The 72089-nt window shown below is 43.2% G+C and overlaps 2 protein-coding genes across 12 annotated transcripts in view; both read right to left on the reverse strand.

Moving 5' to 3' along the window:
- Nucleotides 1–392: 392 nt before the first annotated feature.
- On the reverse strand, nucleotides 393–40170 carry AKAP8 (A-kinase anchoring protein 8). Of its 10 annotated transcripts, XR_016281971.1 has the most exons (16): nucleotides 40113–40170; nucleotides 32213–32251; nucleotides 31212–31244; nucleotides 29018–29306; nucleotides 27297–27819; nucleotides 19010–19154; nucleotides 18091–18140; nucleotides 15835–15871; nucleotides 11624–11705; nucleotides 9930–10071; nucleotides 9360–9453; nucleotides 7801–7931; nucleotides 5179–5274; nucleotides 3445–3539; nucleotides 2612–2827; nucleotides 1653–1730 (listed from the first exon to the last, which is right to left on the reverse strand). XR_016281971.1 is itself a non-coding variant. In XM_089533555.1 (15 exons), exons 1-14 carry the CDS (start codon nucleotides 40126–40128, stop codon nucleotides 3474–3476), a joined length of 1743 nt encoding a protein of 580 aa, XP_089389681.1. In that variant the 5' UTR covers nucleotides 40129–40170; the 3' UTR covers nucleotides 1649–1730; nucleotides 3445–3473. The 10 variants fall into 10 exon arrangements, 8 of the variants coding, with proteins under 8 accessions (XP_089389642.1, XP_089389634.1, XP_089389671.1 ...); XM_089533555.1 differs by lacking the exon at nucleotides 2612–2827 and having other exon boundaries at nucleotides 1649–1730; XM_089533582.1 differs by lacking the exon at nucleotides 2612–2827 and having other exon boundaries at nucleotides 1672–1730; nucleotides 3491–3539.
- Nucleotides 40171–57753: 17583 nt separating this feature from the next.
- AKAP8L (A-kinase anchoring protein 8 like) overlaps nucleotides 57754–72089 on the reverse strand; it is a 59514-nt gene continuing 45178 nt past the window's right edge. For both annotated transcript variants that reach the window (XM_089533596.1, XM_089533607.1), the window contains exons 11-13: nucleotides 67354–67484; nucleotides 66647–66742; nucleotides 57754–58960 (exon numbers count right to left, since the gene is read on the reverse strand). In XM_089533596.1, the coding sequence (XP_089389722.1) occupies nucleotides 58592–58960; nucleotides 66647–66742; nucleotides 67354–67484 (596 nt within the window). In that variant the 3' untranslated portion in view covers nucleotides 57754–58591. The remainder of the gene's footprint in view (nucleotides 58961–66646; nucleotides 66743–67353; nucleotides 67485–72089) is intronic.

A 72089-nucleotide genomic window follows, 5' to 3' on the forward strand; every position in this document is an offset into this window, starting at 1 on the left:
AAAATCTTGACAATAATTTTTAAAAGCATTAAAAATAACATTAAGCAGGATAAAATAAATTAAAAGAAAGGTAAAGGTTAATAAAATGAAACGAAACACACATTCCAATAAGAAGCTTCCCTGCTTACACGAAACAAGGTATTTGCCTGCTGGCAAAAGACAACCAGGAAGGATGCCAGCCTCTTTTTGAATGAAGTTCCAGAGGGTGGGAGAAACCACTGAGATGTTTCTCTCTTGTGTCCTTACTAAGAGAGCCTGTGATGGTGGCAGAATCTCGAGAAAGCCTTCCCCTTAAGAGCTTAAAACTCTGACAGGTTTCTATGGGGAGCTACAGTGTTTCAGATAGTATGGACTTAAGGAATGTTGCGAAACCAATTAAAACCAGATACCCATTTTTCAGTTTCAGAAGTTTATTTAAATGGTATGTAAAACAAAGGGCTTTGTAATTATTGAAAAGAAAAAAAAAACATCCATTCCACTGAACACATTATGCTACAAGTAATCACTCAGTCATAACATTAACAAATCCACTCTCATGTTCATGGCCATGGTACCACTTCAATTCTTCCAGGATAATATTTGGCAATCTACTCTGTACATTATATTCCTGTGACTCTGCTTATAAAGGAAGGGAGGTTTTAGTGTTGGCATAACCTTTCATATTCAGCCTATGCTTCTCTAGCAGCATAAGATGTACAAACTATATCTTACTTTACAGAAAAGTTGAAATGGTGCACAATATTAATGTAACTCAGTTGTGATGCACAATCAACTTAGTGTTTCAAATTATATAGTTACAATTGCTATTTTTCATGCAATACTTGAAACCAAATAAGTGAAATTAACAGTCCCCAATGGCAGAAAACCTGTACTCTTAAGAATTTAATTGAGCAAACATTTTCACAGGAATGAATAGAAAAATTTAACTAGACTACTTCCTTATTAACAAGAGAGTCAATATAGTTTTCAAATGAAGGTGTATTCCATCCATTCCAAAAACGTATGAGCTGATAGGGCGATTAATTATTAATATTTATTTTTTAAACAGTGCTATTCATTCTAAATGCAAGAAGGTATCAATTTACAGTTTTCTGGACTCTCCCTTTTCTACAAAAAGTTAAACCACAAGACTGCTTCCACAGAGAATAGTGGGATGTCTTCTTTCAAAATGAGAAGAAAACAGACAGTACAGACCTGTACTGAACTGACAAAGACTAGGTGCAGATGGGATAGGGAGATTATACAACTAAGAATAGCTTGCCTTCACAAAAGCATTCATATGTTCATTCCTGTGGCAGATCTGCAGTTACTACTACACCTCGCTCCTCCCTGGTATCTTTGCTTTCAGTGGTTTCCATTTCAGAGGAGTTCTCCGCTCCTGTTCCTACATGTTGTTGCTGCTCCACTTGGATTTCTGCTGATCTCTTTTCCAAATCTCCTTGACATGAGGATGACAGCTCTTCTACTGTTCCTATAGCCGCTGTTCTCTCTTCTGCCTGCTGCTGGTTCTCTACAGGTTCATTTTTAGAAAAATCTGCAGCAGGGAAGACTCTCTTAGCCCCTCCTGGTTTGGCAGTTTCACCAGCCTCATTGGTTTTGACCTCATCCCCGGTATTCTTTTTTTCCTCTACAGTAGTACTTTCTGTGGCTCTTTCACCATCTGCCCCCTCTACAGCTTCAGATTCATCAACATCTTGGTCAGTGTTCTCATCTGTAAATGGGTCATCACCCTGACAAAGGGAGGAAGCATATTATCAATATTGCAGAATCATCTAAAGTTCTCTTAGAGAAACTCAGGCCTAGAATGTAGAAATTTGCAATTGAGTAATTGAAATCTAATGCCCTCATTTCAAAAGTGAAGAGCATAAATCCCTGTTCTGTCTAAAACTACTTAAGTGATCAGACCACATTTTAACTAAAACCTTTACTTGATCCTACCACTACCTTCAGTCTATGAAGATGGCACTATATGAAATCTATGAAGTCTCCATTTCAAAAGAATAAGAATGGGATGTAATTTGCTGAAGTATTTTTACTGTCATGTCAGAAAAGGACAATACCGTAACAGGAAAATGAAGGAAATCAAAATATACTACCTATGGCCTGGGAAATCTGCTGATTTCTCAACTTAATTTTTGAACACCTGGCACAAAATGCCATGTTCAATAAATACCAAGTTATTTCAGCAGCTAAGATGTAACTCCTTCATCATTCTATTTCAGCATTACCAAAGTCCAGGTCTTGACATATGGTTATAAACAAATGATGGCTACTTCACATATTTTGGTCATTTTGTTAAGCAAAACACACTCTCTGTCTTATAAAAGACCATGAAGACTATACTGGAAATTCCCCATAAAGAAGTCATGCTAATCTTCCTCAGACTGAAGTCTGAGCTTATAACTGCCCAACTTGGCTCTGATCTGGTTTGGTTCAGTTTTCTATTCTTTACTAAAGAAAACAATTTATAGAAACAGTAGTTGTATACTAGTGCTGTTCTGTTGTTGTTGTGTGCCTTCTAAGTAATTTCTGACTTATGGTGACCCTAAGGCGAACCTACCATGGAGTTTTCCTGGCAAGATATGTTCATAAGGGGGTTACCATTGCCTACCTCTGAGGCTGAGAGAGTTTGACTTGCCCAAGGTCACCCAGTGGGCTTCCATGGCCGAGCGGGGATTCAAACCCTGGTCTCCAGAGTCGTAGTCCAACGCTCAAACCACTACACCACACTGGCTATTGGATCTCAAAACCACTGCATAGCCCATACCGTCATAACATGCTTAAGAACATTTCCTGCCTTCTTGCAGATCACTCATATGTGACTGACCTGAAACAGATGTAGAAGGGAAGAAGGCAGAATTCCAAAGCAGAAATCTATCCCATAATCTAATAAAATGCAAATGACAGTTTCTGAACTCATATGCACGTGAGGTACAGAAGTTCATGGGCCCTGCTTTTTCAGCTATATCCATTGAACCCCACCCACAAAAACTGGACCTGACAGCTGAGTTATTTTCTGCACCCAACAACAGAGGATTTCTGTTTTATTACCCAACTGGATCAAATGCAGACCAGACTCTCTTCATAAATGAAGAACCATGCAGGTGAAAGACAGTAGTGTCATCTTCTCTGGCTGAAAATGAACCAATCAGCCTGATTTACTGATATTTTGGAGTTTCACAGAGCTCTAGGCTCTACCCTGCGATATGGATTTGTCCATCAATCGCTAGAAAAATATGTTGGGAGGGATTCAGAGTCCCAAACTGGTTGAGACTATCAAAGGCTTCCTCAGGAAGGGCAAAAAGCCAAAATCCTTTAAAGAATGAAGCAACAGGTAAGTGTTCAAGAATTATCTCTTGATGCTAACAGTCTCACCCTGCCTTCAGCCTTCCTTTCATGGGGAAGGTGATGAGAAGATTTTTGATGGGGCAACTCTGGCATTACCTGGAATCCTCAGATTTCCTTCACCCCTTTCAGCTTGGTTTTGCACCTGGGTATGGTACGGAGACTGTGCTGGTTGGGTCGTAGATCTCCTCCTGCTGATGGACAAAGGTCAGATGTCCATGCTGATTCTGTTAGACCTGTCGGCAGCCTTTGATACTGTTGATCATGAGGTGTTGCTGAGGCACCTGCGAACCCTAGCAGGGGTAGACGGAGTTGCGCTTGAGTGGTTCCATTTTTTCCTCTGAGAGGTCCCAGAGGGTGGCACTGGGCAACTGCTCATCTGCCCCAAGGGCTCTCTCATGTAAGCAGGGTTTATTCTGTCACCCCTCTTGTTCAACGTGTATGAGAGGCCGCTAAAGAAGACAGCCTCAGTATATGGGCCATCAGTGCCAACAATAGGCTGATGTTCTCAGCTCAAAGTCTCTTTCACTGGGCCCAGAGAGCGGAGTCTCACTTTTTACTAGTGTCTGCTGGCAGAGACTAGTTAATTGACAGGTGGGCATTCTGTATAAAACCAAAGTATTGCCAAAAATTGGGTGGGGGACATGGCAAATGCAAGATCTACCCCCCTATGACATGTTTGCCATAAGAGGGTCCTACTGAATCTTGAGTTGCTCCTGGATTCCCAGGACACAGTAACAGCCATACTTGTGTCTTTTCATCTTCACCTGGTCAGCTGGTGGCAACCTTTCCTCTAAGAAATGGAACTCATCCATGATCACATATACTACATGAGCAAACCCTTGATGGTCAAATGGAAGTGTCCATGGGACCATAAATACCCATTTAGGCGGACACAGCTCCCATTACAGATTTATCACACTGCTACTTTTGTGACTATGCTGTACTCAGAAGTGTAAAATGCTAGTCTAACCTACAGAACCATAATTAAGTACTTTTGAGGCCTTTTGTCATTTCATGTACTACCTCTGATATAAATGGTCTCCCATAAATGATCTCTGGAGACAATATAGGAACTAAACATAAATGTTCTGACTTTGTAATGTTGTTTCCAGCCAGAACTACTAGCCTATTAGGGAAACCAAAAGCAGAACTTCCCTTTTCACTCGAGAAAAAGCCTCCCCTCCCCTCCCCCCATTCCTATGAGCAGAGAACACAATGCTTTATTTCCAAAACAGATAATATTTCAAACACTGTTTAAGCTGCACTGGTTCTACACTGAACTATTTTACACTTATATTTACCAGATTTTTAAATTAATTTGTCAAATTTTAATTTCACTGCCTTTACCAAAATGTAAAAGCAGCAGGAAATTTTTAAAAAATATATACAGTCGCCCCTCCGTTTTCGCAGAGGATCCATTCCAGGACACACACACCCCTCACAAAAACAGAAATTCGTCTAGATTCAAGCTCCACTGGCTTGAATGGTGGCGTGCACCCCATTTGATCCCCCTCCGTTTGCCGCCCATGAACGGGCAAGGGATGTGGACTTCAAGTCTGCAAAAACAGAAGGGTGACTGTATATACAATCTGCTTACTGCAAATGTGAGTATCCAACACATGTGGAATAAAAGATGAATTGCTCAAAGAAGCAGAAATTATTTTAGGCTTGAACTATGTATACAACAGCAAAGCAATGGCCTTGCTTTCCTCCATCTTCTGTGAAAGTCACATGCAACATACTCAGCAATACTAGTGAAAGGCTCAGTTAAGACCAAACTAGAGGTTTGAGAAGGCGCAGCACTGAGCAGCAAATATCCCGCTTACTTACCTTGAGGTACTTTTCTAGCATTTTCACTATGTGCTTGCTATTTAGGACACTCTTAGCTACATGGAAACTGGCCTTCTTGAAATGTTCTGCTGCCATCTGGAAGTAACAGGTAAAAGAGATTATACTGGTTAAGTATACAGTAAGCAAAACACAACATTCCTAGCTATCTCTCTTCTTATTTCACAGAATCAGCTTGGTGCTCACAGGCATTCATGAATCTTGTAACAGACAAATATCTAAAACTAAAGATGGTCCCAGTTAGAGGAGGCAAAGGTACTGGAATACACTACAAAATATACAAGAAAAATCCTCTTACCAAAGAATTCTTGGTGAGGTTTTTGTCTGGTCATTCACAAATTACATAGTATATGATCCATTCTACTCATAAGACAATCCTGCTGGATGAAGGAGATTTCTGATTATCCTTCCTCTCTGCAGTCCCCTCACCTCCCAAAATCTGATGGAGGGAATACTCCAAAGAGTATGAAAAGTTGCTGGGAGGCAGTTGGGAAAATGAATAAAAATAACACTTCCATGGAAGTAAGGTTTATTCTTGAACCAAGCCACAATAATAAAAAATGGAGAAAGTGTTTATAGACATTAAGCATAAGGAGTGGGAAGTGAGATATGTTTAAATGACTAGAAGATTTTTAGGCCTCCATACTGACAAGGTGAGCAAATCTCACTACCAGAGGAAGCATAATTGTTAGTGTTTTAACAACTGTTACTCGATATTAAAAAAAAACCTTGTTTATGTTTAACAAAACTTACTTTTTTATTACTCTTATATAGTTAATTCATAAAATAGCCAGTAATTTCTACTGCCTGAGTACAGGAATATATTGCATGTCCCTTTCATTCTATCTTGAATTGAAAAATCTGGATTTAATTTTAATCCCATAAAGGACAGAACCCATATGTCCACATTTTGACTATAATGCTAGAACAAATTATACAGACATCACTGAAACATGAAAGCAGCAAACAATAAAGCATCCATACACTCTAGAAGTCCTCTCTTCTACCAGTCACCAAAGAAAAACTTTTCCTAGCCCTATCAATGTCAGGATGTTGTACAGGATGGCAGGAACTCTCTCTCAAAGAGTACAGATGACCTCCACAGAAACCCCTTTCGTTTGTGTAGCAGTGCATGGTTTGTAGGCCTCACATTATGATCTCTGATAACTTTAAAACTCTATATGCATCATCACACTACAGTCATCACTCCACATTTGCAGGTTAAACAATCAAGGGTTTGATTATTTGCAAATAAATGTATTTGCCATTGCCTCTGCTGCTGGCCTACACCACTTTTAACAGAGACTTTAATAACACAAGTGTTGCTAGGAGGAAATCCAACTGGCAGGGTGGTTGGGCTGTTCCCTTGCTCATTTTCATTGGTGGGAGGGATGAGACTAGTGTCCCTTTCCTTCCTCCTCCTGCTCCTCTCATCCTTTCCCCTGTCTGTGCGATTGAGGGAATGAGCAAATGCAGCCACACCCAGCCCTTCTGCCAGTACAGGTACTTTTTAAAATGTTAAATATGGTTTGGGTGTTTCCACTTTTGCAGGAGTCATGTGCCCCTAACCCCCATGAATGTTGGTGGCCAACTATAATTAGTTGTTCAGTGCACACAAAAAATGTTGTCCTGTACTTGCCATAAAATGTTCTGGAAAGACCTTTTTGACTTGTTCATTTTTTGGAAGAAGATTTTTCTGCCACTTGAGATACCTGCTTTCTGGGTGAGAGGTGCCTAACAAATCTCAAAAACTTTTTTTTCCTATAGTGAAGTAACTCTCAAATTGAGTGACCTACTAGGCCTTGAGCAGAGAAATATTTTATTAGCAACCAAAAACTATAAATCCCAGATTGGGATTTAAGGATCAGGTACAGATAATCTCTTTAAGCATTAATTAATGAATAAGACTGAAAACCTGAACAACATCCTAAAAAGAAAGCCCTAATCAATTCAGTAGAAATTACTGTACATACTCAACTATAAGTTGATCTTGTGTACAAGTCAAGGGCAGAATTTGGGCCCAAAATCACAGAATTTACTATGACCTGAGGGAAAAATCAAGGGTAAAACTTTGGGGTATGCAACTAAAGATGCAAAGGAAATAATGCCAAAGAATTTACAAAATTCCAGCAGTCATAACTGTTCATGTTCACCCTCAAGGCTGAATGGATGAGGAGGGAACCAAATTGTGGCTATGCAATGTATGGGGTAGGTGAGCAGGCACAGGGCTAAGAACAAGCACATTGCTACTAGTGTGGGACTGACTTCGGTACTAGTATATTGTGACTTTCTCATGAATTCAGATGGTAAAAAAAGAAAAAACATTCAGCGACTGAAGGCACTGCATAACAATTAACATGCCTCTTCAGCCACCTCCGTAGCTGACCATGTTGGTTCAGGCATGTTAGTCACCAAGGTTGTTGCCTTGTCAAGACTTCCTTTAACTTGACTCATATGGAAACGAGCATTGATCCATGAATAAGCCGATCAGGGTTTTCAGGGCAAAGTTTTAGATTAATTTTTAAACTTATAATTGAGTATATACAGTACTTCAGTAAATGTGGACAGGATTGTAGTGTAAGATTTCTCTTCTGGAGCGCTTACCCTGCGATTCCTGTTGTGATCAACAGACCGCAAGTGTCTCTGAAGAAGTTGTTGTTGTGCTGGAATTAGCATGTCACAAGCCATGCAGTGAGCTGCTTCTATCTTTTTAAAAAAGTGCTCTTGGGAAATTCCTGAAAAAGTACAAACATGAAATAGATTCGCAACCATTGATTATAAGCAGCTCTAACACCATTCCCACCAGTGGCCTGCATCAATCATTTTAAGCAAAGAAACTAAACTTACTGGGCATGCCACTGCAAAAAACAAAAACAAAAAAACCTATCAGTCACTAGAACACTGAAAGTACCTCAAAAGTGCTAGTTCACTTCAAAATATACTGGGGCAGTCTCAGACCCATGTATATGAAAAGTGAACATAATGGCAATATGAATAATGTGAATGAAGAAACCATGCCCAATCAACTGCTGCAATTTCTTCTGTCCCTTTGCATCTCTTGCTCTACCTAACAGCAAACTTAGCCACTGAATGCTAAATGACAATAGCTAAATATTACCACTGAGGTAGGTATCCACTTGCCAGTGAAGAGTGAGATTTGCAGAAGTATAAAAGATAATGTAAAAAAAACCAAAGTGGTATTGAGTATCTTTTGGGGCAGGGGAAGAAAGGTGATAAAATGACTGACTGGCATAATCACTAAGAATATCCTACACAACATTTTGTTGCAGACTCTACTTGTAAAGACTGTTGACATCACATAATTCTGTGTCCCCTTCACTTATATCTCAAAAAATGTTGCTCTCACTATGCTACTCGGAGCTTCTTGGAAGTATCAAATCAGCCACTTCTAAAAATAAGATGCTGGCATAGGCAGAACCTTGGCCTGATCCATTAGAGCTCTTCTTTTGTCCAGAAGTGAAGGAAAGCTAACCTATCCCAATCAAGTTGTATAAATGGATCTTTGCAGTCTTTAAAGGAAGTTATTTAAGCAATTCTTCAATTTTGTCTTTCAAGGTCCTTTACATCTATCATCTTATAAAAACCAGTCCTACGTCCCTAGAATAGGAAACACCTGAAGTGGTACCCTACCATAATTGGCAAGCCAATTTTCAGAGCTCTAATTTCTCCTTAAATTTTAAAAAACCAGCATGGTTATAAAAATAGGATTAAAGTATCAAAAACATTGTCTTAAAAAAGCAAAAATAACCTTCTTTACAGGGTTGCTCTAAAGATGAAAATGTGATAACATTATATATGGACACTCTCAGTTCACTGAACGGAAATCAAAATGTAAATGTGAGATAAACAAAGCTATTTAGAAGTAAGACTTAAGGATTTATCTGTTTCTCCCTTTTTGTCCAGTTTCTGCCATCTCTACTGCAAAATAATTCTCTCATCCCACTTACTCTATGCTGCCTCAGTTCAGATCCTGCCAAACTTTTTAAGTGCAGTTGCTTTTCTTATCACAGGCTGCCCTAGCATTGTCCCAGGATTATCCTTAATGAAGGCCTGAAGAATAGTGCACCACTGCACACTCCTTCTAGAAGATGGTAATTAAAGAATTAATGATAATTGTCTCTGTTTAATAATGTTTTATTTACCTTTGAAAGGGTCTGGTTTTGGTTTGGTGCCCTCTTTCTCTGTCAGCTCTTGTCGGCGCTTACCAATTTTCTTATTTCTATTTACAATATATTTCTGCAGATAGAGAGATATATCTCAGTTCCGCAAACATGAAATAATAAAAAGTTGACTGTAAGTTTACACACCATACTAATAATTCATGTCAATAATCTCTACTCAATTTGTTCTTTTCTGGAGGATCTGAACACAACCACGAATTAGTGATTTTTTTTTTTTTTGCACTAATATCTTCAAATAAAAGCCTTTTTTCCACTAAAGAAAGGGTATCATAGAAACAGCTTTAGGAAAATTGTTCTGTGATTAGGGAAGTGCTACAGAGAATCATGGAACATGCAGCAAGTGACTTAATAGTAGACTAGCATACCTAGTTTTACATGAAAGTGCAATAACTCATTTTGGCAACTCTTTAGGCAACAATAATCTCAACTATTTCCACTCTAGAATTTGTAAAATACTATAATTATAAAGCAAAATTAACTTTTGTTATAGTTATAGTACTTTCCAAAAGTAAGAGTTTAAAGATGACATACTTGCAGGAATTCTACGGTCTTGTCAGGCAGTTTGGTCCCAATATATTGCAAAACATCTTTGTGAAATTTGCTCTGTAAATGCTTCTCCATTTCTTCCTCTTCAAGACTTCGAAATTTGCATACAGAACAAGCAAACTGGATTCTGAAGGAAGACATTTAAATTGATTTGTGTTACATTTATCAGAAGTAATAATTTATTTTCTTTTTTTACAAAAAATTGAATCTGTCTACAAAAATATATAGCACAAACTCTACCATCCTGACAGAAGCTATTACGTTTGGACTCTAAAATTCCTATATCATTTCAGTGTGGTACTCTGTGCTATGATAAAATGCACATAGCTTTTCTGCATTTCAAAACTAAAGCTACAATATATTTTCATTTTAGGCTTGGTAACACTTCAGGTTCTCTTGCTGTTATTCTAGAAAAAGGGCAGGGACACCACAAGACTTACTGAATGATGGGTTTTCACGGCACAGCACCAGAGTGTATCTGTTTTTAGGTTCTTTGAAAAGGCCTTTACTTGTACCAACAAAGACAATTTTAGATTATTTCTTCTTCATAAAACATTGTTCTATAAAGCAGACATAATTTAAAATACACTCGAACCTTCACCAAACTCCCTGTCTGACTACATAACACATCCACCATTTTTTTTAATCTTCCCTCTAAACACAGAGAAAAAATGGACAAAAGCAGAGAAATCTGAAGCACCTACTCTTGTAAAAAGGTTTTAGGCCTGAATCCTATTGTTAGTTCCAGCTAAAGCAGATGCACTGAATCAATGAAACTTACAAAGATGTTGACTTATCAAGTGATTTTTTGTTTGTTTGTTTAATTGGTTGGTAATTCTTGGGCAAGTTACATTCTCTGAGCCTCAGGTTAGAGCAAACCTCCTCTGAATGAATCTTGCCAAGAAAACTCCATCACAAATTTGCCTTTTCAGGGATTATAAAATGCTTTAAGGGTCCCTTTGGTACACAAGATACTTAAACAATATTTAAAATACCAGTAATTTCCTTGTTAGTGAATTGCCCTGTAAGTCTTGCTCTGTTCCAATTATTTCATTTGGTTCCTTCTCAGTGCCCGCTAAAGACTTTGTATATTAAGATACTTACAGGGCAATTCACTAACAAGGAAATTACTGGTATTTTAAATTTTGTTTAAACTATATAATTCTTTCAAAAATGCAGATCCAAACAGTTTATGATAAATTGTCAACACACTATTCCTTAATGTTCTTGATGGCATATTTCTCAGCAATACAGGAATGAAACCACCTTGCTATCTACAATCTCAATCTTGACGCTCCATTTCTCTGTATACTCTATTTCCATGATTTGTGTAATATTTTTCATTGGTACATTTTTGTGGCTATTCAGACAGCAACAGAGTATTCCTAAGGAAGACTGATTTGCTCCCCTTGAGCTGGCAAGCAAGTTCCTGTGATGCCAGCAAAATTGTTAAACTTGCTGTTTTAAACTGGACCCAGTCATAAAATAAGAATGAAGCAGCTAGGTAACTTAAATGAAACCTGAACATACATAGGATAACATCTATCACAGCTGCTGTGTACTCAAGACTACGTATGTGTTACCCAGTATTATTAAAAAAAAAGGAATTACACTTGGAAAAAATATTTTAAAAGCAACAGTTTTTCTAGATACAAAAGGGTTTTAATTAATTTAATTACCTGTCCATAGCGCGGTCACGCATTCGATCCCTTTGCCTCTGTTTTTCTTTTCTTTGCTTTGATTCTTCATCATCACCAGTTGCTATAAAAAGTTATTAAGACAGATTTATATTAATAGTTTTGTCCAACACTTTTACAAACAAGGCAAGAGACAGTGAGGTTAAGAAAGTAGTTCTTTGACAGGCAATATCCATTTGTTTTAGAATCTCTTGGGATCACAGTACTTTACTTTCTGGCCCATTGCTCCTTTCTCCTTGATCTGCATTATGCAGGACCAACTGTAGATCCCACTAAAAAGCACTTACCTTGTCAGTGCTTCATATGATAAAGGTAATTTTAAACAATAGTTACAGTGTTTGTCAACTCATATGTGTACACCATCTCTACACAAGCATAACCACAAAACCATAACAATGTTTGCACAAATACTTACTCGGGGGGGGGGGGGATATTACTTGCACTATGCAGAATGCAACACTGTGGACAGACTTTTCAATTGCTCCCATGAGGAAGTTGCCATCCTTCAATAAACCCTCAAAAGAGGATTAAATTACAGCAGTATAACAGTTTTGAATCTTGAGGTGAAGAATGCTAACACATATCCCCACTAAGCTATGAAGTTCTCTGGGTGGCCTTGCAGTAATCAGTTTCTTTCATGAGATGGCTAAAGGCAATAATTTATCTGCGCTCCATAGGAAAGACATGGTATATGTATAATAAATAAATACCTTCTAACAAGAAAAGAGAAGCTGAATAGTTTAATCTCAAAAATACCAAGAAAGTGGTTGTGGCAAACTGCACTCTTCCACCAGGAGAATGGACACTGTTCACGGATTACAACCGCTCTGCCCTATAGACCTCTGTGCCTGCTTCAACAAGTGTTAGAGAACTGGGAAGCCTGTAAAGAGGATCTGGAGCTCAGAAGGGAGAAGGGAATATCCTACTGCATGAGTGGACCTCTTATATAACACTGAATTTAGCTACAAATGCTAACATGTGCAAACAGAATAAATATGTCAGGATGGACCAAAATATCTCCTAGATCAGGCATAAGCAAAGTGCAAGCCTGTAAATCCTGTTGGAATGCAACTCCCATCAGTCTTAGCCTTCATAGCCAATGATGAAGAACACTGGGAACTGCAGTCCAACTTCATCTTGAAGGCTGTATGCTATCCCTCCCCAGTGCAGTGCATTTCACGCAACTCCGTCTCTTTTACTTTTCTATGATACACAGCCAAGGGAACGCTACTTGGTTATTGGGTAATGAATTGACAGCTGAACAGATGATATCTGGTTTGAAGGTAATATGATGCACAAATAATTTTTATTCATCCTGCTTGTAGACTTCCAGACCTTGCTTGGGGGCTCCAGAGACAATGGGGGAGTCACTTTTAGCATGCCAGATTAACAAAGACCATCATAATTATATGATGCAGGAAAGCAGTTCACTAAGCAGCTTTCTAGTGGTATACACCACACCAGCTGTTCAAATCATAGAATCATAGAATCGTAGAGTTGGAAGAGACCACTAGGGCCATCCAGTCCAATCAAAGCATCCCCAACAGATGGCCATCCAGCCTCTGTTTAAAGACCTCCAAGGAAGGAGACTCTATCACCCTCCGAGGGAGTGCATTCCACTGTCGAACAGCCCTTACTGTCAGGAAGTTCCTCCTAATGTTCAGGTGGAATCTCTTTTCCTGTAGCTTGCATCCATTGTTCCGGGTCCTGTTCTCTGGAGCAGCAGAAAACAAGCTTGCTCCCGCTTCAACATAACATCCTTTCAAATATTTAAACAGGGCTATCATATCACCTCTTAACCTTCTTTTCTCCAGGCTAAACATCCCCAGCTCCCTAAGGCGTTCCTCATAGGGCATGGTTTCCAGACCCTTCACCATTTTTATTGCCCTCCTTTGGACACGCTCCAGTTTCTCAATGTCCTTTCTGAATTGTGGCGCCCAGAACTGGACACAATATTCTAGGTGGGGCCTGACCAAAGCAGAATACAGTGGCACTATTACTTCTCTTGATCTAGACACTATACTTTTATTGATGCAGCCTAAAATTGCATTGGCCTTTTTAGCTGCCGCATCACACTGTTCACTCATGTTCAACTTGTGGTCTACTTGGACTCCTAGATCCCTTTCATACGTAGTTTCATTCAGCCAGGTGTCCCCCATCCTATATCTGTGCATTTTATTTTTCCACCCTAAGTGCAATACCTTACATTTCTCCGTGTTGAATTTCATTTTGTTAGCTTTGGCCCAGCTTTCTAGTCTATTCAGGTCATTTTGAATCTTGATCCTGTCCTCTGGGGTATTAGCTATTCCTCCTAATTTGGTGTCATCTGCAAATTTGATAAGTATTCCCCCAATTTTTTCCTCCAAGTCATTGATAAAGATGTTGAATAACACTGGGCCCAGGACAGAGCCCTGTGGGACCCCACTGGTCACTTCTCTCCAGGATGAAAAGGAGCCATTGTTGAGCACCCTTTGCGTTCGGCCGGTCAACCAGTTACAAATCCATGTAACAGTTACCTTGTCTAGTCCACATTTTACAAGCTTGTTTGCAAGAATGTCATGGGAAACCTTGTCAAAGGCCTTACTGAAATCAAGATATACTATATCCACAGCATTCCCTTCATCTACCAAGCTGGTAATTTTATCAAAGAAAGAGATTAGATTTGTCTGGCATGACTTGTTTCTCTGAAACCCATGTTGAGTTTTTGTGATTATGGAATTGCCATCTAGATGTTCACAGACTCTTTGTTTAATTACCTGCTCCAGAATCTTTCCTGGGATTGATGTCAGACTAACTGGACGATAATTGTTGGGATCCTCTTTCTTCCCCTTTTTGAAGATGGGGACAACGTTTGCCCTCCTCCAGTCTGCTGGGACTTCTCCTGTTTTCCAGGAGTTTTCAAAGATTATTGCCAATGGCTCCGATATTACATTTGCCAGTTCTTTTAATATCCTTGGATGGAGTTCATCTGGTCCCGGAGACTTAAATTCATTTAGATTAACAAGGTGTTCCTCTACTATCTCCTTACTTACTCTGTGCTGAAATTCCCCTATTCTGTCCTCTGCTCCATTATCCTCAGGTTGAGCACCCTTTGCCTTTTCTGAGAAGACTGAGGCAAAGAAGGTGTTGAGTAATTCTGCCTTTTCTCTGTCCCCTGTTAACATTTTGCCATCCTCTTGATGCAGTGGCCCTACCATTTCCTTCTTCTTACTTTTGCTGCGGACATATCCAAAAAAGCCCTTTTTGTTGTCTTTAACCTCTCTAGCAAGCCTGAGTTCATTCTGCGCTTTAGCTTTTTTGACTTTACCCCTGCACATGCCTGCTATTTCTTTGAATTCCTTTTTCGTGATTTCCCCCCTTTTCCATTTCTTATGCATGTTCCGTTTCAAACTTAGCTCAGTTGAAAGTTCCTTAGTCATCCATCCTGGTTTCTTGAGACACCTCCCATTTTTCTTTTTCACTGGAACTGTTTGAAATTGTGCCTTCAGTATCTCCCTTTTGAGAAAGTCCTATCCATCCTGAACTCCTTTATCTTTTAGTATTTCTGACCATAGAATCGCCCTCAGTACTTCTTAAGTTTACTGAAATCCGCTCTCCTAAAGTCTAGATTGCGTGTTTGACTATGCCTGGCTTCTCCTTTCCACTGTATTACAAACTCCAGGAGAACATGGTCACTTCCACCTAATGATCCCACCACTTGCAGCCCATTAACCAAGTCATCCTTGTTGGTTAGGATCAGATCTAAAATAGCTGACCCCCTTGTTGACTCTTCCACCTTTTGGACAATGAAATTGTCTTCCAGGCAAGTGAGGAATTTGCTAGACCTTGAGGATTTTGCTGAGTTTGACTTCCAGCAAATAACAGGATAGTTCAAGTCACCCATCACTACTACATCTCTCCTTTCTGACTGTGTGGTCATCTGTTCTAGAAAGATATCATCCAATTCCTCAGTCTGACTTGGGGGTCTGTAGTAGACTCCCACCATAACATCCTTGTTGTTTCCCTCCCCTTTAATTTTTATCCAGATGCTCTCCACCTGGCTTCCATGATATATACCTATTGTTTATATTATTTTAAGGGGGAAAGTACATGAATTCTACAGTGAATCGGTAGAGATATTATACAATTTTAGATTGAACTTCATTTTTGATTAAGGAAAGAAATACATGCCTGCTAAATAAATCTCATCCTACCTTTCCCCTTGAGTGCTTCATTGCCTCCCCTGTGCTCCTTTAAAAGAAAAAAAAAAAAAAAACAGGAGGGAAGAATTAAGGTCATTAATTCTACATCTCGATAAAGTTCCATGCAAATTGTGCTGCACTATAATTCCAATAAAAGTATCAATGTCAACTGATTGCTAGATCTAAAGATGAAAATAGTACTACTATTTTTAAGGAACAGTTGTCACAGAACCATAGAGTTAGAAGAGACGTCAGGGCTATTAAGTCCAACTCCCCTCCCATGCAGGAAGACAAAGCTCTAAGGACCTCTGACAGATGGCCATCCAGCCCCTGTTTAAAAATTTCCAAAGAAGACTGCACCACACTGAGGCAACATATCCACTGTCAAACAGCTCTTACTGTCAGCAAGTTCTTCTTAATGCTGAGATCTCCAAAATGTAACTTTACCTGTGTAGGCTTGTGACTCTTAACATGGACACTTTTCTTCTTCTTTATGATTTTTAACATCTTTTGCCAGATGAAGAAGACAGTGGAGCTTGCATTATGTATTTTGTGCATTTTGGTTGGCCAATAAAGGAATCACTCTGTTTTGGATTTTGTTTTGTTTTCCTGTCTGAGTGATGGTAGATTCCTTCCAACAGATATCTGAGTCTTGTAACAAGTCAAAAATGAGACACACAGCCCATATTTCAAAAGCACGGGCCAAAATCCTCTCTAATGCCAAAACAGTAGAAAGTCTTGCAGGCCAACTTACTCAGACTGGAAGAGTAACATGGAGAGGGAGTATAAAAATGACCAATACAACAGTGGCATGGCATGAAGCTTCAGTATTTTATTAATTAATTAATTTAATTTCTATGCTGCCTTTCTCCTAGAAAGGGACCCAAGGCTTTGTTTAAAATCTGGCTGGGAGCTTCCTGCTGCATCTTGTGGACCATTCACTGGTTGTCTTAATTCACGGAAGCTGTGTCAACTAGGAGAAATGCTCATGCAGTAAACGTTTCCTTGTGCAGGCTTTGAAAAAGTACAACTGCTCAAACAGGAACTGTGCCAGCATAGTCACTATTGGATTTTGCCCCTTGTCTGATATCAAACAAAAAAAAACTGCTTCATTTATATACTGCTTCATACTGAACTAACAGTGTCTAAGCAGTTTACAACTGTATACTAATTGCCCCCAACAACCTGGGTACTCATTTTAGCAACCTCGGAAAGATGCAAGCCTGAACCCTTTCGCTGGTATTGAACTCGCAACCTTATGGTTTTGAGTGAGTGGCTGCAGTACAGGCATTTAACCACTGCGCCACCAGTTTGACAGCAAGTAATTCAAGATATTAATAGCAGGTTGAATTTCAGGATTTGTGAATTTCCTTCTCAGTTCTAAAGTGTATACAATATTAAATTCCATCAGGCCAATAATGTATTTATTGAGTTCCCTGATATTAAAATCTTGTAACTGGGATTAAACAAGAGAAAGAGTGAGATATCAAGGAGAAATGTGTTTAGATAAATCAATGCAGCAATACAGTATGTCTTGTGTACAGGAGAGTTCATTAAAGCCTGAGACTTACTTTCTCTCCTTTAAGACATCAACTCTCTCACAAAACAAGTCATGTTGGACATGCTCAGATAATGGATTAGCCTCTAGGTATGACCATGGTGGTCTACTCTAGTGTAGGAACGTAGCAATATTTATTGTTCTTTGTTCTTTTAAGGTAAACATTTTTTTAGCATGCCAGATTAACAAAGACCATCATAATTATATGATGCAGGAAAGCAGTTCACTAAGCAGCTTTCTAGTGGTATACACCACACCAGCTGTTCAAATCATAGAATCATAGAATCGTAGAGTTGGAAGAGACCACTAGGGCCATCCAGTCCAATCAAAGCATCCCCAACAGATGACCATCCAGCCTCTGCTTAAAGGCCTCCAAAGAAGGAGACTCCACCACACTCCAAGGGAGTGTGTTCCACTGTCGAACAGCCCTTACTGTCAGGAGGTTTCTCCTAATGTTGAGGTGGAATCTCTTTTCCTGCAGTTTGCATCCATTTTTCCGGGTCCTGTTCTCTGGAGCAGCAGGAAACAAGCTTGCTCCCTCCTCAATATGACATTCCTTCAAATATTTAAACAGGGCTATCATATCACCTCTTAACCTTCTTTTCTCCAGGCTAAACATCCTCAGCTCCCTAAGTCATTCCTCATAGGACATGGTTTCTTTTAAGTCACATATTTTCTTATGTTAAAGAGTTTTGAAGAAAATTACTTACACCTTTGTCTCCTTCATCTCCTAATTTGTCTTCTCCTTCTCCATCATCTGCTAAATGCACAAGAGACATTTAACAACTGTCAGAAAAACATTCCAATTCTGTACAACATAAAGAAAGCACTGATCTAGAACAGAGCTACTGTTCAGGAGGAAGCTACATTTAAATTGGAAGACTGCTTCTTAGCCAATGTGAACATGACTTTTTAGAGCATATTCTCTCAATTCTTCTTCATCCCACTACAGGGATTCAGGGTATCAATATCTTTGGAGAACTGACAATACAGTATTTCACAGTAGTACTTAAAGGGTTTTACAATGACAACGATAAAGTGGTAAGAAGACACATTTGTTGGCCTTATCCCAGGAGGTGACATTGTGGTCTTCCAAATGTTGTGGGAGTACAACTCCCAGTAAGCATATCCATGATGAAAGATGATGATACACTTGTCCCTCCATATTCACTAGGGTTAGGGATACAAGACCCCTGTGAATATGGAAAAACCGCAAATAACAAAAACACCATGTTTTACCTGAGAGGACACCTCTCTAGGAATGTCTAAGTCCTCCAGTGCAACTCTGTGATCAACGTTCAACAGACACTGACCATAGAACTGCACTGGAGGAGCTACAAATGTCTAGTAAAGTATTCTCTCTAGGCATCTTTAGGTCTTTCAGTGCAACTTTGTTAAAGTTGACCATAGTGTTGCACTGGAGGACCGAGATATTCCTAGAGAGAACATATTAATTAAATCCGTGAATAATCAAATCTGCAAATATCAAAACTGCAAATATGGAAGGATGAGTATACCTGCAGTCCAGCAACATCTTCTCATTGGTTGCCCACTCATCTTATAGCAAAGAAAGAGAAGCTAGCATGTTAGTCCTTTCTGAAACTCTCAAGAGTATAATAAAAGCTTTACCATTGTCTGAGTCATCTCTTTCACTTTCAGTCTTTGCCTGTTTGCAGTCTGGTTCATATCCACTTTGAGACAGCTTTCGCTTACGTAATCCACCTTCATTATCTGAACGCCCACCCAGATGGCCACGGAAAACTCTTCTCTTAGGCTAGAAACATAAATTGAAAGAAAAATGTTTGATATGTTCCTACATCAGCACCATCTAGGAAATGTGAAATGTTTCAGAACTATAAGGCTGGTATACTGCTGTGAGCTGGTGGAGAAAAAGTCTTTGCAGCCATAACTTTACAGAATAGTAGAGAGGAGAGGAGTAAGCCCAGGAAGGGGTCCCATACAGAGCTGTGCCCAACCATCTGATCAGGTTCCCTGACTTTGATCTACTGTCAGGGAACTGATTGTGCAAGAAGATCCCTTTCTACAAAGGCCATCAAAAGTACATAAACCAGTCCAGACACTTCCAGTGCTGGCTATGGTGGTGTGAGGAGAAGTCTGCAGGGGTCTACAAACTTTCTCAATGCGAGCAGCATCAAAGGCAGTCATAAATTCTAGAGACTGCTGATTTACGAGATCCCTGGCACGGGATTCACAAAGAGCCTCATGAAGGTCAACCCCAGCCGAAAAACCCAGAAGAAAGGGTAAGGAAAAGAAGGCGAAAAGGCACGGCAAAGGGGATAGGAGATCTGAGGCTTGGGAGTGCGGGGACCGGGGGCAGACTAGCTGCGCCTTAAATTGCAGTGAACCATAAGAGCGGAGGAAGCACTGCTGCCAGCACTAATAAATCTCCATCAAAATTACTTGGGCAAAAGTCCAGTCTTAAAAATTTGCATCTCACAGTGTGTAGTACTGAAATAGTATATCAGAATAGATATTTGCTAAAAAGAGAAGCATTGAACTTGAACTGTTCCCACAAAGGAAAAGAAAGAAGAGTGAAAGTTAAAGCGGAGGAAAGGGCTGGGAAAAAGCAATTTTGGTTTGAAGCAGATATAACTTTGTGGCAAGGAGATTAGAAGCAAGGAAAGGAGAGGGGGAAATTTTCTTTTTACAAGATTGGACAGATCTGTGACTGGAATTGAATTATAAATATTTCACAAAACCTCTCTCCCTCTCTTATGTATGGACTAGAACTAATGTTAACTCATGGACATAAATAAGTACAAAAAAGGGAAATTAATTATAGTTAATATATCGGATCGTGAAACTAAAGTTATTATAATTATATATCTGGAAATCATTGCTGAGATACAAGGACTGTTGTAAGAGTCTCCAGCTGGGCGACTACAAACTCAAGGTCAAATTTGTGGATTCAGATTGATAAGAAAGACAAAACAATTACTACCAAGACAAGACATTTAACATCTTAAGATGAATACCAGAAATCAGTCCAAATTATATATGAGACCATCTATGGACTTTAATAATAGAGGAAATGACCAGTCATATGTTCTAGAGGAATTTAAAAATATGACAGCCAAGTGGCAAATGGAAATGAGGAAGGAAATGAAAGATTTACAGACTGATGTAAAATCTGAATTGAGAGAGATGAATAAAACTATGGACCAGATTGTAAATGATCTAAAAAAGCTGGACGCAACAATAGAATAAATGGAAGGGAATGTAAAAGATCTGGAAGACAAGACAGATAGACTGACATATGAACAATTAAAAGCACAAGATGAAAGAGATTTAATGGATTAGAAAAAGAGGGAAAGCTCATTGAAATTAAGATGTTCGAAGGAGGAAAAGGATGAGGACTTGTATAAAAAATTATCGTTCTTTTGGAAGAAATTACAGATTTAGACAAAAATCTTATAGAATGGGAGATCGACAGAATTTTCCAAATCTCCTCATCCTGGGCTGCGGGGAAAAAATTGCCACGGGACATCGTAATTCAATTTGGGCATAGAAAACTCCGAGATATGATTCTGCAAAGAGACTTTGAAAAGGAATTAAAAATTGGAGATTGCCAAGTCAAAATTTATAGGGATATTCCCTTGAGACTACGGAGGAAAAGACAAGACTACAGCCTCTAGGTCAGCCAATTAAAAAGATATGGAATTTCTTACAGATGGGAAAAAACAGAGGGAGTATCATTCCGATACAAGGATAGATGGTATAAGATAAACTCCCTAGACAAAGCCAAAGACTTCTGGGTGAGACATAGAAAAGAACTGGAAAAGAATGACCGAGATGACAGAGAACGAGAAAGAAGAAATGAAAGTCCAACACCAGTAGATACAGGAGGAGAGGAAAGTTTTGAAGAAGACCCACAAGGAGCAACTGGGGGAGAGAATTGAAGAAGTGACGATTTAAAGGACATTGAGCTCTGAATTAAAGTTGATACAAATTTGAAAATAAGATATATATAATTATTATAATTTAATTTGAATTGGTGGGAAACTAAAATTAAAATTAAAAATAAAAAACAAAAAAAATTGAAATAATAACTTTAGTTAAAAATTTAAAACAAAAAAATGAATATCATTTCATGGAACGTAAAAGGAATTAATTCGGCACCAAAACAAAGTAAGATTTTTCATTATTTGGAAAAAATTAAATAATGATATAATCTGTTTACAAGAAACAAAAATTAAGAAGGGGGAGGAAAAATATTTGAAAAATGAAAAAATTTGGAGAAGAGTTTGTATATGTTAAATCAACAATTATGGCCAAACAATTATTTTCTGATGATGAAGGACATTTCATAGGAATTGAAATGTTATTACAGGAACATAAAATAATGATTGCTGGAATATATGATCCTACTGAAAATAAGAATAAATTCTATAGGAAGCTGAAAAATGGAATGATGGAATATGAGTATGATAAAATACTGATGATTGGAGACTGGAATGGAGTGGTAGATCCGAAGATGGACAGAAAATCGAGTAAAAGAAAGAGAATGTTGCAGGGAAAACTACCTAAGAGTTTTTTTTATTTAATAGATTTTTTTTTAATTACAAGGTATTTGGAGACTTAAATATGGAGACACCAAAGAATTTACTTTTTATTCACCTAGACACGATTCCTATTCCCACATTGATATGTGTTTTGTCTCTAAATTACTATGTAAAAATGTATTGCATATGAAATCACGAGCAAGACATAAGTCAGATCACAATTCAATAATTGTTAAGGAAAGGGAAATGAAACTAGAAATGACGAAACAAAAAAAAAGGTAGCAATCCAAAATAAAATTAAAATGCTTAAAAAACAATTAGATTTAATATTAACAACAGAAATTAGAAAGAAATTAATTATGGCAAGACAAAAGTATTTTGAACAGGCAAACAAAGCAGACAAATGGTTATCATACAGATTAAGGGAAAAAACAGAAAAATCTAGGATTACACAAATCAAAGGACAAGGAAACAAAATAGTAACTAAACAAAAGGAGATTAAAAAGGTATTTTGTGATTTTTTCAAAAATCTATATAAAGAAAAAAAGTTAATTTAGAGGTCATACAAAATTTTCTAAACAAATGGAATCCTAAAGAAATTCAAGAGGATCATAGGAAAAAATTAAATAAACCGATAAGTAAAGTGGAAATAGAAGAGGCCATAAAAAAGCTCAAAATTAATAAAGTTCCTGGGCCTGATGGTTTTACAACCATTTATTACAAAAAAAAATTGGAACAGATTAGTTCCCCATTGCTAGGGTTGCCATAACCCGGCAGCCCCCGTGCCAATCATGGTTTCGGGGGGCCCCTCCTGGTCCCGGTCCGGTTTGGGCCCCCACCCGTGCCTTGTTCCCGGTTTGGGGGCCCGCTCCAGCCATTGCCGCTGCCGCCAACCCACCTCCTCCTCGTCATCTTTGCGGTGGGCAGCACCAACCCACCTCCTCCTCCGGCTCCGCCTTCCTCCTCCTCCTCGGCAGCAGAAGCGCCGCCGCCACCGCGCCTCCAGTGTGAGGGCTTGCGCATGCGCGGGGCTCCAAAACAGGAGCTCGTCCCTTGCTTTGGCCAGCCAGCCATTGGCCAGCTGGCCAAAGAGGACGGGCTCCTCGGCGCGCGCCGCCCAGGCCTCAGCAGGGGCCAGTGGCAGCGTGCCTGCCTGCCCCGCTTCCATCTGCGCGCCGCGCACCTGCCCTGCTTCCCTCCACGCGCGCCAGCCATCGTGAGGAGGAGAATATTTCAGGCCTAAGGATAAATAAATAGCTAACTAAAACTAACTAACTAAAAATAACTAAAAATATGACAAAAATAGAAGAAAGGAAAATGGCGGAGAGGACAGGCTTCTCTGTTAGTAAAAAAAATAAAATGTCTGGTGATTACATTTACAGGGAAAAATTCAGACTTATTCAAAAATAATTATGAGAAAATTTGGGGGGAAATCAAAAGGACTGGATGAGGGAAAACCGACTCAAGCTGAATCCAGGTAAGACGGAGGTACTTGCTATAGAGGAACCCCGAATCCAGGAATGGAGTTGTGTCAGCCAGTTCTGGATGGGGTCACACTTCCCCTGAAGGAATCTGTTCGCAGCTTGGGGGTGCTCCTTGACTCGTCGCTCCAACTGACAGCTCAGGTGGATGCGACAGTCAAGAGCGCTTGCTATCAGCTTCGTCTGATACGCCAACTGCGCCCCTTCCTGGAGCTGAGGGACCTGGAAACAGTAGTACATGCACTGGTAACCTCTCGACTGGACTTCTGCAATGCGCTCTACTTGGGGCTACCCTTGTGCCAAGTTCAGAAACTTCAGTTGGTACAAAATATGGCAGCCAGATTGATCATGGGAACTTCTAGGAATGACCATATAACACCGGTCTTGAAGTCCCTGCACTGGCTACCTATTAGTTTCCGGGCAAAGTACAAGGTGTTGGTGATTACCTTTAAAGCCCTACATGGCTTGGGCCCAGAGTACTTGAGGGAACGCCTTCTTCCCTATTGTCCGCCCCGCACACTAAGGTCCTCTAGAAGAAATCTACTGCAGCCAAAAAAATCTAGGCTAAAATCAGTCTCTCAGAGGGCCTTTTCTACTACTGCTCCTAAACTATGGAACGACCTGCCAGAGGAGATCCGTCACATTTCCACTCTGACAGCTTTTAAGAAAGCATTCAAGACGGATCTCTTCCAGCAGGCCTTTCCAACTTAGTTACTCTCCCCAGATATAGAGATATTTGTCCCCTCATCTGCCTATCCTTCACCGCCTATCTTTCTGCCAATTTTTAAAAATGTTTTAATGTTTTTATACTGTTACTGTTTAATTCTGTTTTAGTACTGGGAATGGGGGGGATAGGTCTAGGGTTTGATTTTTTTTTACTCTATTGTAATTTGATGTATTTTATTGTTGTAACCCACCTGGATTCTTCGTGACTGGGCGGGCTAGAAATAAATCTTTATTTTATTATTATTATTATTATTATTATTATTATTATTATTATTATTATTAAAAGGTACCTAATGAAATGGAAGGATTTAAAATTATCATTAAACGGGAAAATTGCATCCATAAAAATGAATGTACTCCTGAAATTTCTATATTTATTTCAAACGATCCCCATATATTGAGAAAGTCTTCAATGACTGGCAAAAAGAAATCTCGAGATATATCTGGGCAGGAAGGAAACCAACAATTAAAATAAAAACATTACAGGATATCAAAGAAAGGGGAGGATTTGGATTATCAAATTTAAAATTATATTACAGAGCAGCATGTTTAGTTTGGATTCAAGACTGGATGAATTTGGAAAATACAAATTTATTAAATTTGGAAGGAGAAGGGTTAAGATTCGGATGGCACACTTATTTATGGTTTGAAAAAGAAAAATTAAATGGAGATTTTAACAATCATTTTATTAGGAAACCCTTATTAAAAGTATGGAAGATGTATAAGGAAAGATGTTCACCAAAAACACTGATCTGGATCTCTCCACATGAGGCTATGTATAGCAAAGAAAATTTTATGGAGAATAGATGGAAATTTGGCGATTTAATTAAATATCAGAATGATCAAATTCAAATTCTAACGCAAGAAGAATCGGAAGGAAAAGGATTTAAGGGCCATGGGTTATTATTTTAGACAATTAAGGGAAAAATTAAAAATAGAAATTAAAAAAAATGGAATAGAAAGAAATCTAACAGAATTAGAAAAAATCTTAGTTAATGAAAAATATACAAAATATTATTAAAATGGGAAACAGAGGAAGAATTTATTAAGGAGACCATGATTCAATGGGCAAAAAATATCGGCCATAATATAGATATAGACAAAATGGGAAAAGGTCTGGAAAAGCGCAAGTAAAATTTCATTGGCGCAAAATATAAGAGAAAATATTTTAAAATTGCATCATAGATGGCATTTATTGCCGGCAAAATTATCAAAAATGTATTTAAAAAATGAGCCCAAATTGTTGGAAATGCCAGAATGAAATTGGATCCTTTTATCATCAATGGTGGACCTGTAAAAAAGCTAAAAATTTCTGGAAAATACATGCAGAGATTGAAAAAATGTTGAATGTGAAAATAAAAATGACCCCAGAATTATATTTACTAACTATGATAAGAGAATGATATAAATATGAACAAATCAAAAGATTGTTATTTTACATGATAACAGCTGCAAGGTTAGAATATGCTAGAATGTACAAAAATCCTTCTATTCCAACACTGCAAGACTGGCTCATTAATTATTGGAATTGGCTAATTTAGAAAAACTGACATGTCTTATGAGGATGAATAATAAAGATATCTTTGTACAAAGCTGGGAACAGATGATAAAATGTGTTGGGGATTTAAAGATTGAATATGTTTTAAATAATTTAAAGTAGTTACTGAATCTATAAGAAGATTTTACTATAAGTACAGGTAGTTAAGTGTTAGGATTATGAGACTTAAGTGAAGATGTTTGAATTTATGTAACTAACTGTTAACGGTGACGTTATTTATGAAGCATGAAGATATACCAGAATTGTGGTGGAGAAAGGAAGTTCCTTTTAATTTTTTTTTCTTTTCTTTCCCTCTTTTTCCCTCCTTTCTCTTTTTGTTTTCTTTTTTCTACTTATTTTGTACTTCTGTATTTCTATTAATAAAATGTAATTAAAAAATAAAAAAGTACATAAACCAGTCCTAAACTGGTGTTCATCATCAGTAATGGACTGGATGAGGGCAAATAAATTGAAACTTAATCCAGAGAAGACAGAGGTGTTCCCAGTCAGTCAGAAGGCAGATCAGGGAATAGGGATACAGCCTGTGTTAAATGGGGTTACACGCCTCCTGAAGACACAGGTTTGCAGTTTGGAGGTACTTCTGGATTCAGTGCTGAGCCTGGAAGCCCAAGTATCAGTGGTGACCAGGAGTGCTTTTGCATGTTTAAAACTTGTGCGCCAACTGCATCCATTCCTTGAAATGCCGGATCTTGCCTTGGTGGTCCATGTCTTAGTTACATCCTGTTTGGATTACTGTAATGTGCTCTATTTGGGGTTGTCTTTGAAGAGTGTTCAGAAACTGCATCTGGTGTAAAGAGCTGCATCCAGGCTGTTAACTGGTGCAGGTTACAGAGCCTACACAATGCCCTGGTTGAAACAGCTTCACTGGCTTAAAGTATGTTTCACGGCACAATTCAAAGTGCTGGTTATGACCTATAAAGCCCTATATGGCTCAGGTTGACGGTATTTGGCAGACAGTATCTCCATGTATGAACTGGTCTGGGCTCTGAGATCTTCAGGAGAGGCCCTTTTCTCAGTCTTACCACCATCAGAAGTACAGTTGGTGGGGACACAAGAGAAGGCCTTCTCAGTAGCAGCCCCTGGACTGTGGAACTCCCTGTCCAGGGAGGCAAGAATGGCCCTAAAGTAGTGCTACTCAAAGTGTTGTTCCCAGGACCAGTGCCACTGCCTGAGCCACTTGCTGTTAGTATCTGGCATTTCCAGAAAAAAGAAGAAATAATTGTACCCAATGCACACAAATTTAGTGCTATTCCTTGATAAATTTGGGGGGGGGGGGGTGGGTTGCTGGTCCCACACATCAGAGAACCTGAGAAGTACTGTCATAAGGATCCTGACCATAATGTTATCTTCCACAAAAGCCTGTAACACCATCTCTTCAGGGGAAGGTAATGAACCAAACAATATCCATGCTTCCTCCTCTTCCAAGTAAGCACTTTTCTCACACATTTATTCTCAACCCCAAATGACAGAAAAAAATTTCTCCTATTGTTTCCTGCCTATCATAAGATAAATATAAGCACCTTTCTGTTAACAGCTAAAGCAATCTGTTTCACACACACACACACACACACACACACACGAAATAGGTATAAATGTAACAGATCTTAATGTTATCATGTTAAACTTACTCTGCCATATGATCTGCTGAAGCCATAGGATATGTTCCTGGGAAACCTTCCTACTCCCATTCCTGGTGTTCCCATCATGCCATAATCATAATCCCCATAGTTGCCAAATTCCCCATAGTCACCACAGTCTCCATAATCGCCATAATCTCTATACTCAGGAATGAAGTCTTGAGAAAAGAGCGATGTAGGTCTGTTAGATCCAGATCCTCCCATATTCCTTCCACCCATGTAATTCATCTCATTCCATCGTGTAGAGAGTTGTTCTGTACTTGATGGCATGAAGCGGTCATGACTGAAAGTGTTGGGACGTCCTCGGTTCTGTGCCCTGCCTCTAGCAAAGCTATAGTTGTTTGCTCTATTCTGTGCCTGTTCTTGTGGGTTACCAGCAGCATCGTAGTGACATCCAAAAGAATCATTCCGATCTGATCCAACTTCATTATAGTGATAGTTGATTCTGTACAAATCACGGTCAGGCACCGAGGCTCTAGAGTCATAGGACTCAAAAGACTCAAATCTGAAAGAGCTGTATTATAAGTGAAAAATCCAGTCAGAAATTATAGACAGTTTAGTTGGTAGAACTGACAGAGCTATGAATTCCAATGTTTGAAGTTTATTTATTTACTTTCTATAAAAGAGCTATAATTTATCATTATAATTTAATTTTAATGTACTTTTTAAATATGTTATTAATTGTACTGTTTTTAAAGCTGTGAAGCCGCTTTGAGTCCCAGTCCTGGGAAAAGAGCGGGATATATATATATATATATATATATATATATATAAATATTTTAGTGATGTAGTACATATGTTTTGCATGCAAAAGTTCCCAGTCTTTGGCATTTTCAAATACAGGATCTCAGGAAGCAAGGATGGGAACAACCTGTGCTTGTCAGCCTAGAGAGCTACTGCCATTCAGAACAGACAATATTGGTTTAAAGGACAACATTGGCCACACCCTGTATCAAACATATTTCTATGTATCAAACACCTTTCCATGTTTAATAGATTGGAAATTAGTAAATTAGAAGGAAAATCTTTTAGAAATGTTAGGAAAGCTTCCTTCTTAACTTGTCAGTTGAAAAGGGTACTCTTAAAAGATTTGAAAGTCATATAACATGTCTTCCTAGGAGGGTTCATACTGTGCAAAACAAAGATAGGAAATGATTGGTTCAGCTAAAAGGCTGTATTGGTCATTAGATAAGGAAAAATGCAATATGTAATCTGTTTGAAATCTCATTGATAACTGTTGTCTCAAACAAGATTAAACCACAGATTCTCCCTATGATAACTCATCTTCTTTTGCATGAAAAACATGTCATCAGAAACTAACATACAGTGCACCCTTTCCTTACACGGGGATTCGTTCCGGACTCCCCCCCCCTGCCAATGTAAGGGAAAATACATGTATGGTTAAGCCCCATCAGAGGTAATGGGGTTCGTGCCCGCAGCGCACCCCATTACTCTTCCTGGAGCACCAAGGCTTCTTCCGGCGCAGGCTTCCAACATATGCTGGAAGCTGCGTAAGCCACACCCGTGTATAATGCGGATGCACTATATAGATATGTGAACCATATGGACTGTATTTTGAGCCACTACATACTTAAAGTATGTAAATAAATAAAGAATTAATACAATCCTAAAAGTTCTTGTACTTTAAGAATTTAAGTTATCAGAAAAACAAACATGGATATTTTCTTTTTTAGAGATAAAGAAAAACTTACCTTCCCTGATCTTCCAAGCCTTCTCCAGCACTGCCACTGCCTTCCTTTGACAGCATATCCAGACGCTGGTTTATTTTTGCTATAATGGAGTCATTGTTTTCTGTGCCCACTATCCCAGTATTGTAATTTACAACTGGCATACCAGTGCTCATGTCGGTACTCATTGTCATATTATTAGCTTTAGAAGCATCCCATGTAGTTGTGGCAATAGCACCAGCATCATAGTTGTACGTGGCAGCAGTAGCAGAACTGTTGGCTTGGGCACTGTAATAATCATAGCCTTCATATCCTGGCAAAAAAGGAAAGGCAAGATGGATACAGTGAACAAACCTGAAAGATGAAGTGGATTTCTCAAACCTTCATCTAATTCTATGTAAACTACAACCAAATTAAATTTATACATAATTTATGCAAAAACAGTTGCCAGACACAAATATTTATTAGATTACCAGCATCCACTGACATAACACAGTAAATAGGTATTGCTTTAATGATGTGCCCAACAATACAAGTGGTGGAGAGTTTAAGTTGTTTCATTATTATTGTTTCAGTTTTCCTATATAAAAGTACATTTAACCCATCCTGAGCTCCCTGAAAAGAGGGAAGACTAAAATTATAAATAACATCTACACCACACATTATACTGTATATTACAAATGAAGCCATTATCCAGAGGAAGAGAAGGGCAGGCCAGCTCCATCAGGCCTTGCCTGAAAAGAAGGCCCTCCCTCCATCATTCCATCCATCATTCAAAGGGAGAGAAGGGCAGGCCAGCTCCATCTGGCCTAATCCGAGTAAGAAGGGCCCTCCCTCCTGTCCATATGTCCAAGGGAGAGAAGATCTGCTGGACTTTCCCCCTTCCCCACTGCCATTCCCTTCTCCTTTTGTGTCTTGTCTCTTTAGATTGTAAGCCTGAAAGCAGGTAAATGTCTAATTAACAATTTGTAAGCCGCTCTGATAGCCTTTTGGCTGAAGAGTGGGGTATAAATAGTAATTATTATTATTATTATTAAAATGTTTCTACCTATCTCTGATTAACACATCTTACCCACGGCTATGGGTGAGTGCACTGTTTGTGATTGGTGGAGGCATTTCTCCTTCTGTGAGGGAAGTTATTCAACAGTCAGGGTAGTGTTACCGTATGTGCAGGAGAACCCGATGAACTACGTCTCTCTACATCTCATCTGCCCTCTCAGTTCAGCCTTTTTCATCCCTGTGACCTTTGCTCCTGCTACCATATTTTCCTCCACCAGCCATGTAATTTTCCACCAACTGTTCAAGTGTTGTTTTATCTGTCCCCTTCTCCAGCTGAGTTACGGCTACATTAAGATCTTGGGTTTCTCCACTGATTTCTATGGAGACATCTCACTTCTATTCTTGAGAACATGTAAAAGCAGATGTTCAGTTTCACCCAAGAAATTATTTATCCATATCATGGTGGCATTCTCTATCATTTTTATATCTCTGTGCTTTTCTCTCTTTTACTGCGTTCTCTCTCCTCTTTTCTCTACCTCCTGGATGAAGAGGAAATAGAAAGGCAGGAATTTAGCAAAAGAGAACAAAGGAAGAGACATATAAACCATCCACTCTCCCATTTACCAGTTATGAACTTCTTGCCTTCTTTCGCTTACCCACTCCTGCCCACCTGCCAACAGACCAGCAGTACTTCAAAGCATTCCAGGCTTCCACAACAACATCTACTCTTACTCAACTACTTCAATTTCACTCTCCTATGGTTTTCTTCAACTGACTATGTTCTGTGGCTACTGAGCATGCAAAGTCCTTATTAGGCCTCTGGTGGGAGTGCTCCCCTTACCTTTGAATTTTAAAAAAAGTGTTTCCACAACCTCTGAATTCCACCAATGAAGCTGATACTTCCTCTATTGCTCAGTGACTTAACTTGTCCACAGACCTGTAAACATACTGGGATAATAATGAAGCTGCCTTATACTGAGCCAGACCTTGCATCCATCGCATCCCTGATATTCCCATGCGGTTGCCCCCTTAAGTATTAAACTGGCTAACCGTACTTTGCTTCTGAATTCAGATACGATTGGTTCTGTTCAAGATGGCAGAGGGACCAATGCCTCTGTCAATTAATCTTTCATTTACAAAAATACTGGGGAAATATTCAACAGAGTATTGCAGAATAAAAGCAAGACTTTTTAGGAACAAACACAGTGAAAAGACATACCTTGCCAACTTGTTGGGTTTGCAGCATATGCACCTTAGCAAGACATAAAGAGATAAATGTTTAGCACTTCATTACACACATCTGTCAAGGTAATATAACTATATAATATAAAGCTGAAGTTAATCATCTTGATGTTCATAAGGGAAAGACACATACATGTTATATAATTTGTATCAGACCAATTATACTGTCTCCAAATTAATTAGAGTTTATATAATTATCATACACATTAATACACAGTTAACACAACAGAGCACAGGCAACATGTTAAGAAGACTGAACTGCAGTTACCAAGAAATAATTAAAACTTCTTTTAAAAAACCACTATGATTTCTTCAGATTTTTATCTTCTATCTTTAATTATATATAATATATTTAATATATATATAACCTTACAAGAGGCAAAAGCTACAGATGCTATAGGCAGATATTAAATATGTGTGTGTGTGTGTGCCTTCAAGCCTCCTGTCAACTTATGGCAACCTCCACAAATTTCACAGGGTTTATTTAGGCAATGAAGGCTCAGAGGTGGTTTTGTCAATTCCTTTCTCTGAAATATAACATATAGCACCTTGGATACATTGGAAGTCTCCAATCCAAGTAATAGTCATAGCCAACTCTGCTTAGCTTCCAAGATCTGATGAAATCTGGTGCCTTTGGGGTATTTAGGCCCAGATATTAAATACTATTAAATACTAAATTCTAAATCCAACTTTCATCCTTACTGGGTAAGCCCACTGAATCAACTACTCGAAAGTAAGTCAACACTTAAAAGTCCTGTTTTTTGTGGGTTTAGCTGGGACTGGTGACTGCATTTAAGCCAAGAGTCAAAAAGAAAAAATGATCTCAACTATTGTTCAAAAAGTAAAGTTGAACTGCAGTTCAGCACAATTCTGGGGGCAAAATGTTATTTGTGATTTAGGCTTAATGTTGGCATTTTATTTTTAAAACTATTAAATGTTTATTTTTCTTATTTTTGCTTAAGAGAGATCATGACATACCTTGAGTACTGGAGGTATCAGTACCCCAAGAACCATAACCTGTAAGACAAATATTTAATGGGTCATTAGCTCAAGTAAACATTCCACTGCTCACTTAGCTTTGACCTTTATATCCCCTTTCCCCAATATCTCCTTTTTATCCCCTTTCTCAATACGAAATAGATGGGATTTTTTCCTCAAGTTACAGCTCCTGTAACTACATCTGAAGTATACAATATCTTAACCCACTTAGAACAACGGTAGGGAACAAATCCTGCCCAATATGGTCAAAAGGAATGCATTGTGAAGTTCCAGTCAAAGTTTTGAAGGGTCAGAGAATAAGACTTACAAATCTCAGCAGCAAAGAAACCTCTGTAACCCCCTCTCCCAAAACCCTAGTTGTCCAGTTATCTATGTAATTTTTGGGAGGAAGAAGTCCCTTCTGCAGAGATGCTAGCTCTTACAGATGCATTCACTCATTTATTGAATCTTATAAGGGCATCTAGTCAAGCATGTCTTATATCTGAATGTCAAGACTACATTCTTTTACATAATTCTCTTCAAAAAATATCCCATGAGTGACTGACCAGCACAATCCTATGTATCATTGGAGGGATACAGAGTGACAGAAAGAAGCAGTGAGACACTGCCCCTTTCTGCCCTGGATGGAGACCACACCAACCAAATTTATTTATTTAGGTATTTATATCCCGCCCTTCAGCCCTAATGGCTCTCAGGGCGGCTTACAATATTATTTTTAATCAGACAGTCCCTGCCCTCAGGCTTACAATCTAAAAGACACGAAACAAAAGGAGAAGGGAATGATGGAGGGAAAGGGGATGAGGTCCAGTGGTTCTTCTCTCCCTCTGAGGCCTGGACCAAGGCAGATGGATTGGAGGGAGGGCTCTTCCTTCTTCCAGGCTAGCACTGATGGAACTGCACTTGCCTGGCGAACTCCCTCTCAGGCCGGCAGATGGCAGTTGTGGAGAGTGGAGTCTCCTTCCTCTCAGGCTTAGTCCTGATGGAACTGGACTTGCCTGGCGAACTCCCTCTCAGGCCAGCAGATGGCAGTTGTGGAGGGCGGAGTCTCCTTCCTCTCAGGCTTAGTCCTGATGGAGCTGGACTTGCCTGGGGAACTCCCTCTCAGGCCGGCAGATGGCAGTTGTGGAGGGTGGAGTCTCCTTCCTCTCAGGCTTAGTCCTGATGGAGCTGGACTTGCCTGGCCAACTCCCTCTCGGGCCGGCAGATGGCAGTTGTGTAGAGTGGAGTCTCCTTCCTTCAGGCTTAGTCCTGATGTCGCTGGACTTGCCTGGCCAACTCCCTTCAGGCCGGCAGATGGCAGTTGTGGAGGGCGGAGTCTCCTACCTTCAGGCTTAGTCCTGATGGAGCTGGACTTGCCTGGCCAACTCCCTTCAGGCCGGCAGATGGCAGTTGTGGAGGGCGGAGTCTCCTTCCTTCAGGCTTAGTCCTGATGGAGCTGGACTTGCCTGGCGAACTCCCTCTCAGGCCGGCAGATGGCAGTTGTGGAGGGCGGAGTCTCCTTCCTTCAGGCTTAGTCCTGATGGAACTGGACTTGCCTGGCCAACTCCCTCTCGGGCCGGCAGATGGCAGTTGTGGAGGGCGGAGTCTCCTTCCTTCAGGCTTAGTCGTGATGGAGCTGGACTTGCCTGGCGAACTCCCTCTCAGGCCGGCAGATGGCAGTTGTGGAGGGCGGAGTCTCCTTCCTTCAGGCTTAGTCTGAATGGCATGGCCTCCAGGAGGCCTAAAAAGAACCTGCTTCTGGCAGGTTCTTTTTACACTCTGTGCAGGGTGCCATTGGTGCACTTGTGCATGATCATGATGTTTGCATGGTGTGATGCTGTTTGGGTGCTGCGCAGCACGCACGTCATCATTACGCACCCCAATGTGGCAAGATAGTGCCCATGCGCCGACAGTAGGGCTGGGCGCACCAGTCTGTACCAGGCAAGCCCACTCTATTTGGTGGGCTTTACTTTTATGTAAGGGTAAACATTTCCAATATTAATTTTACAACTGAATTCTCCAGTCACCAGTGCCTTTTGAATTTTTCTTTGCAGCTTCTCTAGGGCACAGGCAGGGAATATGTGGCCCTACAGATGATGTTGGACTTCAGTTCTCAGCTGTTCTAGCCAGCATAGCCAATGGGGATGAATGCTAGACTGTCCAGCATCTGTAGGGTTGCAATATTACAACCTCCAGTGTGGGGCATCAATTTTTGTCAGAGGAAAGATGACTGTAATGAGATGTTACTACGTATATATGTATGTACAGTGATAGATCAAAAAGCAGTAACTGAGGCCAATGTAAGTAAGCAAGTAAGCAGTCAGTCAGTCAGTTGGTGCGTAGTGGCTCGCAAAGTAATTTAGGGCCATTTAAAAGAAAACATTTTAAGGGAAAGCAATTTTTAAAATTTAAAAAAAATTGTATCAAGAGATGTAGAATTACAAACTGAATTCTAATGAATGAAAAGCAAATTATTCACCCTCAATTAACTCCAGTCTATATCAGTCTATAAAACTACTGGGCATCTGTGTTCCTTCCAAGAAAAGTCTCTTCATTCATTTTAATTACCGAAAATAATAATGTCTCTTGTCAATAGTGAACATTAACATGTTCAGTAACCATATATTTCTAATGCTACACAAAAACACATCAGCTGAGATGTATGGAAACATGGGCTAGATTCCTCCAGGTTCAGAGGCCACATCACACATGATGAAATGGCATAGCTTGAAGAACCTAGTCTCCCTTGTTGTTATTGCTGCTGTGTGCCTTCAAGTCATTTCCAACTTTTGGCATCTCTAAGGCAAATCTATGATGGGATTTTCTTGGCAAGATTTCACAGAATCATAGAGCTGGAAGAGACCACAAGGGCCAGTCAGTCCAACCCCCCTGCCATGCAGGAAATTTGTTCTGAGGAGGTTTACCATTTGCCTTCCCATGAGGCTGAGAGAGTGTGACTTGCACAAGGTCACCCAGTGGGTTTCATGGCTGAGCTGGGAATCAAACCCAGGATCTCACAATAAAGACAGGGATACAAGTATTTTAACAATAATACCACCACCACCAACAACAACAACAACAGAGATTATGAATTCCCAGCATGACACAGAAGCAATAATTTTAGCTGCTATATTTCTCACAAAAACATACTCCATTTCTAAACATAATTACTAAGCAACACAACAGATATACACAATATCAATAAACTGTGCTGTTTCGAAGATGTAATTAACTTTTTACAGAAACATAGCCATGTTAGTCTGGAATATCAATGTGAAAAGGAATCTTGCAGTACCTTTGAGACAAACTGTGTGAAAGAAGTTGTAGCATGAGCTCCCATAGATTTGGTCTTCTTTCTCAAATGCATGCAAATCTACGAAAGCGCATGCTACAACGTCTTTTGCAGTTAGTCTCAAAGGTGTTGAAAGATTCTTTTGCATACTTTTAAAATACTATTACACTAGCTTTCCCATGTTCTATCAAGGCAAATTGCAACTCTTGCTTCCATTTCAACTGTGAATTTGCTGTCTTTGAGATTTTATATAGTATGTAATGTTAAAACACTTTTGATGTTGCACAGTGTGTGAGGCAACACGTCAACGTTTGGCACCAGATTTTCCATCTTTGTGACTGTAGTCATTCAGCTTGTGAGCTGGAGAAACACATCTCCCTTTCTCAGTGAGCAAAGAGACACTGTAAATGTCTCTCAGAGGAGGCTTTTATTCTTAGAAGACGTTCCACTGTGTACAACAATATATACATCGACACCATCCACAGTAGTTAACAACCTACTCTGGGGCACAATGCTCCACTACTCTACACTACTCCGTGAGGCCCACTAGGCCTTGCCTCTCCCTCTGGTCTCACAAAGGATCCAGCCTCCCTCCTGAGGGACTTCTCAGACTGGCAGCATCCTACAGTCCTTTACAGCACTTGTTGACTATCTTTTTGATGTCATTTTCTGTTTAAATGCCTAATCATTATGGCTCACAGTAACTCTTTTATGCCTGGTTACTATTAAAACCCACATTGTACATTTTCCTTGTGACTCTATATCCCAACATATAAGTTAACAGACTGGAACTTTTGGCTTTGTTTACTAACACAGGTCAAATAAATATGACAAAAAGAAATCCCAGTAACGCTGGAGCACTGGTAAGTTTTCAGAAAACAATATAAATCAAGATTTCCTCTTGGGCCCTTATTCTTCTACCAAATGAAAATGTATCACTCAGGTACTTGCAATTATTGTTATTCATGCTTTGTATTTATATGCAATAAATATAAAATGTGATGTGAAATCCGATTATCGGAAATGGCACTTGATATCATAAACATCATAGGCACCATACAGCACTCTCATTTAGCTGCCCCAGATAGTATTATTATCAGAGTACATAGACTGTTTTTTTTAAATTGAAACTTAAGTTTCACTTATTAGAGTAAGATTCAAAATGGCAACTCTGAAGGGTTTCAATAGAATTACAATTAAAGAACAGGAGCATGGTCTAGGAATTAATGTTCAGTACCAGATTTGAAAGCTAGCATGATGTAGTGGTTTGAGTATTGGATTTTGACTCTGGAGATCAGGGGTCCAAAACACACTGCACAAATAAACCAGTTTGAAGCCACTTTAACTGCCTGGCTCAATGCCAGAGAATTCTAGGAACTGTAGTTTTGTGAGACATTTAGCCTTCTGTCAGAGCTTTGCGGCCAAAAATAAACTACAATTCCCAGGATTCCCTAGCACTGAGCCAGGGCAGTTAAAGTGGCTTCCAAGTGGATTATTTCTGATGTTTTGGACTGGGTTTCGCTCCTTGCTCAGTCATGGAAATCTGCTGGGTGACCTTGGGTGAGTCACACACTCTCAGCATTGATAACTCTGTGACAGGATTGCCTTAGGCCAGCCCTAGGTCAGAAATGACTTGGAGGCACATAACAAAAAACAGATTTGAGCTCACAAGGATTCATACACAGATTCCCCCAAAGCTTTCTCCATCAGGAGAGTCTAAATAGCTTTAGCTAAATAGTGAAATAGAATCCACTGTAAATCAACCCAGATTTACTAGTAACTCCCAAACTACCTTTTATGTATCCCTGCATTATATCCTATGGAGAAAAACAGTTACTTTTATCTCATACAGGGCTATTATGTCACAAAGGTATCAGAACAGAAAGAGCATGTGTCCAACTAGCAACTTTTTAAAACACAAATCTGGGCTAGACAACTGTGGCTATTCAAATGTTTTTGCCGACAGTCTGTGCCAGCGTTGCCAATAATGAGGGACTATGGGACTGAATAAACATGTGAATAGTCAGTCTCTTGCCCCTGATTTAAATCCTTTTCAGTTGGGAGACACACACACACACACAAAACCATTAAAAATCTTCTAGTATTCTATGCACACCAGCCTTCAAATCCAATGTCCACCACATGGATTTCATAGGATTTTCTTAGGCAAGGAACACCCAGAGGGGATTTTTGCCAATTGCTTCCTCTGAAATATAGCCTACAGCACCTGGTATTCCTTGGTGGTCTCCCATCCAAATACTAACCAGGGATGACCCTGCGTAGCTTCCACAATCAGGTAGGCTCTGGTGGGGAGGAGGGAGGATATGTTGTAATAGAAATGTCCTTAAAATATAATGGCAAACTGATAGGCACAAGTCTCTAACCTCAAGTCCTGAGTCGAGTCTCAAGTCCTTGCAAGATTTCCAGATCTAATCATATGTATATAAATGTGGAATTATGTGTATATGTATGCGTGTTTGTACACATCATACACATCTCCTGTACTACAAATGTGTGTGTGTGCATGCCTTCAGGTTGGCTGTCAACTTATGACAACTCGTGAATTTTATAGGGCAGGCCTGCACAGGCCTGGGGGCTGCATGTGGCCCTCCAAAGGATTTTGGGTGGCCCACAAGGATGTGGAATGATTTCAAGGCATGTGTGCTGCTCGGTCGGCCTCCTACTGAGGAAAAGGCCATGTGGAGGAGGACAGGCAAACACTTGCCCTGCAAGGCTCCTCTGCTGCTCAGCTTTCTCCTGAGAAGGCCAGGTAGCAGAGGAAGGGGCAAATACTTACCCCTCATGGCTTCTATGAGGAGAGGGCCGGGCAGAGGAGGATGGAATTAATATTAATTAATTAATTTTTAATTAAAACCGATTTGTGGCCCAAAGAAGTTCAACCTATTTTAATTTTGGCCCCCACCTACTGTCCGTCAGGCAAGAGATAGTCAGAGGTGGTTTTACCAGTTCTTTCCTATGAAATATAACCCATAGCACCTGGGACACATTGGCGGTCTCCCATCCAAGCACTAACCAGGGCTGGTCCTGCTTATCTTCCAACATCAGTTGAGATCTGATGCCTTAAGGGTATATTCTCACCCTCCTTCACAATTCTCTTCAGTGAAGGCAGTTAACAGTCTGAGGAGATCTTCTTGCTATCTGAGACTCTGGGCACGTTGTGTGTATGTGCTTTTAAAGGCCCAAACACACTGCAGAAATAACCCATCTTGAGACCACTTTAACCGCCCTGGCTCAGTCCTAGGGAATCCTGGGAATTGTAGTTTATTGTGGCACCAGAGAAGGCTAAATGTCTCACAAAACTACAGTTCCCAGAATTGCTTAGCATTGAGCCAGGACAGTTAAAGTGGTCTCCAACTGGATTATTTCTGCAGTATGTCTTGGACCTCAGTCACTTGCCAGCTTATGGTGACCCCATGAATTGCATTTCCTTAGGCAAGAAATACTGAGAGGTGGTTTTACCAGTTCTTCCCTCTTAAATAACGAGCCTACAGATTTCACTGGTGGTCTCTCATCGAAGTCCTAACCAGGGCCGACCCTGCTTAGTTTCCAAGAGGAGACAGGATCTGGTGCCTTTAGAGCAGTGGCTCACAACCTTTGGCCCTCCAGATGTTTTGGACTTCAATTCCCAGAAGCCCCGGCCAGTATGCGCATTGTTCAGGAATTCTGGGAGTTGTAGTCTCCAAACAATCTAGAGGCCCGCTGCTTTAGGGTATTTGGGCCGGATAAGAAGCAGGGGCAGAAACGGCGTCGGCAGCCGCAAAGACACCGCTTCCCTCTTCACCCGGGGCTAAGCGAGGAGGAGGCGGAGGACTGAGGCAGAAGAGGGCCCAGAGAGGCCGAGGCCCCCGAAGAGGAGGTTTGGGGCTGGGGAACGGGGACCAGGGGTCTCCCCCACAAAACGGAGGGCGTCACCAAGTAAAAGGCAACCCTTCTTAGACGATTGCCACACTACACTCTTAGAATGCTGCTATTCCCCTTTTCCTGCTCCGGCTGCCTCCTGGGGCATTCTGGGGTTTGTAGTTCAATGAGGCCTAAGTTGCATTGTGGGACATGCAGTTTAAGGAGGGGGCCTTTAAAATTCTCAGCCAGAGAGCTCCTAGGCCTCAATGAACTCCAAGACCCAGAATGCATCAGGAGGCAGCCGGAGCTGGAGAAGGGGAATAGCCGCACTCTAAGAGTGTAGGAGTGCGGGAACGTGGTTAATCATGCCCCAAATGAAAAGCATTTTGAGACTCCTCCTGGAGCGGAGCTTGGAAGCGGCGGGGATCGTCCTGGGCAAGAAAGGCCCCTGCTCGACCCGCCTGAGGGTCCCCCTGGGCGCCATTTTGTGTCGTAGGAGGAGATAGGCCCTCCCCGCAAATCCCGCCCTCCTCGCCTCACACAGAGATGGTGGTGGAGGACTCGGTCTCGCGCGGCAACCAGCCCTCCAATCACAAAGCGGAACTCGCTGACGGACAACCGCACTGTCCAATCAGCGTCCTCGATGCCTCACGGCCAGCCAGCAAAATACAGTCGGGCCCAGCGCCGTTCTTTCTGCTCAGGGGCCCCGTCCCTCGCCTCCCCGCTCCCTCCTTAACGGACGCTCACCGTAGCCCTGATCCATAGCTTCCCCGCGTCGCCTCGACCGAGACCCTGACGGCGCCAGCGTCTCAGGCCGGCGCTGATTGGCTCATGCGGAGACAGCCCCTGAGCTTCTATTGGCCGTCGCGCCAAAGTCCCACCCCTCTACGTCTCCACACATGATCCCGCCTCAAGCTAGCAAGGCGCTTTAATTAACCTAGGCTGCCATCTACGCCGCAGAAATAATGTGATATGACTCCGCTTTAAACAGCCACGGCTCAAAACTAGGGGATTCTGGGAATTGTAGTCCTGTGAGGCACGTATTTAAGTGGATGGTTTTAATGTTAAATGTGTTTAATTGATGTTTTAGGGGAGGGAGGGAGGGAGGGAATAATTGGGATTATTGTTCTATTGGATGGATGTTTATTGTAAGACGCCTTGATCCTGATGGACAGGCGGGGTAAAAATAACGTTTTTATTATTACTCTTGACAGGGAGCTCTGGTGCCTCAATAAATTACAGTTCCCAGGATTCCACAGCATGGAGCCATGGCAGTTAAAAGCGATGCCAGCCTGGATTATCTCAGCAGTGTGGATACAGCCAGGGTGACCAAAAGTCCCAATGCCAAGGAAAACAAGGCACCACAAAATGTAGTAGGGCAATCAAGAGAAGTGTAGGGCATCCCTTTCCCCACTGCCATGTCTTGTTCAGATTGTAAGGCTTGAGGGCAAGGAACTATGTCATTAATCATGTGAAGTCAAAGGCCTTCAGGGCTGGCGTCCACAGTTTTTTGTGGGCGATGAGGCCATGCTCTAGAAGAGTTTATACCTTTTTAAATTGTTTTATTGAGTATATACAAACATATAACATAAATTGTATCACAAACAAAAACAGCCAACCATTTACAGCAGTTACATATAGAAAACAAAATTTCATTGCAAAACTGTATTCTGATTGACCATCTTCAGTTTCTTAATCTTTTATTTTCCGATAAGACTTCCTTTTCGTCTTATAACTGGTGTTACACTGATTACTTTAGAAGGAAGAGAGGAAGGAATATATGCCAAACATAGGCATGTATACAGTATATGCATAAAAATAAATATGTATGTACGTACGTGTCTTCCTTCTTTACCTGTGTCTGTTTGATATATATATTACTTAAATGTCTTGTCTTGCATTTCTAAGATAACATAATTAGCATAATTAAATTTAAATCACACATCTCATATGGTTTTCTACCTTTATTACAACTCTATTAATCCTAAATTTAATTTGTGCTTTGCTTCATTTAATTTCTGCTAAATCTTAAAGTCGCTGTTTCTCCCAGTTTTTGAGATAACTTATTACCATTTCCCATTCTTCTGAATATTTGTTTGCTTCCATATCTTGTATTTTTATTTTTATTTTGGGAAGAGTTTATTCCTGACGTTTTGCAGCAGCTGTGGCTGGCATCTTCAGAGAATGCCGGCATGGAAGAGAGTGGGGTATATGTACTGTTGGTTGAGAGGAAGTGATTTGCATGTTAATCGTTCTCTTCTTGAATGGCAAGGCCTTAGAGTGTCCGTTTACTTAATGTTCCATTGTCTGCTGGGAATCCCCCTCACCCTGGCTGGTTTTCATTTGCATTTGCTGGGTCTTGATTTTAGTGTTTTTCTGGACTGGTAGCCAATCTTTGTTTACTTTAAAGGTTTTTTCTTTCCTGTTGAGGTTGTCCAGGTGTTTATGGATTTCAATGGCTTCCCTGTGCATTCTAAACTGATAGTTGTTGCCATGGTCCAGATTTTCAGTGCTTTCAAACAGCATTTTATGCCCAGGATGGTTTATAACATGTTCTGCTCCTGCTGATTTTTCTGGCTGACTCAGGCTGCAGTGTCTCTCGTGTTCCTTGATTTGTGTTTGCACACTGCGTTTGGTGGTCCCTATGTAGACTTGTCTGCAGCTGCATGGTGTGCAGTAAACTCCTGTGACCGTGAGACGGTCTCTCCTGTCCTTTGCTGAGTGCATTTGCTGGATTTTCTTGGTTGGTTTGTACACCATTTGGAGGTTGTGTTTCTCACTAGTTTCCCTATTCTGTGTCTCCTTTGATGTATGGTAAAAAATACCTTCCCTTTGGGTGATTGTCTTCCCTCTGGGCTTTTCTAGGTCTGGCAGCCCTTCTAATATCAGAGCTGGAGTAACCATTAGCTTCTTCTGCCCTGCTGCATTACCACCAGCCAGCTCCAAGCCAAGCTGAGGCTCCTGTGTTTGTGCCTGTGTCCCCTCCACCTCCTCGCCGGACTCCGCAGCCAGAGCCGCGCTTCTGCCGGGCGGCCTCCTCCCGGGGTGTCGGAGGTGCGCACCGCCCCGGGAGTGCCGCCCACGGACTGGAAGGGCAGCGTTGCGGGACTCTTTTTTTAGGCTGCTTTGGCGCTTTGCGGCAGCCGGGAGTGGGCCCTTTAAAGACTTCTGGGGGGAAGACAGGGAGAGTGCTCGCCAGGTGAGAGCGGCGAGCTTAAAAGCCGGCGTTCAGGACCTTCCTGCCACGCCCCCTCCGCCTCCTCGCCGGACTCCGCAGCCAGAGCCGCGCTTCTGCCGGGCGGCTTCCTCCCAGGGTGTCGGAGGTGCGCACCGCCCCGGGAGTGCCGCCCACGGACTGGAAGGGCACCGTTGCGGGACTCTTTTTTTAGGCTGCTTTGGCGCTTTGCGGCAGCCGGGAGTGGGCCCTTTAAAGACTTCTGGGGGGAAGACAGGGAGAGTGCTCGCCAGGTGAGAGCGGCGAGCTTAAAAGCCGGCGTTCTGGACCTTCCTGCCACGCCCCCTCCGCCTCCTCGCCGGACTCCGCAGCCAGAGCCGCGCTTCTGCCGGGCGGCCTCCTCCCGGGGTGTCGGAGGTGCGCCCACGGACTGGAAGGGCACCGTTGCGGGACTCCGCAGCGCTACCACCGCGCAGCTGCGCAGTTTTTACTGGGCTAGGGAGGTTATGGGTTAGCCTAGAGCAGAGGATGCCTGACGTGGCTAACCTCTGCTCTTTAAGTTGCTGGAGAAGGGTGGGGGGAGGTCATGGATGCGGGGGATGCATGGGCTGGGGAGGAAGGGGATAACATCACTTTGAGCGGAGCTCCCATTGAGGTAGTGTGGGGCAGGGGGAGGTATGGCGGTGGGAGGAGGGACTTGCGTTCCAGGGGAAGGCGAGATCGATGCGTTATATCTATCTCTCCTTCCTGTCCCCCTCCCAACCTAAGGGACCTGAGGGTCACTCCAACCGTGCCACAAACCCTGTTGCTGCTCCTGTGCAACGCCAGATCGATCAACAACAAGTCCCACATCCTCCACGATCTGTTGGAGGACCAAAGTTGCGATCTGGCTTGCATTACCGAGACCTGGCTTGGGCCTGAAGGGGATGCTGTGTGGGCTCAGGCCATGCCTGCCGGGTTCTCGGTGAAGGACCAGCCCAGGTTAGGTGGGCGGGGGGGGTGTGTGGCCTTGATACATAGGAACACCGTGTCCCTCACTAGGAACCACATCCGACAGACGTCCTATATCGAGTGTATTTACCTGACCCTAAAAGCGAGGGACAGTCTTGGGATTCTGTTGGTGTATCGGCCACCCCGTGCGCTAACGGACTCCCTTAACGAGCTGACACAGCTGGTCGCTGAACTGATGCTGGAGACGCCCAGGCTACTTGTCCTGGGCGACTTCAACATCTCCCTCACGGCCAGCTATGTTCCACCCGGTGCAGCTCGCGAATTCATGGATACCATGGCGGCCATGGGCCTGTCCCAGCTGATTGTGGGTCCTACGCATTGTGCGGGTAATACTCTCGATTTGGTCTTTTGTTCGGATGCGGAAAATCCGTGGGCGGAAATAACTAATATTTCCCCCCTGCCATGGACGGATCATTTCCTGGTTGAGGCGAACATCAAGGTCTCTACCCAGATCCCTCCCGGGGGTGGTGGACCTATTAGGATGGTCCACCCTCGAAGGCTAATGGAACCTGAACGGTTCCAGGAAGCCCTAGAGGGATACATGGTTGGAAGTGACGGCGACTCTGTTGATGCCCTGACTGGTATCTGGAATACCGGTCTCTCGAGGGCTATACACAGTATCGCTCCCAAGCGCCCTCTCAGACCCGCTTCCAAACGTAAGCCCTGGTATACGGAAGATCTCCGGGCAAGGAAGCGGGAGCTGCGACGGCTAGAGTACCGTTGGCGGAAACACCTTCGCTTAGACGACAAGACTCTCCTAGCCCAACTGTTAGAGGACTACGGAGAGGCGATACGAGCAGCAAAGAACTTGTTCTATGGTGCTCGTATCGCGTCCGCGGAGTCGCGTCCAGCAGAGTTGTTCAGGGTAGTCAGGGAGCTAACTCAGCTCCCTCCTGCCCTGAACCAGATCCTTGAACCTTCTAAGGCCTGCTGTGATCAATTTAATAACTTCTTCGTGGATAAAACTTCTCGGATAAGCGAAGGTCTTAATGCCGACATTCAAGCAGAACCTAGGGTAGAGGCATCCAGAGCCTCCGTGGACTTTGTTAAACTGGATCGGTTTGAGTTGGTAAGTACCGATGATGTGGACAAGATCCTCGGAAGTGTTCGGAAGACAACCTGTTCTCTCGATCCCTGTCCCTCGTGGCTAGCAGCCCAGGGGGGACCGGCTGTGACTTCTCTGTTACGCCGGATTATTAATACATCTTTGAGGGATGGGCAATTTCCATCAGATCTTAAATTGGCCATTGTAAAACCTTTATTAAAAAAGCCCTCCCTCGACCCCCTGGTACATAATAATTATCGGCCAGTTTCACTGCTGCCATTTTTGGGGAAGGTGATCGAGAGGGCGGTTGCACTCCAGCTTCAGGCGGTCTTGGATGATACGGATTATCTGGACCCATTTCAAACTGGCTTTCGGGCGGGTTACGGGGTTGAGACGGCCATGGTCGCCTTGGTCGATGATCTCCGTCTGGGCATCGACAGGGGAAGCGTGTCCCTGTTGGTGCTCTTGGACATCTCAGCGGCTTTCGATACCATAGACCATGGTATCCTTCTGGAACGCCTGGCTGAGGTGGGAATCGGGGGCACTGCGCTCCAGTGGTTCCGGTCCTACCTCTCTGGGAGGTTCCAGATGGTGCAGCTGGGAGACGTGTGCTCCGATGAGAGGGCCCTTAAAACTGGGGTCCCTCAAGGAGCCATTCTGTTTCCCATGCTATTTAACATTTACATGAAACCGCTGGGAGAGATCATCTGGAGACATGGGGTGCGGGGTTATCAGTACGCTGATGACACCCAAATAGTTTTCTCTATGTCTCCGACTGATGCAGTGACTGGGGATGGCGTCTCTCCTCTCGTGGCCTGTCTGGAGTCAGTAATGGGCTGGATGAGGGAAAACCGACTCAAGCTGAATCCAGAGAAAACGGAGGTACTCGTGATAGGTTCCCCTGGTCCAGGAATGGCGGTGGTTCCACCTGTCCTGAACGGGGTCACGCTCCCTGTGAAGGACTCCGTGCGCAGTCTGGGGGTGCTTCTTGACTCGTCCCTTCGCCTGACTGCTCAGGTGAATGCGACGGTCAAGAGCACCTGTCATCAGCTTCGGCTTATTCGCCAGCTGCGCCCATACCTGGCCCAGAGGGACCTTGAAACTGTGGTACATGCTCTGGTAACCTCGAGACTGGACTTCTGCAATGTACTCTACATGGGGCAACCCTTATACCAAACCCGGAAGCTACAAATGGTGCAGAACATGGCAGCCAGGCTGGTCACTGGCACTTCCAGGGCCAGCCATATAACACCGGTATTAAAAGATCTCCATTGGCTGCCCATTCGCTTCCGGGCGCAATATAAGGTGTTGGTGATGACCTATAAAGCCCTAAATGGCTTGGGCCCAGGATACCTGAAGGACCGCCTCTCCCCATACATTCCGCCCCGCACCCTCAGAACATCTGGGCAGCAATTACTTAGGGTTCCCGGGGCGAGATTTGTCTCCACTACTAGGAGGACATTCTCCATCGCCGCCCCGGCCCTTTGGAACACGCTGCCCATAGAGCTCCGCTCAGCCACCTCCCTGGCCCAATTTAGACGGGACTTAAAGACCTTCCTGTTTGGGATTGCATTCCCTGATTAAAGTCCTTTAGGCCTCCTCCCTCCACACTGGCAAGGGATTGGCTAATCCGGGGCTTTTCTGTCTTTGTTTTTATTGATTTATTGTATGGATTTTACTGCGTATGTATTGTTTTAATTTGTTGTAAACCGCCCTGATCTGATGGAAGGGCGGTATATAAATAAAAATTTTATTTTATTATTTATTATTATTTGTAGAGCCTGGTCTAGGTCCTTCAGTTCATCTTCTAGGAAATGGGGTTCACAGATCCTTTTTGCGTAAGTACCAATTTATAAGCCACTCTGGCAGAAGGGAGGGCTATAAAAACTGAATGAATGAATGGCCAAATAAAAGCTAAAAGCCCTCAATTCATGCTTCTTAGTAATGCTCATTTTGAAATTCCTCCTGGACAGAGGGTTGAAATGTAAGACGTCTGGTCACCCTGGATACAGCTCTCAATGTACAGTGCATCTGCACTGCAGGAATAATGCAGTTTGACACTCCTTTAACTGCCATGACTCCATCATTCAGAAACCTTGGGTTTGTAGTTTTTGTGAGGCCCCAGCAATCTTGGGCAGAGAAGGCTAAAGTCATTGTAAAACCACAAATCCTAAGATTCCCTAGGATGGAGCCACAGCACTTAAAAGTGGTGTCAAACTGCATGATTCCTACAGTGTAGATGCACCCTTTCATTCTCCTACACTTGTAATCAAAATGGCTCACCAGAGTAATGCTCAGCCTCATTTGAATTGGTACAATCCTTTGTATGCAAGGTGAACATGGCAGAAATATACCTTGGGCATTAGTATTGATACCAACTAGCAACTGGATAAGAGGATACTAATAATACTCATAAGAAAAATTTGTGACACTCCCAGCTGTGCTTATTTGAGATCCAAAAATTCAACGAAGGGAATGTACTGAAAGCCTGCTCCTGGTAGTACTGAAATCTGAAGTGTATCATTTACACAAGCAGGGATGGTTAGGCTCCATTCTTCCAAGAACTCCAAACCCTGCAACCAGAGTCTGGGAAAAAACATGCACAGAGAAGTATATTATTAGATCAGGAACAGGTTCTGAAAACCAAAGTAAATGGCTGGTTTCTCTACGTTTTCTTCATTTCACTGGTGCTGTAGGGTAAAGAGGGGCCACAGAAGTCCAACTATTTTTGCTGTTTTAAAACAATTGGGAGTTAGTAACCTTCTATTTACTATGAATTATCTACAAATCTATCCCCCATCCCCTGATTTATAGCACCCCTCTTGTTTCTCCATTTTGAAAAGATCCTGTAAAGTACAAAGTGCAAAAAGCTGTACAATTTTACACATACTAACCGTTGAGATAACAACAAAGGGCAGCTGCTGAATTTCTACATGTTCTCAACTCTTCAGCCTGCATGCCCAGGTTACAACCATGGCCAAGAGTGCATTTGCACAGCTAAAACTAGTGCCTCAGCTGCACCCATTCCTTGAGATGTCAGATCTGGCTATGGTGACATACCTTGACTGCATCCTGTCTGTAACACATTGTACATGGGACAGCCTTTGGAAACTGTTTGGAAACTTCAGCAGGTCCAGAATGTTGGGGCCGGTTACAGAGAGCATATAACTCCCTTGTTGTAACAGCTTCACTGGCTACTGGTTTGTTTCCAGGCATAATTCAAAGCGCTAGTCAGGACCTATAAAGCCCTATAAAGCTTAATAATAATAAATAAATAATAAATACTTTATTTATATCCCGCCCTTCCAAAAAGATCAGGGCGGCTTCCAAATGCAAACAAAGCACAAACACAGATTAAAAACACAACGACAGCATCAATACCAATACAAAAACAATAAAAACAATAAAAAGCCCCATTAGCCCATCCTCATGGCCACGGAAGAGGAGGGAGGCCCGCAGGATGTTTAGTCGGGGAATGCCTGCTTAAATAGGAAGGTCTTGAGGTCCTTCCTAAATTGGGCCAGGGTAGTAGATGAGCGGAGCTCAGTGGGCAGCGTGTTCCAGAGGGCAGGGGCAGCTGTGGAAAAGGCTCTTCTAGAGGTAGAAACTAGCCTAGCCCCTGGCACCTTCAGCAATTGCTGCCCAGATGTTCTGAGGGTGCGAGGCGGATTGTACGGGGAGAGGCGGTCCTTCAGGAATCCTGGGCCCAAGCCATTTAGGGCTTTATAGGTGATAACCAACGCCTTATATTGAGCTCGGAAGCGTATAGGCAGCCAATGAAGATCTTTAAGTATAGGTGTTATATGGCTGGTCCTGTTCGCACCAGTGACCAGCCGGGCTGCCATATTCTGTACCAATTGGAGCTTCCGAGTTTGGTATAAGGGTTGCCCCATGTAGAGTACATTGCAGAAGTCCAATCTCGAAGTTACCAGGGCATGTACAACAGTTTCTAGGTCCCTCCGGTCCAGGTATGGGCGCAGCTGGCGGATCAGCCGAAGCTGATGACAGGCGCTCTTGACCGTCGCATTCACCTGAGCAGTCAGATGAAGCGACGAATCAAGAAGCACTCCCAGACTGCGCACGGAGTCCTTCACGGGGAGCGTGACCCCGTTCAGGACAGGTGGAATCACCGTCATTCCCGGACCGGGGGAACCTATCACTAGTACCTCCGTTTTCTCTGGATTTAGTTTGAGTCGGTTTTTCCTCATCCAGTCCATTACTGACTCCAGACAGGCCACGAGAGAAGAGACGCCATCCCCGGTCACTGCATCAGTCGGAGACATAGAGAAAATAATCTGGGTGTCATCAGCGTACTGATAACCCCGCGCCCCATGTCTCCGGATGATCTCTCCCAGCGGTTTCATGTAAATGTTAAATAGCATGGGAGACAGAATGGCTCCTTGAGGGACCCCAGTTTTAAGGGCCCGCTCACTGGAGCACACGTCTCCCAGCTGCACCATCTGGGACCTCCCAGAGAGGTAGGACCGGAACCACTGGAGCACAGTGCCCCCGATCCCAACCTCTGCCAGGCGCCCCAGAAGGATACCATGGTCTATGGTATCGAAAGCCGCTGAGATGTCCAAGAGCACCAACAGGGACACGCTACCCCCGTCGATGCTCAGACGGAGATCATCGACCAAGGCGACCATGGCCGTCTCAACCCCGTGACCCGCCCGGAAGCCAGTTTGAAATGGATCCAGATAATCAGTTTCATCCAAGACCGCCTGAAGCTGGATCGCAACCGCCCTCTCAATCACCTTCCCCAAAAATGGTAGCAGCGAAACAGGCCGATAATTATTATGTACCAGGGGGTCGAGGGAGGGCTTTTTTAGGATCGGTCTTACGGTGGCCAATTTTAGATCCGATGGAAACTGCCCATCCCTCAAAGAGGTGTTGATTATCCGGTGTAGCAATGTTGTTACTACCGGTCCCCCCTGGGCCGCTAACCACGAGGGGCAGGGATCAAGAGAGCAGGTCGTTTTCCGAACACTTCCGAGGATCTTGTCCACATCCTCGGTACTCACCAACTCAAACTGATCCAGTGTAACACAGTCCACGGAGGCTCTGGACACTTCTACCCTAGGCTCTGCATTAACATCGGCGTTCAGACCTTCGCTTATACGAGAAGTTTTATCCACGAAAAAGTCATTGAAAAGGTCGCAGCAGGCCTTCGAAGGTTCAAGGATCTGGTTCGGGGCAGGAGGGAGCTGAGTTAGCTCCCTGACCACCCTGAACAACTCTGCCGGACGTGACTCCGCGGACGCAATACGAGCACCATAGAACGAATTCTTAGTTGCTCGTATTGCCTCTCCATAGTCCTTCAACAAGCGGTCTAGGAGAGTCTTGTCGTTTAAGCGTAGGTATTTCCGCCAACGGTACTCTAGTCGTCGCAGGACCCGCTTCCTCGCCCGGAGATCTTCCGTATACCAGGGCTTACGATTGGAAGCGGGCCTGAGAGGACGCTTGGGAGCGATTCTGTGTATAGCCCCAGAAAGACCGGTATTCCAGATACCGGTAAGGGCATCAACAGAGTCGCCGTCGTTTCCAACCGTGAGCCCCTCTAAGGCTTCTTGGAACCTCTGAGGTTCCATCAGCCTTCGAGGGTGGACCATCCTAACTGGTCCACCACCCCCGGGAGGGATACGGGTAGAAGCCTTGATTTTCACCTCTACCAGGAAATGATCCGTCCATGACACGGGGGAAATCTTAGCAATTTCCACCCACGGATTTTCCGCGTCCGTACAGAAGACCAAATCGAGTGTGTTACCCGCACAATGCGTAGGACCCTGTATCAGCTGGGACAGGCCCATGGCCGTCATGGTCTCCATGAATTCCCGAGCCGCACCGGATGGAACATAGCTGGCCGTGAGGGAGATGTTGAAGTCACCCAGGACAAGAAGCCTGGGCGTCTCCAACATCAGCTCAGCGACCAACTGTGTCAGCTCGTTAAGGGAGTCCGCTAATGCACGGGGTGGCCGATACACCAACAGAATCCCTAGACTGTCCCTAGCTTTTAGGGTCAGGTAAACACACTCAATATAGGAGGTCTGTCGGACGTGGTTCCGGGTGAGGGACACGGTGTTCCTATGCACCAAGGCCACACCCCCCCCCCGCCCACCTAACCTGCGCTGGTCCTTCACCGAGTACCCGGCAGGCAGGGCCTGAGCCCACACAGCATCCCCTTCAGGCCCCAGCCAGGTCTCGGTAATGCAAGCCAGGTCACACCTAGAGTCCTCCAGAAGGTCATGGAGGATGTGGGACTTGTTGTTAATAGACCTGGCATTGCACAGGAGCAGCGACAGGGTTTGTGGCACGGTTGGAGAGACCCTCAGGTCCTTTAGGTTGGGAGGGGGACAGGAAGGTGAGATAGATATGACGCATCTATCACGCCTTCCCCTGGAACGCAAGTCCCTTCTCCCACCGCCATACCTCCCCCTGCCCCACACAACCTCTATTGGAGCTCCGCCCACCAAGATGTTATCCCTGGCCCAGGCATCCCCCACAACCCTGTCCTCCCCCCACCCCTCTATGGCTATTAGAGGAGCAGAGGTGAGCCACTACAGGCATCCTCTGCTCCAAGGGCCAATCAAGCCTCCCACACTAATGCTGCGCAGCTGCGCAAATGCGCAGTTGTGGTGGTCCGCAGTCCGTAGGCGGTCCTCCCGAGGCGGTGCGCTGCTGCGCACCTCCGACACCCCGGGAGGAACCGCCCGGCAGAGAGAGCAGTCCCAGCAGCGGCGGCGGCAACGGTGGTCCGGTGCGAAGGGCAAGAGGGGGCGTGTCAGAGAGGGCCCGGTCGCCCGGCTTTATCTCCGCCGCTCTCACCTGGCGGAGTTCCCTTCTGGCTTCCCCCCAGGTGGTCCTTAAAGAGCCCCTGCACCTAAAACTGGCCGCCAAACGCCAAAGCCAGCACTGCAAAGTCCAAAGAGGAGCCCCTTCGGGGTGCTCCGCAGTCCGTGGACGGTCCTCCCGAGGCGGTGCGCTGCTGCGCACCTCCGACACCCCGGGAGGAACCGCCCGGCAGAGAGAGCAGTCCCAGCAGCGGCGGCGGCAACGGTGGTCCGGTGCGAAGGGCAAGAGGGGGCGTGTCAGAGAGGGCCCGGTCGCCCGGCTTTATCTCCGCCGCTCTCACCTGGCGGAGTTCCCTTCTGGCTTCCCCCCAGGTGGTCCTTAAAGAGCCCCTGCACCTAAAACTGGCCGCCAAACGCCAAAGCCAGCACTGCAAAGTCCAAAGAGGAGCCCCTTCGGGGTGCTCCGCAGTCCGTGGACGGTCCTCCCGAGGCGGTGCGCTGCTGCGCACCTCCGACACCCCGGGAGGAACCGCCCGGCAGAGAGAGCAGTCCCAGCAGCGGCGGCGGCAGCGGTGGTCCGGTGCGAAGGGCAAGAGGGGGCGTGTCAGAGAGGGCCCGGTCGCCCGGCTTTATCTCCGCCGCTCTCACCTGGCGGAGTTCCCTTCTGGCTTCCCCCCAGGTGGTCCTTAAAGAGCCCCTGCACCTAAAACTGGCCGCCAAACGCCAAAGCCAGCACTGCAAAGTCCAAAGAGGAGCCCCTTCGGGGTGCTCCGCAGTCCGTGGACGGTCCTCCCGAGGCGGTGCGCTGCTGCGCACCTCCGACACCCCGGGAGGAACCGCCCGGCAGAGAGAGCAGTCCCAGCAGCGGCGGCGGCAACGGTGGTCCGGTGCGAAGGGCAAGAGGGGGCGTGTCAGAGAGGGCCCGGTCGCCCGGCTTTATCTCCGCCGCTCTCACCTGGCGGAGTTCCCTTCTGGCTTCCCCCCAGGTGGTCCTTAAAGAGCCCCTGCACCTAAAACTGGCCGCCAAACGCCAAAGCCAGCACTGCAAAGTTCCAGACTATCTGAAAGACAATCATGCTGGAGGACCCCTCAGTTTGTGTCCTCTCTGCAAAGCTATATGTTCTTCCTCTGTGAGATATGTATGCTCAAGAAAGAAACTGGGATCCACTTAGTCACTTTATTCAATTCAACTGCTCAAGATTCAGAAGTACACTCATCCCTTCATATTTTTGGCTTTGATATTTGCAGATTTGATTATTCACAAATTTGATTAATATGTTCTGTCTAGGAATATCTAGGTCCTCCAGTGCAACTCTATGGTCAACTTTAACTAAAAGTTGCACTGAAAGACCTAGACTAGATTCCTAGAGAATACGCTACTAGGCATTTATAGCTCCCCCAGTGCAGTTCCATGGTCAGTGTCTGTCACACACTGACCAGAGAGTTGCACTGGAGGACCTAGAGATTCCTAGAGAGGTGTCCTCTCAGGTAAAAACATAGTGGCCCAAGCTCGACTCAGGCTTGCATCCTTCCGAGGTCGCTAAAATGAGTACCCAGACTGTTGGGGACAAATTAGCTTATTTGCTAATTGGCTTACTTGCTGTTCACCGCTATGATCTTTGGAATAGCAGTATATAAATAAAACAAATTATTATTATTATTTGCAATTTTTCCATATTCATTGGGGTGTTGTGCCCCTAACTCTAGTGAATATGGAGGGACAAGTGTACTTGCACTATTTAGTTTGCAGTTTTCATTTGCTCCTGATAGAATTACATAGTGATGATTCAGAAGACAATTGTTGTTGTGTTCCTTCAAGTCATTTCTGATTTATGGTGACCCAAAGGCAAACCTATCATGGGGTTTTCTGGGCAAGAATTGTTCAGAGGAGGTTTACCATCTTCCCAAGGCTGAGAGCATCTGATTTGCCCAAGGACACCCAGTGGATTTCATGGGCAAACAGGGAATTGAACCCAGGTCTCCAGAGTTGTAGTCCAACACTCAAACCACTACACCATGCTGACAAACAGTACCAAAAATAACGTATGTATTATATGAACAAAGGTGGTATCAGAACCACATTATCAAAGAAATGGCTACATATGATTGTAGCAGCTCCTATCACCGTGGTGTCCATCTTCCTGAGCCCCATTTACCCACGTGAATGCATAACCCATTATCAGGAGTAACCAACTGTTGTTGACCCAGGGACAAATTTGCTGACCCAAGGAATGTATGGATTGCTCAATATGTCAACAAGCAAACACTCAGCCAGCTAGACATCGTTTTGACACTTCCTAGTTTGGAAGTACACAAAATTGTACTTTTTTACAAGCATATTTTGTGATCCACCTTGAGTCTAATTCAGGAGAGATGGCATAAAAATTAATAAAATAAAAAAATGAAATGAAACTAGGGAAAATGTGTAGAGGAGCCCTATAACTGATTTAAAAGGGGAACTGCTGCTCTTGGATGGTTCACCATGTTTTTGGCCAGAAAATGGGTGGTCTGGTAAACACTAAGTGATAAATCCCCCCCCCTCCAATCCTTGGGAGTTGTATGCAGTCCCATGGTACAGTCTACCCACTCATGCATGCCCACATCGGTTAGTTGTGCTTGCATACAAAATGAATTGTTCTTGCTCAGAAGACAAGACAGAGATTACATAAAGCAGGGATAGGGAGACAGTCTAGAGAGATGGTCTAGAACATTTTCATCTTTCTCGGACAAATTCTAGGTGAAAGAGAATGAGGGAGGGGGATTACACTAAATTATGGGTATGCAGAAATAGATTGCTCCCAAATTAAAGTACAGTCGCCCCTCCTTTTTCGCGGTCTTGGGATCCGCAACCTCAATGACGCGCAGCCATTAAAATACATGGGGGCCTGATATTGGCAAATTTTCAGATTCATGGGTATGTGTATGTCTGGAATGGATCACTGCGAATAAGAAGGGATGACTGTTTATAAACAAGGTTTGCTCCCTGCCTGGTAAAGATAAAAATTCTATTACATGGTCTATATAGAGAGAGAACACAGTTAACTATCACAGAAGCTTCAACTGTAACAAATTCTCTAGATTTTTGTTTTATGAATCACTGTCAGGCAATTACATCTTGATTCAGACTCATTTTATATAGACAGAGCACTATAAGTCATGATGAAGTATAATGAGTTTAAAGTGATATACAAAATTTTGAGAGGCAATACAGTTAATGACATTCAAGCAGGAAGCTAATCTGTGTAACATCTAAAGTATAAGAAACAGAGGCATGTACATTATCAGTTTATCATGAAAAACATTGAAGAGAAGAAACTGAAACATGGTGCCAGACCCAAACTCAGAGGCACTGCCTGTATTTTAAGAATTTAATGGAAAGTAAAATTTTATCAGCAGCTTTTCAGTTGTTGCAGTGATAGAAGCCAACATATAGGGGAATCTTCCTTGTTGTGAAATTCTTATTGTATCAAAAATATTTTCTATGCAGTAAGCAGGGGCATCACTAGGGGGGTGCAGACTGTACAGGGTGAAAACCCAGAAAGAGGGTAAACACTATGTGGGGGGGGGGGGTTGCCCATTGTCTCTCAATCTACTCCCTCACCACCAGCCATGACACCTCTGCAAAAGGGGAGAGGAAACCCCCCATTGTAGAGTGTTGCCCTGCCCTCCCTTTTCTCCTGAAAAGGGAGGGCAGGCCCGCTGTCTTGCCTGTTCAGCTGCCTAGGTCTTTCTGGGTCTAGCTGAGTGGGCAAGACAGCAGGAAGGAGGGGAAATGGAATTGTTCATGTCTTGCCCACCCATTCGATGTAGTCTTCCCAGGTCTGACCAAGCAGGCAGACAAGGCAGAGCTGTCCACTGCTACTGCCGTTACCACACCATGCCAGATGACAACAATCTTAGTGACACCACTGGCTGTAAAGACGCAGGGAAATTGTACTTATACCCTGCAGACAATTGTGATGTTGTGCCATAGGCCTCAATGCCACAGACCTTAGTCTAATTGCTCCTAAAATTTTGTTCCCAATCTACATCCTGGAGGGACAGTTCTACTTTTCTTCATTTCACTTATAACAATGGAACACCAAAATCAGAATGTGATGAGTGGATTATATTAAGATGAGTATTTCTACATAGGATGTCATAATCTTTAATAACATTTTAATCAAAGCTGGTATAATATCTTTCTCTCAAATATTTCAGAAAACTTCACCTGGATAAAAGATTGTATTTTCAGAACTGCTACTGTATAGTTATCACCTCTTCCATTGCCATAGGAATATCCTCTCTCTTCTGTTCATGCATCTGTACCTACAAAATCTGAGCAGTGAAAGTACTTGCATTATCCTGGATCTCTGTCAAATCCAGTATCTTATCACATTTAACTCGGTTTTCTGTTTAGCAGCTTAAAACTAAGTAATAGTATAGAAATATCTAATTTAAGAATGTAATCAGAGATCTATGATTAAAATCTTCATTCTTATTAACAGCATTTTAAAATACTGGTGAAGTGGTACTTTGGAGGAAAAATGTTCACAGGGAAAAGGTAATGCACCAAACAAATACTTTTGAAGTCCCAGTGTATCAGTTGAAAAGTTCAACTCTAAAATAGGAGTTCCATATTTGTTAAGCACACACTGAGGAACAATTATATATATCTTATCTATCAGTAAGTATATGACGAGAAAAGGATTCAGCACGATTATTATGGAGAAAATAGTAGCCTGATTCTGAGAAACTAAATGAATTATCTGTTCCTCAAGAACATCAATAAGACTGTAGCCTAATATTGCAATCCTCTACCTCTATATGAATCCAACTATCACAGTAGAACGCTCTTTCAAGTAAACTTATGTAAGATCAGTCTTTTTAAAAGGTCATAAGCAGAAATGTGCTAGCCTAATAAAACTTAGAATCCCAAAATTGTTTGCATCATGGTAACTGTGATTGTGGTACCAAGCAGCCTTTACAGATGAGAATCTGCAAGAGATTATTTACTGTATCTAGCAATCCATTCTCTCCCAAAGTGATTTTCCTGCTGTTCACACTTTGGGAAAGGGGAGAAGAGATGAGAGTCAATCTATCAGAGATTTTTTTAAAAAGGCAAAAAAGCAATCAGTAAGGATCAAACATCCCATGTGTTTGCCAACTGACCTGCAGCAAAAAGCTCCCTGCTACTGTTCTAGTTACAAGAGACATAGGTTTGGGAATCCCATATATACTAGTGTGTATAATTTACCTTGAAGCTTGCATCTTAAATATACACACAAGGAAGTACCATTAAGTCCACTGAAGCTTATTTCCAAGTACATATATCTTAAGGTGGATTTTTACTAGAATAATAAGGGGGAGTGCATACTTAGCTGCTAAACAGTTTTTTAGGAGCACTTCCTGCCCTATTTCACATTTTGTAATAAATAACACTCTTTGATTTTAGCCAAAGTGCTTGTATATACTACAAAGACTGATTTTTTTTATTGGGGGGGAGCAGTACTACTGAAATACAATTGATTTTTTCCAGACACAGACACAATATATTTTTGGAAGAAGGCAGCATACTACTTTTCAGAGATGGGCAACTTGTGGCCTTACAAATGGTATTGGATCATAATTCCCATAAACCAAAGGGGATAAATGATGGCAGCTACAGATCAATAGCATGTAGAGGCCAGAAACTGCTTATGAAGTACTAGCAACCTCTGACACTGTCAGTAACTGCGTATTATTTACAAAAATTTCCCAAAGCCAACCAAATATTCTCTTCCCTCAAAAAGCTAGCATTTTTCAAGTTCCCAATTTGATATATAGATTCATGTTTGTTACTGGTAATTTAGTATCAGAAACATTAATCAAATTTATTATCAAAAACAGCTATAATTTCAAGATAAGCCAGGACTACTTTAGTAATTATACGTTTAAGGAAAACCTTCACTCTGAAACACACTTCAGTATTTCTTCTTCTGTTGATTCAATACACTGCATTATACTCACAATATTTTCTTCCATACAGGTATCTCTTTCACCAGAGGATAGGTGCTTTGGAGTTTAAGGCAGGAGTGCTTTGTAGAAGCAAGACCTTCACCCCACTATGCAACAATTCCTTCACTCACCACGTGCGTGCGCACACGCACGCACACACACACACACACACACACACAGCACAGGATAATCAATAGGGCATAAATGGAGCAGTGATAGCTCTACCACTATTCCTTAGCAAGCAGTTTTACAGATGGTGATGAAACTAAAAGAAATCTATGGCATTATTGCCTGCCCCCCCCTCCCCCAAATAATACAGTGAAGCAGTATTGCACTGTTCAGGAATACACTGTGGGAGGTTTTACAATGAGACAACTGCAAAGCACCGCATTGAAGGGAATATTTAATGTTTTTTTAACACTCTTCATTGATAGTTTTCCAATGGCCTACTGTAGCCTTCCTTTACAGAATAGCAATCTAAGCCAAGTAGGGTCAATGATGTCCCCTAAACAATGTCAGGAGAAAACTCAAAAGAAGCAATACCAAATTGCCTTTCAAGAAGGTGTCAGGACACATTTTCCCCTCTCAGACTTCCTGAACATCTATTACATGCTGTTTCTTTCAGAAATCCACACATATAGGTAGTGCTAATATAGTGTTTTATCTCCACCTCTTGGAAGAGTTCACTGTAAATAAAAGCACTGCAAACTATTGTGCTGATCTCCAAAGTATTACAGTTGTATATTAAAAAGAAAAAAGACAGAAAAATGCTACAGTTGCATGGATGTCACTTGAATCGCGAGAAATTTAAAACTCAGAACTCTGCTACTGACATTTCCAGACAAGGCTACCTAGGGAACAAAACCATTTTCAACTATATACAGAATTAAAGGGAAAGACTAGAGGATATTTATCTTCCCCTGTTGTAGTATGGTACAAGCCAATTAACAAAATTTGGTTTTGATTATTTACTAAAAAAAAAGTATTTTTCCTAGTACAAAGCCACTTAAAAATTGTACTGCACAAAATCTAGCTAATACAATGAAGATTTGGTTAAAAAAGCTATCTCCAAAAACACTTTACAGATAAAGGCTTCCAAGTGCTGTATCTAGGTGAAAATGTACTTAATGAGAACCAAAAGCTGCGTGCCATGAAGTGTCACAAATACAGTTATGGTTTTAAAAGTTTTAATGCAGAGTCTCCAAATGCTTTTATCTTCTACACAAGTTCACTCATCAGGTGGTTCCATCTCCACTGATGGTATGATTCCTCTTCTGTCTTCCTTTTCTTCCTCTTCCTCTTCTTCTTTTTCATCATGCTCTTGCTCCTGTTCATCTGCAAGGGCTTCCTGGGATGTGTTCAAGTTCCACTCTTCCATTTCTCCTGGTGGATCTTCTTCTCCTTCATCACCTTTGTTTTCTGCATTACTTTCTTCAGCTATGTTTTCCTCAGTCAGACTGTCACTGCCTTTAGCTTCCTCTTCTGTCTTGTTTCCTTCACCTTCAGCTGCTCCTTCCTCCATGTTCCCACTTGTTCCTGCCTCACCTTCGTCGTGCTCCTCTTTCTCTTCAGGGTCATCTGTAAAAGGATTCTCACCCTGCAAACAAATAAACACAAAAGACAGAGCCACATAAAACTCAGTGTTAGATTTATTTTATTTTATTTTATTTTTGTTTATTGTTGTCAAATGTGAAAAGCTCCTTGCATTGGAAAGAACTGTGCACTAACACTAATACAGAGCTGGATTAAAAGGATGGAATGGAACAAAAAAATGAAAACAGTTATGCAACTATGGACAACTCTGAAAGGTCCAAGGAGCAATTTTCTACCAGCAGCCCAGGAACATCACTGGCAACAGAAAATCTCTCTGGGTTCAAACGCAGAAAGAACTGAGCCTGTTTCTGTTTTTTGTTTTGTTTTGTTTTTAAATACACCTTATTTACATTTTTTAAAACCCAAAGTGCAGAATTTAAAAGTAGAACTGTGCTTCCTGGTGTGATTCTACAAATTTTATATTTCCCCGATTGGGAAGCTCTAGGTACTGGAAAAATGTGTGGATGCTGTATATGTTTGACAAGGTTTCCCATGACATTCTTGCAAACAAGCTTATAAAATGTGGGTTAGACAAGGTAATTGTTACATGGATTTGTAATTGGTTGACTTGCCAAACCCAAAGGGTACTCAACAATGGCTCCTTTTCATCCTGGAGAGAAGTGACCAGTGGGGTCCCACAGGGCTCTGTCCTGGGCCCAGTGCTATTCAACATCTTTATCAATGACTTGGAGGACAAAATTGGGGGCATACCTATCAAATTTGCAGATGACACCAAATTAGGAGGAATAGCTAATACTCCAGAGGACAGAATCAAAATTCAAAATGACCTGAATAGACTAGAAATTTGGGCCAAAGCTAACAAAATGAAATTCAACACGGAGAAATGTAAGGTACTGCACTTAGGGTGGAAAAATGAAAAGCAGATATAGGATGGGGGACAACTGGCTGAATGAAACTACGTGTGAAAGGGATCTAGGAGTCCAAGTACACCACAAGTTGAACATGAGTCAATAGTGTGATGCGGCAGCTAAAAAGGCCAATGAAATTTTAGGCTGCATCAATAAAAGTATAGTGTCTACTATTATATAGATGTCACACCTGTGACAGGTAAAAATATATATTTTTAAAAAACAGTGCCAACATAACAGCAACACACGCTATACCAAATATTCAATTGGCGTTTGCAATCACCATCAACAAAGCTCAGGGCCAAACTGTTTTAGATCTTGACACGGATTGCTTCTCACACGGACAATATATGTTGTGTGTTCTATAGTCGGCAAACCAGACACTCTATATCTACACAGACAATGGAACAACAAAAAATATTGTACACCCACAAGTATTGTAACATTAATTATTTCAGAAACATGCACTTTCTCTTTTCTTTCTTTTCCATTTAACCAGACTGAACCACAGCAACACGTGGCCGGGTACAGCTAGTAATGCAATAAAACACATTTTAATGCAAACCTGACAGTAACACTGCCATTCAAAAATCTTCATCTTGTCTGGCCCTGGTGTCCAGCCTGTAATGTTTGATAAAAGTCAAAGGATGGGACCAGACAGCAGCTTTGCAGACACCTTCCAAAGGCACCCCAGTCAGAAAGGCGGAGGATGTCACTACCACCCTAGGTGAATGAGCTTGAATGCCAACTGGAGGAGCCTTTCCCGACAATTGATAACAAAGGTTGATAGTAGCGGCTACTCACTTAGAAAACCTTTGGGCAGAAACAGGGAGTCCCAAATCTTGGTTCCAATCAGCATACAAATAGTCTCTTGGTACGCCTGGAAACGGAAGCTCTGTCCAGATAAAAGGCAAGAGCCCAACAAACATTGAGCGCATGTAAGTGTTGCTTGGTATCCGAAGTCGAGCTGGGAGCCAGAGTAGGCAACACAATGTCCTGTCCGAGGTGGAAGGATAACACTACCTTTGGAAGAAAGGATATGCCAGGACAGAGTATGACCTTGTCCTAATGGAAGGATAGGTAAGGTTAGTCTGTCCGGAGAGTACAAATCTCACTTGCACAACAAGTGGAGGTTAACGGCCACTAGGAAGGCAATTTTCCAAGTTAAGAGTCTGAGGTCTTAAGTGGCCATGGTTTACCTAAGAGAAATGCAAGGACCAGGTTGAGGCTCCAAGCTCATGTCGGTACCGAGGAAGAAAGGTTGAAGGTTGTTAAAACCTTTGAAACATTTTTTAACCAAAGGGTCTTTAAAGAAAGAGGGCCTGTCCTCAAACTGATATTGGGAGCAGATGGCAGCCAAATAACATTTTAGGGAGGACAAGCATAGTCCTGAGTCAGTCAAGAGCACCAGGAACTCCAAAACTATAGGAAGCCAAACCTCAGCTGGAGAGAGACTTCTCTCAGCGAGAAAGTCCTAGAATCTCTTCCATTTAAAAGAATAAGACCTTACTGTTGAAGGTTTTTGGGCTGCCAGGATGACTATCTGTACCAACTCGGGCAAAGTCTCTAGGGACGGATTTTCCATGCAACCAGAGGGAATATGTCTCTATCTGGATGTCGAATTTGACCCTCAGGAAGAGTCAGAAGGTCTGGGTGGAATGGCAGACGATAAAACTCTTTCCAAAATAGATGGAGCAGTGGTACAATCCATGACTGTCTCAGCCACAATGGGATTATCAGGATGGTGTTCAAGGCGTGTACTCTCATCTTAGTAATGACTCTCATGATCAGGGGGGGGAGGCATATATGAACTTTCCCGAACACTGGAACAGGAACACATCACTTTGGGAGTCTGGGGACCGGGTTCTGGAGCAAAATTGTCGGCACTAGTTGTTCAAGCGTGTGGCAGAGGTCGATGTCGGGCGTTCCCCATCTGGAAAAGACTCTGTACTGTGTTGGGATGGAACTGCCATTCATGGTATGGGCCCGAAAACGTGCTGAGCTGGTCTGACAAGTGGTTCCTTTCTCCTGGAAGGTGGATCGACTGTAGACATATACCCCTGCGGATGCACCAGTCCCAAATGTGGAGCGTGATCTCTAATAGCGTTGGGTATGTTTATTTAGGTAGTACATTACTGTGGTGTTGTCTGTCACAAGGAGGACTGTCCGTCCCATGAGCAAGGTCTCAAAAGCCTTGAGAGCCTTTTCTACCGCTAACATTTCCAGTACATTGGTATGGAAAGTTTTTTGATAGGAGACCATTTGTCTTTTATAGTCAGGTCTGAGGTGTGAGCTCCCCATCCTTCCAACGAAGCATCTGTGGTAAGGGATGCCTGGAGTTGAGGTGGGAGAAATGGTAACCCTATATAAATGTTGTTGGGATCGAGCTACCAACGTAGTGTTTTGGTGAATGGTCTCGGTACCGATAACCACTTGTTGGGATGGTTGGACACAGGAACCAGGCCTGGAAGGGGCAAAGCGTTGGCCATGTATTTGGGGTGACAAGTGGCTGAGGCCATGTGTCCCAGGACCACCTGAGCGGTCTGTGCTCTGATCCTTCTGTGGGTGAAGCAGTCCTGAATGTCCTTGCAAAGAGCTTAGAAGCTGTCCGAGGGCAAGTATACCAGGGGTCTTTTGGAGTTGAGATAAACTTGACTTGTGTGGCGGGTATTACATGAGATTTTTCTAAGTTGACCAACAGGCCGAGAGTCCAGAAAAGACAGGATGAAGCCTATCTTGTCGGACAGCTCCTCTCGAGATGGGGATGAGAAGAGCCAGTCATCCAAGTAAGGAAAGACAACAATGCCTCTTTGTCGGAGATATGCCACTACCGGTGCCATGCACTTGGTGAAGACCCTTGGTGCTGTGGAGAGGCTGAAGGGAAGCACCCTGAACCAGAAGGCGTCGGAACCAACAGTGAAGGCAAAGAACCTCCTGTGGTCTTGTCTAATCCCAATATGGAAGTAAGCGTCCTTGAGGTCAAGGATGGCAAACCATTGATCCTTCTGCAGCAATGGCAAAATAGAGGAAAGCGGCGATAAGTCATGTACAAATTTAAATGGTGTAAATCCAAAAGAGGTCGGCGGTCCCCATCCGCCTTTGGTACTAAGAAATAACAGGAGAAAAAATAGTGACGGGCCTGAGCAGAATCTATGAACTTGATAGCACCCTTTTGTAAAAGAGAGCGCACTTCTTGAGTAACGTGTCTGTAGGGGAGGTGGAAATTACAGCAGCTCCGGTGGGTGAGAGCTCTTTGAACTCTAGGGCATAGCCCTTGCAGACAATATTAAGGACCCAAGAGTCGGAAGTCATCATGGGCCAGGTATTCGAAAAGGGGCCCAACCTATCCCCAAAGGGAGTCAAGTCGGAGTGCGTGTCATCCCATCACAGTCTCGTTTTCTCTAGTTCCGTGTCTTTTTTGTGGAAACCGTGGCAGTATCGTGCCTGGGGAGGCTAGCAACAGCCAAAAGAAGAGGACTGGGAGGGATACCTTTGATGACCCTGGTCATGGGCTTGGTATGGACGTTCCTGTTGTTGGAACTGATGGTAGGGGTACTATGATGGAAGGTAGCTGGAGCACTGCCCTCCATACCGTCGTTGGGTACCAGCCTTATAGGCAGAAGAAGACATACCATGTCTCCTCACGGCAGTCTGCGTTTTATACTGAACGTTTAGTTTTTCATCGGTATCCTTGCTAAACAAGCCCGAATCATCAAAAGGCATATCCCCTATCAATGTATGGGCTTGAAGCGTCAAATCAGAGGAGTGAAGCCAGGCATGGTGACAGAGGACAATTGAACCTGACAAGACTTTTGCTGCACAGTTGGCTGAGTGTTGGTTCGAAATGATTTGTTGAGCACCCAAGGCATGTGCTTCGGAGTGGATGGCCAGGGCCGACAGTGGAACACACTCCCTCGGAGTGTAGTGGAGTCTCCTTCCTTGGAGGTCTTTAAACAGAGGCTAGATGGCCATCTGTCGGGGATGGTTTGATTTAGATTTCCTACATGGCAGGGGGTTGGACTAGATGGCCCTTGCGGTCTCTTCCAACTCTATGATTCTAAGAGCCTCTTGTCGTCCGTCAAGTCATCAATGAGGGGCAACATCCGTTTCCACAGGTGTTGTTGGTAGGCCCCCATACATGCCGAATAATTCACGACCTTGAGGTCGAGGACAGCAGCTGCATAACACCATCAATCTTTTTGTCCTCTTTGTCAGTTGGTGACAAGGAGGTCTTGCGAGTGAAGGTCTGTTGTGCCTCCTCAACAATCACCGAATTAGGTTTGGGGTGTTCGAAAAGCTAGGAAATTGAGGAGGGAGTAATCCTATACAAATTATCAATCTTTCTGGAGGTGAATGGGATAGTCACTGGAGTTTGCCATGACTGCTGAGCAATTTTGTGCATGCATGGCAAAAAAGGAATGGAAGCTGGTGTGGGCACTTTCCCATGAATCTTATGTTCTATGGGATCTAGACAGTCCTCTTCAGTGTGGTTGACTTTCATGCTGAGTGCGTTCGACATCCGTATCACCTGCTCGGCAAAGGTTTTTACATCATCAGTAGGGGAGGCACTCTCATGAACAACCAGTGCAGGGCATAGAGAAGCAGCTCTGACCAGGCCCACTGAAGGAGAAGCTGACCGAGAAGATATCAGCGATTAATCAGGCAAAGTTTGGGGAAGCGGTCTATCAGCTCTTAAAGACTCCTGTTGAGTTGGAACCGGTGGGGGTTTGCTTGATGTCACCTGGACTACCAGTCTCTGAGGCTTTGGTGAAGTCGACAATTGTGGGACCGGCGATGGAGAATGCCACCTATCAGATGTGGTCTGGCAAAGTTCATTGCTATCAATGGGACCACTTGAAGAGCCAGGGATATAGCTGGAGATTGGTCTCTCGACCTAAGAGCCAGCAGATCGGTATGCTGTGACATTGAAGCAACAGGGACCTGTGTAGGGTCAGAGCCCAATAGTGCCAAAGGAGGCCGTTTCTTTTTGTTGGACTTATTCACCTTATTCGATTGCTGGGGTGAAGAGGAGCGGCACTTCTTTGAGGAGGAGTGGTCACCTGATTTTCCCCTCCTAGATGGAGAGGCCTGATCGCCATGCTGTTTGCACTTCAAAGGGTGTTTAATTGATGCCTCTGGTTGGAGTCTCAGTCTCTATCAGGCTTTTGAGCTTGTTTGGACAGCTTCTCCTTTGGAGGTTTGTCCTGTGATTCTGATTTCCAGCCTTCTTAGTTTCTCCAGATTGTTGAGTGCACTCCTTGGAGGAGGAGGCATCCCCAGCCTTAGACAGAAAAGTGGGTTGAAGGGCAGGCTGATAGACAGCAGTCTTCAAACGGGAGTCCCGATTCTTATGGGCTTGAAGGGTCAACAACTTGCACAGTGGACAAGAAGACACGTTGTGCCCCTCAACCAAGCAAAGGAGGCAAGAATTGTGGGGGTCCTATCCAGGGATTTTGCCTCTGTATTTAGTACACTGCTTGAACAAGGTTGAGTGGGAAATCATAGCACATTAGCAAACAATCAAATCTGGTAAGACAAGGGAAGCCAAGAAACAGGCCAAAGGTCGATTGATTAGCAAACAATCACCAAAACACAGTCCAAAGAGTAGTCAAACAATCCGTAGTCAATAAATCCGTTAATCAAGAAGTAGTTTGGAGAATAGCGATCCCTACAAATAGTTCCCTCTAGCTGCTAGCGTGGCGGCCGAAAGGATGCAGAGGTGCGGGACCGATAGGGGGTTTATATGGGGATGGGCGTAGCTACCGCCAAAAAATTGCAAACTAAGTTTTGCCTAGTGATTCCAGAAATTTCCAAGCTTTACTATGGAGGTGCAGAAAACCCATTTGTGTGATTCGCAGACACCATGAAGAAGAAAATTCATTTCTACAAATTTAAATTAAAAAAGTATTTTCCGTAGTTGCCATAGTTAGTAACATGTTAGACACTGAGATGGAAAAAACATTCAAATGCTGGGGGGAGGGGGACCTTTCCAAGTGTCCAAAAATCCTAAACAACTTCATTTATATACCGCTTCATGCTGAACTAACAGTGTCTAAGCAGTTTACAACTGTAAGCTAATTGCCCCCAACAAGCTGGGTACTCATTTTAGCAACCTCAGAAGGATGCAAGCCTGAGTCAAGCTTGAGCCCCCTTAGCTGGGACTGAACTCACACCCTTATGGTTTTGAGTGAGTGGCTGCAGTACAGGCATTTAACCACTGCGTCACCAGGGCTAAGGAGACTAATTCTCCTGAAACCCTTTTCTCATCCCCCCCCCCCCATTTTTTGAACTGATGTTGCACAGAGGTGGTGAGGGAGAACGACAGCCAGGCACCATGGTTGCCCCTCAGATGTCATGTGGGCAGGTGAGGGGAACAGATGCTGCCTGAGACTCTCTTGGTGGCATCTGTTGGTTAAATGCTGGTGCTGCAGCCACGTTATAAATTTGATCCTGCAGGGCTCCAAGTTGACTCAAGCCATCCATTGTTTCATAAGTCAGTAAAATAAGTACCCAGCTTGTTGAGGGCAACTGGCTTACAAATTGTAAACTGCCTACAGAGTGCTGAGTTCACTATGAAGCGGTATAGAAATATAAAGTACTTACTATTGCTGCCTTTCTAACCAGTCAAGATCTCTGTGAAAACTGCACAGTTTTTGAAGACATCAGTAGGGAGAAATTTGATTAAATTATTTGTTCTCCTTTGCAGGAACAAATAATTTAACACAACACAAGTGTAGTTAGTGAAATGTAAAAGTGGCCTTCAGAGAGACTGGAGTTGCACATTCCTGAAAATATATGTTTACCACAGACTATTTGGTTACCTTCAGATATCGCTCCAGTTTCTTGCTGATAAGTTTATTGTTAAGTATACTTCTTGCAACGACTAATGATGATTTCTTGGACTGTTCCATCATAGCCTAAAATCAGAAAGAGAAATCACAGGCTATACCAAATTAATATTTCATGACAGAGACACAGTAAATTTGGGCCACTAGATGTCTACAGAGAAGTTAACGCAGTGAATAAAAATCTCTTTAAGTAATATTTCTGGGTTGTACTAAGTTACAGTCTAATATGATATAAAACAGTTTTCTGTCCACTGTGACCCATTCCTTAGCATGCTGTAACATCACTATCCAACCAAATAAGCATCTAAAGGAAAGTTCAAACATGACAAGGTAAATCCATCTGTGGCATGTACACAACACATATGCCAGTAAATCAGTAAATACCAGAATTACAATGTAGGCTGTATTACACAAAGAAATGACTGCCACTAACAGGTATATTACCATTATTTATTCTGAGGACTGCAACATACATCTTTTAAATAAGTCAATACTAGTGCTGCTCCTGAAAAGTCTCACCGTGTGAGGGAAGAAAACCACTAAAGCACAGATATGCACATAATCTGATCCCATTTCTTTGGGAAATTTCTTCTTTTGTCCCTTGAAAGTTCATTAAGTTATTGTTCAATTTTGCCCATGCGATGATTTGGTCAAATAGTTAGTTTAGTAGATATACTCACTCTGCGATTGTGATTATGATCAATGGACTTAAGATGTTTCTGAATAATGCCATACTGCATTGGGATGAAGAGGTCACAAGCAACACAGTGAGCAGCCTCCACCTTTTTTACAAAATGCTCCATACCTATGTCTGAGGGGAAGTAAGAAAGATACATATAATTTTCTACAGTAAAATATGCACTATCTCATAAGCACCAAGATTTCCCAAGACTTGACCATCTAAGTAGATTGGAGTCACTGCAGCGTTCTTGAGTTTCCGGCAAAACCACTAACACAGCTACTAGTATACTGATAGAACAGAAGAATAAGAAAAGACAGAAAGTTGGTGATGCACAGCAAGAACAAATAGAAAAATTGATCAACAGAAATTAAGCTTCTATCCCTTTAATGGTTCCCAAACTCTGGTCCTCCAGGTATTTTGGACTTCAGCTTCCAGAATTCCTGATCACTGTGAGTTGAAGTCTAAAGTACCTGTAGGACAAACATTCAGGAATTACTGCTAGGGAAACAGAATTCTTGTCACTTACCATGAGATGCTCATTCTATGTAGTGTGCAAAGGAAATCCTGGATTGAGTTTATCCTCCTATTTCCTCTAATAGGCAGGCTCTCCACCAATCAGTTTGAAATTGACCCCCTGTCTGGTGGTAGGGCAAACTTCCCTTGTGTGCCCAGTAATGAGACAGCTGGAGAATCCTTCCTCCCTTGCTAGAACTCTGAAAAGAAAGCAGCCATGGAGCTCCCTTGTGAGAGTGGACAGAAGAGATGAGACAATAACAATAAGACAATGAGAGGAAACCCTGTAAGACATAGAGATCATTCTCTCAGGGGATCTTCCCGGTGAAAACAACAAGACAGAAACGGTCCTGCCCTTCAAGAAGGCAAGTGCCAATGATTATTTCTCCTGCAGTGTGCAGATGACATCTTGGACTAAGATACAACCAAGCTAACCTGGTGACAATGGTTAGGAGTCTGTTAGAGGAAACCTGAGATCGCCCCAGGTGGTCACGTGGGGTTAAGCTTTTAATTAACAATGTGCTGTAGCATCTCCTACCAAAAGATGCCTCAGCCAAGACAAATGTATCTATACGGTAGTGTTTAATGAAGATGCATGATGATTTCCATGTGGCTGTGCTGCAAATGTTGACAAGAGCAGCCTTCCTGTAAAGAAGGCTGCAGACGTATCCACACTTCTTGTGGAGTGGGCTGTGATGCCCTGAGGAACAGGTTTCCCAGCTTGCTGACAGGAGGTGGCAATGCAGGACTTAATCCACTTATTCCTTTTGGAAACCCCAAGAAGACAGAAGACAGGATTTTAAGTGGCACTGAGCACAGGAGCGCAAAAGGAGGAGCAGCTATGGCCCTCAGCACCAGATCCCACAATGGGAATCCATGAATGACTAGGGATTGAGGGGGATGGTCCCTTTCAGAAAGTGTCTGATGGGCTGGTGATGAGAAACAGACCTCCCTTCAAAGTTCCAAATGGTGGCTAAGATGGCCATAGACTGGGTCTTCAAAGTGCTAGCCTTAGGCCCCTGTCTAGGCCCTCCTGCAGAACCCAATGGGGGCAGAATGAAGGAAACATCTTTTCTCTTGCACCATCTGGACAAGGCCCTCCAAGAGGATTTGTAAATCCACTTTCTTGAGTCTCTGCCTGAGGTCAAAAGAAAGGCTGAAACTACTAGAGGATACCCAGCTTTAAGGCACCTGGAGAACTCTATCTCCATGAGTGAAGCTGAAGTCAGGCCGGCGAAGGCATAGTCTCTTTAGCCAGGGGGAGATAAGTGCATCTACTCATTCTGCCCTGTTACTTACATACATGGAGAAGAAAATGAGGAACTTCTTGTTGATGGGAGAGGAAAACAGGTCCAGAATTGGGAGACCAAGGCACCACTGAGTGGAACACCTCCTGATGAGACTCCATTCCACCTGGTCCAGATCCACTCTGCTGAGCCAATTTGTCTTGGAGTTCAGGAAGCATTTCAAGTGTTCCTCTTCTATACAGAAAGGTTTTGCTTTGCCCAAGTTAGTACAATATCCACCTCCCTTACCAGGAAGCACGATCTGGATCTCACTTGCCTGTTTATGTGGGCTTTGACTGTTATGTTGCTGGTCCATAGGAGGACCACTCTCCCTCGGACCTCCTAGGGAAAGGCCTGCAAACTCAGAAAGTCCACCATCCACTCCAATGATTCTATAAGTGGCCCCTTTTCAGGCCACCTGCCTTGGGCTACACAATTCCCAGAGATGGCAACCCAGCACCAGAGGCTGGCATCCAAAGTGATGTAGATTCTTGCATGTGTAAAAAAAATTTCTCTAGGGCATTATAGGTCCATCAGGAGAGGGATGCTTGTGCCTAGGGAGAAAGGCACTTGAGCAAAAATCTTTTTGAGATAATTTCCCTCTGAAGGAGAAACCGATGACAGGGTCTTTCATGGAACCTGACACACAAAACAATATCTATGGATATTGTGAGGCCCTTTAAGTGGACTAGCAGTAGGAGATCTACTGCTTTGTGCTTAAACACCTTCCAAAAAGAGAAGTGGAGCTTTTTTTCTCCTGTCTGGTGGGAGAGAAACTAGGTTAGGTCCAAAGTTGAGTCCATGATGGTCCCTAGGTATAACCGTGATCTCTTGGGCAGGTCAGGGTGGTTTGGACATCCTCCCTCCTTCTCCCCCCTGGGGGGGTAATGGTGATCATCAGGGCTATCATCACCTTGGTAAATACCATGGGAGTAGAGGCAACCTTGAAGATAGCGCTTTATACTGGTAGTGAATCCAATGATAAGCAAACCTGAAGACCTTCCTGAAACTGGGGTACATCAGGATGTGTAGGTAGACTTCTGAAAGATCCATGGGTCTTATAAACTTACAAGATGGTCCGAAGAATCTCCATCATGAACCTTCTCTTGGAGAGAAAAAAGTTTATTCTTTTGAGATCCAGGATGGTTTTCCATTGGTAGGTTTTCTTTAGCACTATGGAAAATATGGTGTAGCAGCCAGAGAACATTTTCTTGGAGGGAAATGTTCTATTGCGCCTATTTTGCTGAGGTAGTCTATGGCTTGCTTCACTAGGTGGTATCTTTCAGGATTTCAGGAGACAGGAAAGGGGATGAAGCGGGGATGGAGGAGAGGAATTCTATCCTGCAAGCTTTCTGGCAATGCTGGGACCCTACTGGTCTGAGGTGGATTGAGCCCACCTTTGATGGAAATCCTGAGATTTCCTTCTATAAGGGATGGTCTGGCATCAGGCCTGCTGGACTTTTTCTTTTGCTCTGTCTGGGAAAGCCTTTGATTTTATTATTGCTATTTTGAAAACATCTTGCAAGAATGGTCTGGGGCTTTTGTGTCCGTACACCTATAGGATTACCAAAAAGAACCAAAGGAAGAGGAGCGAGTGTTTCCTGTCTTACTTCTTAGGGAGTGCCACCAGGGTTCTTTTCTTATCTTTCATCTCTGTTAAGACCAGTTCCAGCAAGTCCTCAAACAGTCTGCACCCCTTAAGGGAGAGTGAGGCGGGTTACAGACCGCCTCTTTGAGGCGGGCTGTACCCGCCCCTTTCCCCGCCGGATCGGGGCCTGAGCTGCCAGAACGGCAGCCGCTGAGGCCCCGATCCGCCGCTTTTCAGACTGCGGGGAAGCAGCAAAAGGCCGCTTCCCCGCAGCCTGAAAAGGGGTGTCCTTGGGGCTTGAAGCCCCAAGGACGCCCCGCGGCGGCGGGGAGGGGGAGAAAGGGGCCGCTTGGCCCCTTTCTCCCTTGCTTCGCTGGGCGCAGCCATCTGAAGGCTGCGCCCAGCGAAGCAAAGCGGCGCCACGGACCAGGAAGGAGCTCCGAAACGGAGCTCCTTCCTGGTCTGCGGAAAGGGCGCCCTAGGCGCCCTGCCGCGGATTGAGGACGTCACATCCATGCTGCCCCGTCTAGAGGCGGCGCGGCCATCACGTCCTCACTGCGGCGGCCGTATGGAAGGGCCACCGCCGTTTAGTGCATGACGAGTACGCACTAGGGTTAGGGAGGTGCAGAAGCACCGCCCTTTTGTAACCCTAGTGCATGCTCGTCACGCACTAAAGTGCCGGTGTGTAACCGGCCTAAGTTAAGATTGCTCTTTTCCCTAGAATCAATTTATCAGGTCTTGAGCCAAATTTGGCACCTGGCCAGTATAGTGACTGCCTGGGCTCTGGTGCAGAATTGAGTAGTATCCAGGCTGGCATCAGCAAAAAAGACTGCTGTCTTCAAAAATCTAGAATGACTAGCCGGAGGAGATCCGCCATATAACATCTTTGGAGGCCTTTAAGAAGGCAATAAAAACGGATCTCTTCCGGGAGGCATTCCCAAATTGACCTCCTCAGAATGTTCACTCTCCAGTTGGGAATTGTCGTTTTTAATGGTATTTTAAGGTGGGAGGTAGATAGGGAATTGGATTTTATATGTTTTGCTTTGTTTTTACTTGTGGTTTGTTGTGTTTTATTTTTATTGTTCTTATGCTGTTACCCGCCTCAATCCAATACAGGGAGAGGTGAGATACAGATAAATAATATTATTCAATAACATATTGATGCCCTGGTGCAGCCGTACCTCCCTGAGGGAGAGAGAATATAAGAGCTAACCTGCCCCAAGGATGAAAGCATCCGTCATAAATAAAGCTTTGGAGACCCGGATTGCTTGGGAAGTTGCCTTGTATGTCTTCTAAAGGACTGCCTATGATGCTCTTATTCTCCCAAAGGTGTAGGGTGTCCTCCCC

Source organism: Sceloporus occidentalis, unplaced genomic scaffold, assembly GCF_023333645.1.
Source record: "Sceloporus occidentalis isolate IW3139 unplaced genomic scaffold, rSceOcc1.0.p SCAF_1, whole genome shotgun sequence".
NCBI lineage: Eukaryota > Metazoa > Chordata > Lepidosauria > Squamata > Phrynosomatidae > Sceloporus > Sceloporus occidentalis.

Coding starts and splice junctions, on each gene's coding strand:
- AKAP8 (XM_089533508.1), bottom strand. Junction 19,155..27,296: donor TCAGCAGATCATATGGCAGA/GTAAGTTTAACA, acceptor TTATGTTTCTAG/CCTAAGAGAAGAGTTTTCCG. Junction 11,706..15,834: donor TGAAGCACTCAAGGGGAAAG/GTAGGATGAGAT, acceptor AACTTTTTATAG/CAACTGGTGATGATGAAGAA.